General features: G+C 35.3%; 4 protein-coding genes across 4 annotated transcripts; 2 read left to right on the top strand and 2 right to left on the bottom strand.

Moving 5' to 3' along the window:
* Positions 1 to 5,735: 5,735 nt before the first annotated feature.
* On the top strand, positions 5,736 to 11,709 carry LOC113695854 (probable 1-deoxy-D-xylulose-5-phosphate synthase 2, chloroplastic). Its single transcript, XM_027215027.2, has 10 exons — positions 5,736 to 5,995; positions 6,116 to 6,295; positions 7,152 to 7,316; positions 7,456 to 7,606; positions 9,366 to 9,637; positions 9,737 to 10,010; positions 10,115 to 10,422; positions 10,507 to 10,788; positions 10,896 to 11,180; positions 11,323 to 11,709. Exons 1-10 carry the CDS (start codon positions 5,873 to 5,875, stop codon positions 11,473 to 11,475), a joined length of 2,193 nt encoding a protein of 730 aa, XP_027070828.1. The 5' UTR covers positions 5,736 to 5,872; the 3' UTR covers positions 11,476 to 11,709.
* Positions 11,710 to 20,108: 8,399 nt separating this feature from the next.
* LOC113697112 (zinc finger protein CONSTANS-LIKE 5-like) lies at positions 20,109 to 21,683 on the top strand. The gene is made up of 2 exons (XM_027216580.2): positions 20,109 to 21,083; positions 21,184 to 21,683. The coding sequence occupies exons 1-2, from the start codon at positions 20,229 to 20,231 to the stop codon at positions 21,568 to 21,570; spliced, it is 1,242 nt and encodes a 413-aa protein (XP_027072381.1). The 5' UTR covers positions 20,109 to 20,228; the 3' UTR covers positions 21,571 to 21,683.
* Positions 21,684 to 25,496: 3,813 nt separating this feature from the next.
* Positions 25,497 to 28,796, bottom strand: LOC113697111 (probable receptor-like serine/threonine-protein kinase At5g57670). The gene is made up of 10 exons (XM_027216578.2): positions 28,615 to 28,796; positions 28,262 to 28,413; positions 28,046 to 28,164; positions 27,845 to 27,966; positions 27,344 to 27,751; positions 26,880 to 27,131; positions 26,632 to 26,789; positions 26,321 to 26,536; positions 25,999 to 26,148; positions 25,497 to 25,833 (listed from the first exon to the last, which is right to left on the bottom strand). Exons 1-10 carry the CDS (start codon positions 28,742 to 28,744, stop codon positions 25,690 to 25,692), a joined length of 1,851 nt encoding a protein of 616 aa, XP_027072379.1. The 5' UTR covers positions 28,745 to 28,796; the 3' UTR covers positions 25,497 to 25,689.
* A 7,414-nt stretch (positions 28,797 to 36,210) lies between these two features.
* Positions 36,211 to 38,240, bottom strand: LOC113696349 (PTI1-like tyrosine-protein kinase At3g15890). The gene is made up of 4 exons (XM_027215774.2): positions 38,132 to 38,240; positions 37,865 to 38,015; positions 37,359 to 37,621; positions 36,211 to 37,039 (listed from the first exon to the last, which is right to left on the bottom strand). Exons 1-4 carry the CDS (start codon positions 38,182 to 38,184, stop codon positions 36,373 to 36,375), a joined length of 1,134 nt encoding a protein of 377 aa, XP_027071575.1. The 5' UTR covers positions 38,185 to 38,240; the 3' UTR covers positions 36,211 to 36,372.
* Between the last annotated feature and the right edge of the window lie 22,708 nt (positions 38,241 to 60,948).

A 60,948-nucleotide genomic window follows, 5' to 3' on the forward strand; every position in this document is an offset into this window, starting at 1 on the left:
GTCTTCCCCGTTAAGATAGGTCAATTCACGCCATTTTTATAGGCAAACTCTGTAGTTGTAAGTACTTATTATTCTTCCTTGCTCTCTTCTGTCCGTAATGTTCAGATGGCTTTTGTCTTTTGAGTTCTTCCTGTTTTTGTTTGCTAGTTCCTATGGAAGGCACGAAATGCATATTTCTTTGAAGATAAGCAGATTCCTTTGCCAGTGATTTGTGATCAAATTTCTTTCTGATTCCTAGATCAATTCACATCATTTTTATAAGCAAACTTTGCAGTTGTAAGAACTTATTATTCCCCCTTGCTCTTTTCAGTCCGTAATGTTTAGATAGCTTGTCTTTCAAGTTCTTCTTGTTTTTGTTTGTAAGTTCCTTTGGAAGGTATGAAATGCATATTTCTTTGTCGGTGATTTGTAATCAAATTCCTAGGTCAATTCACATCGTTTTTAAAGGCAAACTCTGCAGTTGTAAGAACTTATTATTAGGGATGGCAATGGGACAGTGGTTGCAGACACCAGCCCGCTCGTCCCGTGGGGGACTAATGGGGTGGGGGGGGGGAATCTTTACCCTCGTTTAGAAACGGGACAGGGGACGGGGGAGTATACCTCTGCCCCATCACCCGCTAAAAAAAAATATATGTATATAATTATATATATAATATTTAATTTAATTAGTTATAAACTCATGATAATGATATTATTAGTTATATATATTATATAATGTATATTAGTATATGTAATATAATTGATATTATCAATTATACTAATAATTATATATGTTTACTAATATAAATTATTAATTAGTTATACTAAATTTACTAATACATTTATACTAAATTCCTAATTATACTTAATACAATAGCACTTTTTTCTCAAAAAAAAAACACAAGTATAATAATGAATTAGTGATTGTATTTGTGCCAAAAGTGAAAATTTGACTACTTTAATTGTATTTATTTCATCATGTTGGATTGTATTCAAATAATTTTTGTTTAATTGTTTTGTGAGTTTCAATTGTGAAATTACAATTAATAATAACTTGGTGATGTGTTGATATTTTAATACTTGATTATTTGCTAAAATTTAACTATAATAAAATTATATAACAAATTTTTATTAACCCCGCGGACGCCCCCGCGGAGGAAGCGGGGCGGGGAAGCCGCCCCATTGCCATCCTTACTTATTATTCTCCCTCATTCTCTTCAGTCCGTAATGTTTAGACAACTTTTGTCTTTCAAGTTCTTCATATTTTTGTTTGTAAGTTCATATGGAAGGCATGAAATGCATATTTCTTTGAGGGTAAGCAGATTTCTTTGTCAGTGATTTGTAATCAGATTCCTAGGTCAAATCACATCGTTTTTATAGGCATACTCTACCGTTGTAAGAACTTATTATTCCCCTTTGATCTCTTTAGTTCGTAATTTTTAGATAGCTTTTGTCTTTCGAGTTCTTCCTGTTTTTGTTTGCTAGTTTTTATGGAAGGCATGAAATGCATATTTCTTTGAGGGTAAGTAGATTCATTAGTGGGTGATTGATTTGTGATCTGATTCCTAGGTCAAATCACATCGTTTTTATAGGCAAACTCTACCATTGTAAGAACTTATTATTCCCCCTTGCTCTCTTCAATCCGTAATGTTTAGATAGCTTTTGTCTTTTGAGTTCTTCCTGCTTTTGTTTGCTAGTTTCTATGGAAGGCACAAAATGCATATTTCTTTGAGGGTAAGCAGATTTCTTTGTTGGTGATTTGTGATAGATTTTTAGTTCAGTTTTTAATAGTTTTTCGCTTCAATTTAAGGGCTTAAGTTACAATTTCTCTTCTTGGCCTCATTTTTTTGCGAAGTATCTCTATTTTATCTGGATCTATTAAGTTATTGAATTGCTAAATACTAAATATAATACATTTGAATATATTTCATATTAAGTGATAAGTGAATAGTTCATCATTTATTTTTTAGAATAAATATTGTCTAAGAGATTCAGTGCCACTTAATTAATTCAGATGTTCGATTTTTTATTATCAAACAGTCTGAACATATTAAGATCTTAATTCATTAAATTTAAGTGTTGAATTGAATTATCAAACAACAAATCTGATTGACAATATTGAAAACTAAAGCCCTGTTTGATAACCTAATTCAGCACTTAAATTTAATGGATTCAGATCTTAATATGTTAAAACGCATTTGATAACAAAAAATTGAACATTTGAATTAATTAACTGCTACTGAATTTTTTAGACAAAACTTGATCCCAAAAAAATGTGATATACATTCAAATGTATTTGATTTAATAATTAATAATTTAATAAGTTAATGAATTCAGACTTCAAATTTTAGATTTCACATTTCAGTATTCAAATTTCAATTTTATCCGGCGCATCGTAAGTTTGATTCAGAACCTTCGTCTATCGACAAGGGATAACCATGTTTTTTTTCTTTTCTTTGTTTGTCAGTTTCCTGTTTACGGAAAAAAAGCTAACTAAAACGTATCCCAGTGGATTGGTATTCTAATTTTGATTTTTCAAAGGAGCAAACTTCAAAATTAACCACAACTCCATGGTTATAGAAATAAACTTCAAATTAAACCATAATTGCTTACTAACAAACCCTCCTTACAAAGTAATTGATATACATGACGAGACTGTATCATGATTGACATTACAGGATTGAGGCAATATCAAATCATATCACTAAGAATGGTATAGATAACGAGATTATATTATCTGCAAAGGAAGTTATTAAAAAAAATCCTCATCATGTATAACAAGGATCGATGATAAGGACAATTTGAGAGAGCGCTATAACCGTGGAAAACCTCTAGGGAGGAAAAATCTGTTCCAATTTCCAAGCTCTCTATTACACCATTCCCGTTGTAATGATCAGCATACTAGCTAAGTGATATCCACCTCTTCTTTTTCTTTTTCTTTTTGTTTTTTTCCCCTTATAACAGGTGAATAATAAATAGAAAACAGAGTAAAGAAAAGTGCCCGACATAGAATTCTCCTTCAGATTACGTTTCGTGAAATCATTTAATTTCAGTTCTGACAAACGAACGAAAGGAGGTGGAATTTCATTTTTTTATGAGGGTCGATCCCTGAGATCTGATAAAAGAAAGGTGCATTAGCCGTTAATATGTACTTACTCCTAATAAATTATTCATGAAACAAGATGCGCATTTCCCTCAAGTAATTTTTATTGTTCAAAATACACTCAAGTAAAAATGCTGTCCAGTTTGGTCAGTGCCATTCTCATTTATTGAACCCAACAAATAAAAAAAGGTATTATTCTGATGGTGGAAAGTAGTCAAGCCACATGCACCTTGATTTTGATGCTGCAATAATTGTCAACTAGAGATTTTATTTCGGAAATTCTACTATCCTTTTTGAATACTATACTCACGATTGTAATATAATAACCCTTGTCAAATTATTCAATAGTTTAAACTTTTAAAATGATTTAATAGATAATATTTCATTTTTTAACATATCCAATGATAAACTAATACTCATTAATACTACCCTTTATTTTGATACGAGTGCATTAACTACTTAATTCCTATATCTAAAAATATTCATCCCTTATTCTATAAATACTCGGAAAGAATTCAAATTTTTCATACTCTGACATCTAATTTCACCAAATAATGGGTAGCATGATAATGAGACCTCCAATCTTCTTTAACCAGTAGTTCTCGATGCATATGTATAACTCCCATTTGAATGTTATTGATATATTTTTAACGTTTATAAAAAAACTTGGAAAATCTAGAAGGAAATCCTGAATTAACAATGGTGCACTCATGTCGCGTGCGTTCGAATGATAACATGGAAGTTCTTGACGTCGATTATTTTCTGAACCTCACCACACGAAAGTTCGTCCCACCACCTAAGAAAGCAACAATTACTCCCCACTACAATTTGACGTGCTTCCCATCTTCTTGCTCTTCTAATCTAATTTTCTTGTCCACAATTAGAAAATGCACTCCTAGCAAATGAGAGAAGGAAATAAAAATAAGAAAAGAAGAAAGGAAGCAAGGCAGAGAGTATTAATCTGATGCAGGAAATACATCACTCCGGTGATGAATTTTAGAGCAAGATGATAACTGTACTGCACCAAACTCATTACCAACGATCATGTATCGAGCATTTCAGCATCAAGAAAAGGTATAGAACAAAAGAATCAGATTAAATTTAGGGTTGAAAATTTTATTAGATGTTGCTAGTAGGTAGCAGCAGTCACGAGGCCCCTCCATTTTGAAGCATATATGGGAAGACTAACATATGGGGCTGAAAATTACTTTAATTTTGGGCTGAATTTTCCATCAAATCTTGCTAATTGCTCTGTGGGTGTCAACACTGGTAGTGGAAAACGGAGCCAGAGCTTAAACTTTGGGAGGCAAGATTAATAAAGATGTGAATTTAAGAAGACACCTTTATGTATTTTAAAAACTTTAGGGGATAAACTCTAATGTTTACATCGAAAATTTTTAACGGGATGTTGAAAGATTCAAAAAAACTTTTGGGGGGAGGGGGGCAAAATATAATATCTATTAGAATATCAGTAAAATTTTTGTATTATTTTAAATGGCTGCAAAATAATTTTTGGAATCTTTGGGAGGCCCTCTCCGCCCTCCATTCGTCAATCAGGGAGCAACAGCTCAACAAAAAGGAAGAAAGCAAAAAAAAAAAAAAAAAAAGTAGCAGCACACTGCATGAATCCCGTCCCCTTTGAAATTGTTTTCAATAATTACTCAAGCGATTACTGTTTAAGATTTGAACAAATTACTACTTAAGATAACATTTGTAGCAATTTTCATGTTCGAGGTAATTACTGAGCATGCATGATTGGATCTTGAATTTCTGGGAATCATGCTATTTACCTATGTTGGACAAAGTTGGGAAGATGAACATTATGATAAGAATAAAGAGAAAAAAAAGGGGAGATAGAAAAGTGAGGTGACAGCTAAACATGTTTGGACTACATATTATTTACACACGTTAATTTACTTGTATAATCAACATATTTTTCAATTATCTTTTTATCTTATATATAATACATCAAAAAGTGACAGCTCCTTCTTCTTCCTCTCTTTTTTTTTTTTTCTATTTATTTTTGGTTTCGGGAGTTTGAGAGAAAAGATGAGCAAGGATTATGTGTACTTAAAATCTACAAGTTCACTTCCCGACTTATAAATCTTTTAAATTTTCTCTCTAAAAGAAAATCTATTATTGTTCCCAAGTAGAAAGGTGACAAGGATGGCATTTTGACTATGCTTTGTTTGGATTGCCATTGTTTTCCCAAAATTTTTATATTTTCCGTAAACTCATATTTTAATCACATTTTTATCTCATATAAATTAAATTGTTATAGTAAATTTGTTTATAAAAATCTTAGAGAATAGCAGTCAAATGGACACACAAGCAGCGATTTAATGTATCTAAGGTAAAAATATGATTAAAACAGGAAGGCGGTAGGTAGGAAATTTTCTTTTTTCTTTTTCCTTTTTCCCGTTACGTGAAAGGAGAAACTTTTACCATTTTGTTGAAAACTTTCCATTGAGGAAGATTAACGGTAGGCATTAGTCACTCTCCATGCTTGTCAAAACATAAATTAAAAAAGAAAAAGAAAGACTTTCTAAACAACTCAAATGTGGTATGGAAACAAAGAAGTTTCAACGATGCATGCACCCGACACGTTTGTATTTTGGGGCCATTTCTCCTATAAAATCCCCTTCTTCGTAATACTCAAGTAGAAGCTCAATTTTCAGCTTTCCTAGAGAACCATCGTTCGCTCTTCTCTCAAACTCCAGTTTGATCAGCAACCAACTGGTAGCCTCAGAGAGAGAGAGAGAGATTTACACACACAATACACACTGAGAAATGGCGTCATATGGTGTTCTCCCAAGGGCCAATTTCCTCCCGTTGCTCTATCCTCAAGATGGTCTTTCTTCTTCAAGCCTCTTACCTTCCACCATTCCTTGTATTCCCAGCAACAAGCGAAAGGTACCCTTCCTTCCTCCCTCCCTCGCACGCACGCGGGCGCGCACGCACAAATGTACGAGTGTTATATAGTGTACAGTGTGCTTGATAGCTTAAGTAAATCTTGGCACTTCCATTTTGCAGTTCTCTGGGGTTGTAGCTGTTCACCAGGAAAATGAAGCTAGTGATGAAAGCGATGTCCTAGTGAAGACAAGGCAGGATGGACAGCAGAAGAGAATCCTCAATTTCTCTGGGGCGAAGCCTAAGACTCCAATTCTGGATACCATTAATTACCCCGTTCACATGAAGAATCTTTCAGTTGAGGTGAGTTTGGCGATGGTTGTTAAACTTTTTTTTGCCTTTTTGGGATAAAATACACTTTAGCCCCCTATGGTTTCTTAATTTTTCACCAACCTCCCTATAGTTTCAAAAGCTATATATAACCCCCTCATAATTTGGATTAAAGTGTCAAAATGACGGAAATGATCATTTATAACGGAACCCATGAAGAAGATATCGAAATTACCCTTGTTTAAAAGTTAAAATGGCTAAAGTCACCAAAATATATAAACATAATATGTATGACACTCTAACCCCGTATAGTTTTATATTTTACTATATAACCCCTTATATTTTACCCGTATGATATTATATTTTACCATATAACCCCTTATGTATAGCTTTTGAAATTATGGGGAGTTATGTGAAAAATGCTATACCACAGGGGTGTAAATAAAGTGTATTTTACCCTTTTTTTTGTGTGTACTGTATTATATATGATGATTCGCAACTTAAGAAAAATTAAAGTACTAAATAGTAATAATATTGCTTCAGATATTATATCAACTTTCACGCTTACTACCACTTCGCCAAATTCTCAGAAAAATAATTGGTCCAGGAGAAGAGTCCAAATCATGATTTTAAGAGAAAACACAAAAGATTCCGAAAGCAAAATATGATAGTACAACACGTAAATCACGTCTTGAAGATAGCCCACAATTAATGTCTCTCTCTCTCTCTCTATTTTTTTTGGATTCGATATCACATAAATCACGTTTTTCCCTATTTTCTGATTCCACATGCCGCAGTGGAATTTTCAACTTTTAAGTACGTTAATTTTTGTTCTCTAAGAATAACCCCCGCAATTAATTTTTGTTTTTATGATTATCTATACGCGTAGGAGCTTGAAAAATTAGCTGATGAACTCCGGGAAGAGATCGTGTATACGGTGTCCAAGATTGGCGGCCATCTTAGTGCAAGCCTGGGTGTTGCAGAACTTACTGTTGCACTTCACCATGTATTCAACACTCCTGACGACAAAATCATCTGGGACGTCGGTCACCAGGTCATTATATTACATTATTCAGTATAATCAATTTTTTCTTTTAAATTTTTTACGCAAATTTTAAATATTTCATTACAGCAGATATATGATTGAAATCTGAGTGGGAAAATTTATTTTTTTTTTGGGGGTGATTTTGCAGACATACCCACACAAAATCTTGACGGGTAGGAGGTCAAGAATGCATACAATTCGACAGACCTTCGGACTTGCCGGATTTCCCAAAAGGGATGAAAGCGCGCATGATGCATTTGGGGCTGGCCATAGTTCAACAAGTATTTCAGCTGGCTTAGGTAAAACCCAAAAAAGGGGGAAAAAAAAAGGGTCCATTTTTCCTTCCGTCTTTAGTAGATACTGAACTTTTTTATCTTCCCAAGAACGTATCTAAGGAATAGACTAGACCTGTTGATAAGGAATAGACTTGTCAGTTTTGGATAGGAGATTATGTAGAAAATTTTATTTCAAATAACACGTAGATAAAAATGTGATTAAAAATTGTGTTTATAATGCAAGTTAAATAATATTTATATTTATTTATTTTTTTCAAATCATGCTAACCAAAAAGAAAACTTTCCTCAATTTTATAACAGTAAAACACCATAAAACACTTTTACATAAGCTTTAAGTAGCCGTAAAAATTATTTATCTTTGTACAATTAACGCAACGGTAAAGCTAAAGATAATAATATTGGTGACTGTGAGTGAAATGGCGGTCCACACTGATGGCCTTCGGTTTAGAGTAAAACTTGAAACTAATAATGTTAGTGAAAGAATCTCCAACATGTGGAGTTTGATCAAATGGCTCTTCCACATGGGACGGGGCCCGAGAGATGGGGCGAATTGTACGCTGCAGCCTGGTAAATGTCTGCCTCAGCGTGCTTGACATACTCTAGATCACAGGATCTATGTACAGACATAGATAGATTTTTGTGTATATAACAAACCCAAGCATTATTAAATTTAGTTGAGTTGCATACAAGGTTGGCTAAACCGGAAAAGTTTAGATACAAGCCAACGGACCATTCCACATTGGCCACCATTATAGACTTTTAAATTTTGGTGGGCGTGAGGTCAAGATTCAAATCTTGTCTTTCATTACTGTGTCACTATATGTAATTTCTCAAAATCTATACTGATGAATAATGCACCAATCTGATCCGATAATAGTTCCTCGTTGGTTCCCCAATTGATTCAGTTGAAACTCCCCTGCCCTTAGCATAGGCTAGAATAAGAGTAAGGTAGAAGCAGAATAGAATAGATGTTACCGTTTGACAAAAAAAAAAAAAGTTTGAATACAAGGATCTGTAAGAGAAATTTATACTTAGTCTATCTGTTACTTGTCTCTTGTTGATAGGTGATTAACAAATACGTGTCATTGAAGACTCGTACATAGAAGAAATGACTAGCCATTAACTTAGAAAGACTTTTTCTAGTATGTGCCTTAAAAGCACAAAGTACACCAAAAAATAAAAAAGAAAAAAAAGAGGGTATGCCCATAATAAACTCTTATTATTTCTATCTCTTAATATGCCTTTTGCATTGAAATTTTAATATTTTGGACATCTAAAGTAGCCGGTCCTACCTTTTTGTCCTGAACTTTTAGGGCGCATGATAGAAGAAATAGGAACTGTATCTATCTTTCCTAAACGCATTACTGTCATTTAATTGTCAAATATGGACCTTTCACTGTCCCATTTCGGACCTGTGACTGTGAGTCTTGTGGTCCCTCCTAACTTATCAAAACTTGGCACGGGCAAAAGTTTTGCGAAGATTTGTATATCACTAGAAACGTCCTTACAATTATTATTGCAGTGATAAAAGCGACAATGAACGCACAATTAATAAAAAGTAGGGTGCAATTAACATTCTCAAATGATCTAGACTGCTGGCCCACTTGCCAGACAATGAATGGGTCACTACACACCAAGGGGAACCTGAGCAGTTGGGCTCTGCTACTTTTAGGCCCAAGGCCAAGCTTGTCAGCGCTTTTGACTTCCGGCAAAATCGATTGATTACAAGTCTTGTCTAAAATTGCTGTTGAATTATATGCAGGAATGGCCGTTGGAAGAGATCTGGTTGGGAAGGACAATCATGTAATATCAGTGATTGGAGATGGAGCCATGACAGCAGGACAGGCATACGAAGCAATGAACAATGCAGGCTTTCTTGATTCGAATCTCATTATAATCTTGAACGACAACAAACAAGTCTCCCTCCCCACAGCCACTCTTGATGGTCCTGCCCCTCCTGTTGGAGCTTTGAGCAAGGCCTTAACAAAGCTGCAATCAAGCAGAAAATTTCGCCAACTTCGCGAAGCAGCAAAAGTAAGTAGTAATTAATCAATTTCCTCAACCTCGCTGCTCTTGAATGGCACAAAAAGAAAAAAAAAAAGAATTTATTCATTGAATTGTGATCATTTATAGGGGGTGACAAAGCAACTAGGCGGCAAAACTCATGAACTTGCAGCCAAAGTCGATAGTGCCGTTAGGGGAATGGTTAGTGGCTCAGGGGCTCCTCTATTTGAAGAATTGGGACTATATTACATTGGTCCAGTCGATGGCCACAATATGGAGGACCTTGTGCACATTTTCAAGAAGGTGAAGTCTATGCCTGCACCAGGACCGGTCCTTATTCACATCATTACAGAAAAAGGAAAAGGATACACTCCTGCAGAAGTAGCTGCAGATAAAATGCATGGTAATATGCACATTTTGTTTCATAATTTGGAAAAATTGCTTAAAAAGCATAGGGCTAATCAGTTCCTCCTTTTCTTTTCCCCCCCTTCTGTGGTTTTCCTGCAGGAGTTGTGAAATTTGATCCTCAAACTGGAAAACAATTCAAGTCAAGTTCAAAGACAAAAGCATATACTACATACTTTGCAGAGTCTCTGGTAGCAGAAGCAGAGCAAGATGAAAAGATAGTAGCTATTCATGCTGCCATGGGAGGTGGTACCGGTCTCAATATATTCCAGAAACGCTTTCCTGAACGATGTTTTGATGTTGGGATCGCAGAGCAGCATGCTGTTACTTTTGCTGCTGGTTTAGCTACAGAAGGGCTCAAGCCCTTTTGTGCTATCTACTCATCTTTCCTGCAGAGGGGTTACGATCAGGTAAAATGGCCTAACCTCATTACTAGTTGCTAAAATGGAAAATGTGCACATTCAATAGAAATTCTAATACTGGAGATTGTGCAGGTGGTTCACGATGTAGACCTTCAAAAACTTCCTGTGAGGTTTGCTATGGATAGAGCTGGACTTGTAGGCGCAGACGGTCCGACACATTGTGGGGCATTTGACACCACTTATATGGCTTGTCTGCCTAATATGGTTGTCATGGCACCAGCGGATGAGGCGGAACTAATGCACATGATTGCAACTGCTGCAGTTATTGATGACAGGCCTAGTTGCTTTAGGTACCCAAGAGGAAATGGCATTGGTGCGGTACTTCCGCCCAATAACAAAGGAACTCCACTGGAGGTAGTTTGCAATATCTGAAACTTCTGAGAACCCCTTTTTCGTTTGTCATATATATACACACATGCATTTATTTTTGAATCCAATGCTAAAACAAATTTCAAAATCAGATTGGCAAGGGAAGGATATTGAGGGAAGGAACCAGGGTAGCCATTTTGGGTTATGGAACGATGGTGCAAAACTGTTTAGCTGCTGCTCAGGTTCTTCAAGCCGTTGGAGTATCAGCCACTGTTGCTGATGCGCGATTCTGCAAGCCTCTGGATGGAAAATTGATCCGAGAACTCGTTCAGGAGCATGAAGTCCTCCTCACTGTTGAAGAAGGATCTATTGGAGGATTTGGATCTCACGTCTCACACTTTTTGGGCTTGAACGGTTTACTAGATGGAAATCTAAAGGTACTGTTTCATTACACATTACCATTCAGGCATTTACCACCAATGTTTCCTTCTCCCAATCCCAGTGCACTGATTGATTTTGATCCAATAATCCTAGTTATGATCTAAAATAGATTTCTTGACTCATTTCTTCTTATTTTAGTGGAGGGCTATGATGCTTCCTGACAGATATATCGACCACGGGGCTCCAGCTGACCAGATTGAAGAAGCCGGGCTCACCCCAAAGCACATTGCAGCCACTGTTCTATCTCTAATTGGTGAGCACAAGGAGAGTCTGCACCTCATCGACATATAATCGGATAAATGTGCGCATGACATGGCTGATTTCAGAGGAGAGGCCAAATCTGATTTACAATTTGTCGCCATTTCTTCAATTCTCGTGTGCTGTAAATAAAGAAATTGATGGGAATAGCGGATGCATGTGATGACAAGAGAGAACGATCGAACTTCTCCTGTACCTATCAAATGGATGCTGTAAAGTGCTTGCATTTCGAGAAATAATATACAGTCGAAATCAGATTGCATGAAAGTAGCATATTGTCTTCCCTCCGTGGCTTCTTTAAAGCTTGGTACATAGTTTGAATGTAGATGAAGCTTTTAGTTTCACAAGAAAGTGTAACAAAAAAAAAAAAAAATCATCATCATCATGATGCTTCAAAATGCGTCTAAATTCTGAAATCATAGTTCCCCAAGTCATGTCATTTGTAGATCACCACAGACAAAAAGCTTGTTAAGTTAATTCGATGAATAATTCCATTGTTAGACACTCAAATCCTTGCAGTCGTCACACTCCACGCTTGAACTGAACTCTGATTGGGGACAAATCAGAATTGTCTTGTGTTTTGGATGGGAACGTTGCACCTCCCGAGTACGAGGTAGCTACATCAAGTGCAACATTGTCGTCCAATTCTGAGGATATGGCGGTGAAAAAGGTGAAATTAGAACTATGACGTCCAATAGGAACACAATATTGGGGGTGCAAAGTGTCACACAAGCAATGGCTACTGCACGTTTCCATATGATAATCATTTTAGTAAAAGACCAACATTCTTTTTTAACTTTGTTTTTCCAAATTAGATAGGGTGCATTAGTGCATTGCAGACTGTAAAGCTCCCAAATTTTCCATGCCGAGTTGAAAAACCTGCTTCGCTTGAGAATCCAACACACCAACACAATGAGTGCGTTTGGATAGAATTATTTGTTAAAAAATTATTTATTTACGTCATAAAACACATCTTTCAATATATCTTTTTTATTTTTTTTAATTTTTTTTTATATCACATATATCATATCTTTTTTTTTTTTAAAAAAAAAATACTGCCCCAAATAATCTTCTGTTCAAAAACACCCAATTATTGGAGATCCCACAAAAGCAAGATGTGGAAATGTAGCGGTAGGCCACTATTGAGGCCCAAGGATACCATGCTTTTCTTGGACTATCACTCCGTGTCTTGTTCCCTTGGTGTTTAAGTTTTCTAAGGCCAGGCCTAATAGGCTGATCATCCTCCCATGAAAGCCTAGAGCCTAGTTCCATAGACTGATTTTATGACCGAGTGTAAAGTTGTAGCTTGTGGCAACGGGCAACGGGTCTTGACGAATTGAACAAAAGAATGCCACCACAAATCCACTTGGGTACAACACTTCAAATTTCTTCCTACCGAGTCCTAGTGGCACTAAGGATTGGGGCGCAACGGATCTTCTGTCCCACAACCTGTGCCACTCTCTGTCCCACTTTTTATTATATTGCTATTTCTCCTACATAAATATCATGTTTTAGTTCTTTTTTGTTTCCTTAAGATCCAATAACTATTAATTGAGTAAAAAATAAATACAGCAGTTTCAAAAAAGTAATATATAATAGAAAATTAAAAAATACAGCAGAAAATTCATAAAAAATCTCATTTTTTATGCATTTTGATTTTTTGAGTATGTTAAATTTTGTGTATAACTCAATTAATAGTTATTGGATCTTAAGAAAACAAAAAAGAACTAAAACATGATATTTATGTAGGAGAAATAGTAATATAATAAAAAGTGGGACAGAGAGTGGCACAGGGTGTGGGACAGAAGATCCGTTGCGGGATTGGGGTCTCCTCTCCCGGGTCGCAGGGGATTAGTCGGGCCCCGTAAGGATTGATCCGGACACCCCTGTGTCGACAAAAAAAAAAAAAAAAAAGAGTCCTAGTGGCACTAAAAACATATCAGTATGGTTTTTATACATATCAGTGTAAAAATTTTTTTTAACACTAGTAGGCAAATTTAGATCATGCCACGTAAAATGAATTCAAATTTAAAATTCAAGTTATGCAATGTGTCATGCATTCATAACTGCTAGCATAAAAAAAAAACTACATTATCAGTGCATAAAAAGTTAATTCAAAACATTTATTAGAACTGAAGTAGTGAACTAGTACAGGGGTTTAGTTGGAAATGTGGATATGATATTCATTTTTCGCAATTAAAATGGTGAAGTCTAAGAAGGAGGAGGCCCGAGAGTGTATTATTGAGTCTCATTTTTCAAACCCACCAGGAGTGATCCATTTTATCCAAGAGGTAGACAAGACACGGCTTTGCCTTTATGAACTCTCTTCATGTCTTGGGTTCGTGAGACATATACAGCATGGCAGGTTATCGAATGGCAGGACATTAAGAGGTTTTGATGAAAATACATGGAGTAGTTTACAATTCCCCGACTCTCTTAATATCCAAAGAAGGACAAAAAATAATAATAAGTGCTTCCCAGTAGACACTTAGCTGTACAGAGCTTCGGCCTCCACTAGGCACAGATGTATGCATCAAAAATTCATTTCGATAAGTAGATGTTTAAATATTGTATTTTTAAAAGATTGAAAATTATTAGGAAATATTCCACTGCCTTGCCTTTTGTTATATTAGGTTTGTAAGAGTAAAATGGAGCTGAAAAATGTAAAAGATGTATCAGGAGAATTTGGAGAAATTTACCATGAAACGAAAACGAAAAATTACCCACTGGACTACCAAGCCCAACATAGAAGTGAAATCTTGATTGTAGTTCAATCCAATAGCATAATTCATTTAGTTGTTCATATTGATTGTGCACTTTTGCTATCATGATTTTTTTGATAAATTAGTAATTTCCTCGTTACCCCTACTCCTGTACTAACATATTTAAGGGAGGGCCGAATTGAACTTGTAGAAACTAGAGCAATGTTTTGATTGAAAGACTTATTTCTTTGCACATTCTGAATTCAAGACTCGAATTCTAGATTCTCTCAATCTCTAATTATTAGACATAAGATTCGAATTCTAAATCTGATCGCCACCAGAGTGAACCCCAATCCCAACGATTAACTCTGACATCTACTTAGTCTTTATTTACCAAAAAAAAAAAAAAAAAAACCAATACGAAAAATCTCGAAGCAATTTCCATACAAAAAATCTGGTGCAGGCACATGGCATCCTACCACACATGTTGTGTACAGCATCACGATAACATGTATAGTGAGAGTCCCCCAGGTCAGGTGAAATTCCAAGCCTGCCCATCCTCTTCCACAACCAAACAAACGAATCCATTTCCTAGTCCAAAAAACAACCACCACAACAGCATCAGATTGCATATAAGCATTTAGTGCATTGCAGTACATCGTCGACTCCAACTCCCTGTTTTTCCTTTTCCTCTGCTTAACAGTTTCCACTGGCCAATGAATACTCACAGATTTACGTGACCCGTGTTTTCGCTTTTTCGGAGCAAAAGCCAAAAATCCACATTGAAGTCTGGTCCTGAGGGTACAATTGTCCTTTCAAAACCCCCGTCAGCCCCACGCACCGAGTGACGTATATCAAATATCAACCAAGAGGTGCATCGCATCATCAATTTTTTTTGCAAAAATTTAGCTCACCTAATTTAGCAATGCTCTCGTCATTTTCAAGCAGTTATGATTCTCATGAGCTGTCTTGGCTTCTCCATTTAGTTCATCGGCCTCTTCTAAAAAGTCTCATATTACTGCGTCCCAGAATGATGGTGGCCTCCTCTTGCATGAGATGGTCAGAGACGTATTAATCGGAATTATTGGATGGTCGGTCTTGTTTTGCATATTCAAGGACTTGCCAACAGAAAAGGTAAAGGAATTTGAAACTTCTAGACTTTGAAGAACAGATGATGATAATGGCCAATTCACCCTGCCAACTGGACCACTCCAACTCGCAAGATTGGCTGGAGTTAGGCATGGCCACGGTTCCAGAACCGGCGGTTCTGGTTCTTCAAAGAGGTAGAACCAGAACCGCACCATATAAGATGGTTCTGGTTCTGGTTCCAGAACCGGCGGTTCTGGTTCTTCAAAGAGGTAGAACCAGAACCGCATAGTTCTGATTTCGATTCCTTATGGTTCCGGTTCCGGTTCCGGTTCTGTATGGTTGTTTCTTTCTTCCGTTGAGAGCCCCCGAGAGCAAAAATTGAAGAAGCTCCCTTTTTTTCTTCGAATACAAGCTTTTTCTTTGGAGCCCTTCTTTGCAATTTTTTCCTCTTGGATCCGTTGAGAGCTTGGTCAAAAGGTTGTGGTGGATCATGATGATCATCATGATGTCTCTACTTTTATTATTTTTTATATTAATTATTTTTAATTTTTTTAACGGTTCTGGAACCGGCGGTTCTGGTTCTGGTTCTATTTTTTAGAGAACCAGAACCGGAACCTTTATCCAAGGTTCTACTACGGTTCTGGTTCCACGGTTCTGGTTCCGGTTCTGGTCCGGTTCCAAACGGTCCGGTTCCGGTCCGGTTCCCGGTTCCAAATGGAACCATGGCCATGCCTAGCTGGAGTACTATATATATATGTTGCTTCCTATTTGACCATGAGAATTAAGAATAATATCGTTGCAGTTGAATTTAATTGAACCCACATTTCCATGTTGGGTTTTTGAAGCGAAATTGCTGTTATCATACATCCTATGAGAATAGCTAGTCTTTTTCATGCAATTGAATAATTGAAATACTCCACTACTATTGATTTTGATTGGAATCTTGTCTTGCAAATTGAAATCAATGATGGAAATGAACGGGGAAAGAGGGAGGTAGTATCTAGAATGAGCTTAATGTGAAATCCATGCACCCCAAAGGTGGCGCTGTCAAGCTAGTTGCTATCGTGCTTCAATTCTCTGTTGCTCTAAAGAAAATGATGCTAAATGACGATTGGGAAGAGCACTTACGTGCAGCTTAATTCTTAATTAACAACTGAGCTCTCAACATTACAAGGTCCCCACCAATCAATCAAGTCTACAGTGAAGTCTCACATTACTTTTTTTTTTTTGTCAATCCAAAGAGTATCCCAGTTTGGCCAGACTAATCTCCCTGGACCTGGAGTACCCTGCCTCCCAAGAGCATCCAGGCGACAGGAGAGGCCAGACTCGAACCTGCGTCGCATGACCCAGAGGGCCACTTGACAACCGGCTGAGCTGATCCCGAGGGGCTATGAAGTCTCGCATTACTTAGAAATGGTTTTAGCATGGAATCTTTTGCTTGCTAAGACCTCGTGTTGAAAGATTTTGCTCAAGAAACAAGCAAGCCCTCTAAGCCAAAGGCAAAGTATAATCTTAATGCAACTGCCCTAAAGGATTACTAGTATGTTTCATTTGAATGAAAATTGCTGAGTCTTATGACAATATTGAATCAGTTAGAATCCACATTTGAAGGTGAAGAAGGGTCAGAGCTGAGAAATTCGCCTGGCATGACTGCCCAAGTTTAATTAGTTCCATTTTCTAATCCCCCAAGCAGTAGTCAGAAGTCAGAACATGATGTCCTTGAATAAAAAATGATACTATCAAAAGTAAGTTTGAATATAAAACAATACACTTGCCGTCCATGCCAGGAAATCTTGTTTCTAAATGCAAACAAATATTGCATAAAACAGGAAACATGGTGGGCTGATAGCTTGGTGGAAAACCATATGTGTATTATACGATGGTATGTCCACTTAAACCATAAATTATGTCTTTCTGTCAACAGTCGTATGAGTTTAGAGAGATTTATTTTGTTTGAAGCAGATATTACAGAATTTTACTTCCTAACTTTTCACGTATTTGATGGATATATGATAGAATATTTCATCAACTGCATGTTCCTCGATAATTCTTTCACTTCTTTAAAGCAAGCACGTAATGGAGACAGAGAGCGAGAGGGCTCATGGCTGGGATTCTGGACTTGTGGTCTGTGCCTTCAGTTTATTATTAGTTGAGGAATACAACAGTTATCTTTCTAACGAGGCAGCAAATCTCAAATTATACTAAACTGGCAAGCCTCAACTTAAAACCGACTGATATTGATATGTCAAAATGGTACTAGAAACAGGCATGACACGAAATAAATGCAACAACTGCGACACATCATGTGGGTTGGTATATTAGTAGCTGTTATCGGTAGTATCTTCACCATTTTTTCTTTATTTCTTCCGGCATCTCATGGCCTCAAATTATTTGAACTAACTCATTTTGCACCCCTGAACTTATATGATCACTTATTCACTTTGCAATCTAAACTTTAATTTTAAATATTTTGCACCCTAAACTTTCGAATTTTGAATATTCGGTATTCTAAACTCTCAAATTTGACCCATTTAAATCTAATCAATGACAACTTTAACAAAATTAATGGCATAGAGAACTCAATAAATTAATGATAACATGTCGAAAGTGGTCAAAAGGTGCCACAACATCATCAAAAAATAAAATAATACATTGTCAGTAATTTGCACAATCTTTTATCTCGTTAATTTTACTAATAATGATTGAAGCCATATAAATCAATAATGATGCGCTAAAGGTGATAAAAAAAAAGTTGAGGGATCACAGTTCATATAAAACGGTATATTATCATTAATTTTTATCATCCTTTGTCTCGTTAATTTTACGAACATAATTATTAATTTGTTTTAAATAAGACAAACTTGAGATTTTTTGGTGCAACGTAACCAAACGTAAGAGTTTAGAATGCAAAATATCCAAAATAAAAATTTATGGTGTAAAGTGAGAAGTGGTGTGAGTTTAGGAATGCGAAGTGGAATTAGTCTTTAATTGAAATGACTTTTCTTACGATTAGGAAATGCAGCGAACCGGTGCAGCATAGTCAAGGCTCTGTTGTTGTACATGAGACTAATAAAACTTATCTATGTGCATATTGATCTGTTATTATATACATAAATTCAATACTGAATACTTACACCAATTAACTATTCTCTCTCTCTCTCTCTATACATACATACATACACATATATATATATATATATATATATATATATATAGGGTTGGTAGCCAATTTCTCGTGTAAAGTGTCCAAACCTGGCCAAATTGAATGGTAAAATCTAGGGTATGTCGTAGAATACTAAGTGGCAACAAGTGATGCTATATTCGTCACAGCGTTTAAAGCAAATACACGAGTGAATAATAAAAATAAATTAAAAAAAGAATTTCAAAGTAATAAAAGAAGAAGGTGTTAGAGGCCTCCTGACTTAGAAATACTCGTGAGTTTTAACCCCCTTTCTCTCCCTCCGCTTCTTAAATTTTGTTTCTCAACTCTTTAACAAAAAAAATAAAAGGTGTTGATTTCTGTTTTTAGGTCACCAAAACATTTATTTATTGGCTTTTTGCAATCATGACATTTATGGTCTGATACATTTTTCACAAGCTCTTTGGATAAAGTCGTGTGAGTGTATTGAGGCATCAACCAATAACAATCGTCCACTAGGATGCAAAATGTCTTGCATTTACTATTTAGAGCATTAATTTTAATCCTACAGCAACCAAGTGCTACACACAGTGCTATACGTCCTTGCCCAATCCGGGCCGTCCGTATAATTGCTGCCCTGCAGCTCTCCATCAATGTTTGATAAGGACTTGGTCAAATTCACTGAAAACTTTCATGCCACTTCTCTGCTTTTTCTGGCTTCAACTAAACTCCAGGAGCCAACTTTGTTAAATTTTTAGGTGCCAAAAAAGACTAAAGTGAACAAACAGGTCTCCCTTCTCGTGATCTCGCTTAGGTATTCAGTTACTTTTGCAGCTTCATCCTGTTGCCCCGTCGCATTCTGCTTCCCTGCAGCTTCATCGCAACAGCCTGTCAAACTGTTTGCAGCCCAGAAATTAAAGACAGGTATGTGTCCAAGTCTATAAGATTTGAGGCCTTATGTCAAAATTTTTTTTTTAAAGAATCTCTTGAAATGCCTAACTTACTATTATTGTTCTTTTTACTGTAGGTGGGAAATCTTGAATTTGGAATTTCTTACTTATATTTCTCCCCTCTATACCACCTAACTCATCCCTCCTCCGACTATCGAATTTATTCAACATTAATAGAGCGTTCGAACTAGTAATTACTAAGTTCATAATTGAGACAAAGCTTAATATATTTGACATTCATGGTTGAAGAACATATTTCAAAGACAGTCGCACGAATAATATGCTAAAAAAAAAAAATTTGTTGCGTGATCAACAGACTTTTAATAACATTATAATATTGTTAATTAATTTTTTATCCTACGTATGTCATATCACAAATAGAGTTAAAATATTATGCTAAAAAGTATTTCTAAATAATCCTCTGTCCAAACGCTTGAATTGTGCTTTAGGACAGTCGCAAATAGTTGTGCTGTTTGTACTCGTAAAACCGAGAACAAGGGCACCCTCAATTATGTAACGAGGGAAATTCGTCCAAACAACCCCTTCGAATCGATCTCTCCCTCCCATGTCTTGCGCTTGCCCTCCTTTCTCTCCAGTCTCCCCTGCCCCTCGTTTGGGCCCTACGTCGGCACAGACAAATTGACAACTACTTAACATAAAATATCACTTCCATGTCATGAAATCTTTTTTGTGGCCAAAATCATCTCCACGTGTCAATTGGGGTCTACCCAACAACAACTAGATTTCCTTGCCTTCTGCCTATAGATTCAGATAGATAGAGATGCCAAATGTGTTATTTCAACACACACCACTAACACCCGCCCAGTCATCATTATTGGAGACACTCCCAGCAAAATTCCATTGGCCTTTCAGACAATAAAAATTAAGCAACCAGCCCAGACCCAGATGGGGAGAGTAGCAGAAGACGGTGGTGGCACTGGTGTCGTAGCCAATAACAGGGGCGTCCCGGCTGCTTGGGGATTGGTGGCTAAGCCTTGTGACTGTTGCAGTTCCGCCGCGGCTTTGCTCTTCTGCCGGACGGATTCACTTTTTATGTGCATGACTTGTGACTCTAAGATGCATGCCACCAACAAAATTGGGTCGAGGCACGAGCGGGTGTGGATGTGTGAGGTGTGTGAGCAAGCGCCCGCCAGCGTCACTTGCAAGGCAGACGCGGCCGCGCTGTGCGTCACTTGTGACCATGATATTCACTCCGCCAACCCTTTAGCCCGCCGCCACGAGCGGTCCCCGGTGGTCCCTTTTTATGACACCGCCGAGTCCGTGGTGAAGTCCACGGCCGCTACTTTATTGGTTCCGCTCCCACCACCAGCCGTTAACAATTCCTCCAACACCGGCGCCAATAACATGGTCAACGATACATGTCACGGCCACGATGCGAAAATGACCACGTGCTTTGCACATGAAAGTTATATGTCTGATCCGTGGATTTCATCAAATCCAATGAATTCCAAACTTCCAACTGATGCTCCGGAAATCAAATCAGTGGAGTTTCTTTTCTCTGACTCGGATAACTATCTGGATTTTGATTACCGAATTTCATCGGGAGCTCGAATTCAACAGCATTATACTAGTTCCGGAACTGATGGGGTTGTCCCAGTCCAGACAACCAAACCTCCATTTCTCCCTGCTCAACTGCCGGGCCATCATCAGCCGTCCGAAAAACACTTCGAAATTGACTTCACTAAATCGCACATCAGTTCATATACTCCCAGCTACACTTCCCACTCTTTGAGCCAGAGTGTGAGTTCGGCCTGAACCTCTACCAGTTTATATTGGATCAAAGTACTGATTTGTTTTGTTTCACTTGGCACTGAATAATCTTGAATTTGTTTTTATTCAGGTTTCATCCTCGTCTTTGGATGTCGGAGTGGTGCCGGACGGAAGTTCTGTGTCCGAAATCTCGTACCCATTTGGGCGAAATTTGAGCGGCAGTACTGCTGATTTGAGTGGTTCATCATCCGGGGGAAATAATCAAGGATCCCAGTTGCCCGGAATGGACAGAGAAGCAAGAGTTTTGAGGTACAGGGAGAAGAGGAAGAACAGGAAATTTGAGAAGACCATACGTTACGCTTCGAGAAAGGCCTATGCTGAGACGAGGCCAAGGATTAAAGGGCGGTTTGCAAAGAGGGCTGAAGCAATCGAGTCTGAGATTGATCAGATGTTTACTTGTCCTGGCTCTGCTGCCTTCTTTCCTGAGTCAAGATACGGTGTCGTGCCATCCTTCTGATGGAAGAGATTGAATGTGTTGTAAAAATGTATTAGTATTTGGCAAGGAATGTTAATGATCAAAGTTTCTTTTCCTGTCAATAATTGATCATCACTAGTAATTTCTCTGTTTCACTGACCTGTGATTTTCAACAAAACAGTAGCCTTTTTTTTTTTTTTTTACTTTTCTTTTGTAAATTGATTTCCAATTTTGGAAGACTAACAAGATTCTAAAACTCAGGGACTTTAGGCCTTATGGTTTATTTAGCTCCTTAAACATCTAGCATTTGTTTCGGGCATCGCAAATTTGTTTCTATTAATGTCTTAGGCAACATAAAACCTCCAACATAGGGAAATTGAGTATGAATTCCGTCTACCCCACTTTTGCAATTTTATTAAAGGGGGCCTGTCACGAGTGCCCAACAGAGTTTCAATGTTATGTAATATTTTAAAAAAAATAAAGTTAAATAGATAAAATATATAAATGTACGGACGGTAGAATAATAGTAATAGTTTGGGTGTTATATATAAGTGTACTAATGAATGCTCAACTCGAGATTTGAAATCCGAATCAACCTCGGATTTTTGTATTTCCTTGCTTTAATCCCTTCTTCTTTTAATAAGAAATTCTCAAGTTTCAGACGTAACATTATTGCAAATTTTTCTTTATAAGATTACAAGGTACCTATAAACGCGCAAGTATATATATATATATTTTTTGGCGACCGAGTCAAGTACTATAAAAAGTTTAAATTCTAATTTCAAAGAAGTAAGCGCAATCTGGAGCCAGAGATTTCTATTTTCCAGTGAAGTCTCTTGGCAACTCATCCACTCGGCAGGCGGGCAGTTAATTTGAGATTTTGAACGGGCCAACCACTCTTGGTCAATTGGGTAGATGGTGTATCAAAGGAAAAGGTTTTAAGGCCGGTTTTGATTTTCTAGTCAAATTTTAGCATTTTCTCTGTTCTTGGTTTCCATTTTCTCCAAGAGAAGAAGCGTTATAGTATCTAGACTTTACCATGATTGGAGGGAATCATATGCTATAATTATCCATGGACTTTGTTTCGACTGCGTCTGCGTTGCTGCACTTGGTTAAACGAGGAAATACTACTTCGATTTATTTATTGTTTGGATTGTTAGTTTTTGCAAAAAATTTTTAACATTTTTCGTGAATATATTTTTCAATTATTTTTTTTATTTCACATGTAACAAATTGTTACACTATATTTTTTTTTATAAAAACTCCTAAAAACTGGAATCCAACCAACGTAATACAGATGCTTCTGACAAGAAATATGCACACGGATGGGCTATGTTTACCTCAACGTAAAGTGGTATCTATATCTGAGCGTTGATTGGTTGAAAGCCACGTCATTCCCCTTCTGTAGAAAAGTCAACACGGCTGATATAAATAATTTCTCTACTTGACCTCAAAAAATGTTTATTACTGAAAGTTGACTCGTTTCTTGATTTTTATTTTTTATTGATAGAATATCAAAAAGATCGATAAAAACCTTTATGATGACAACCCCAAACAGACAATTGGTTAGGTTTTATTCAAATTGTGGGGACTTTGAAAATTGACTTGAATAAGATACAAATTAAGACATAATCTATTTGTGATGGTTCCTCTATTATTATTAACAAAAAAAAAAAAAGAGTATGTAATTAGGTACGATAACACTTCCAGAACTTTGCAGCTGTATGTGATTTGGTGTCCGAAGATGAGGATAAAACTATTCAACAATTTGTCATTAATGGATGGTTCGATATTCCCTTTCCTTATTAAAAGCTGTAGAAGCCTGAACTCCTCCTCAATGCTAAGTGAGAGCTGGCGCCTCAAATCAACAAAACATTTTGTTGGCGTTTAATTTGTCAGAGTTTTCCTCTATACGTAAAGAAACAAAAGGATGATCAAATCCAGTTCTCCCCGTGGGTGTACATTTTTGTATGCAGTGATTGCCCAATTTTCCTTCCTTGCCAAACGCAGGTGCTGAGGTGTCAAATGGCCTATGATGTCCGAAATCAAAATCTCAAAATTCTTTTCAAACCACAAGTAATTAGACTTTGATTTAAGAAAAATTCATTACGTGTCATTCTACTATCATTTAAGCGGCTCAGATAGGAAGCCTGCATCATCAAATCTAGTTTTTGGATATCTATTAATTGTTGTTGGGCTCTTTTGGCACTATATAAAAGGTCAGCTGGATATTACTATTATAGTCTAAGTGTCTTTTTACACGATTGATTGGTGAGCAATAATAACTTATTAGGCATCGCCCAAAAAGAAAAGAATAGAAAAGAAAAAAACTTATTAGGCACCTGCTAGTATATTGAAAAACTTTTCATACTCAACTTCTACCGTTTCCGAAAAAAAAAGAAAGAAAGAAATCATACTCAACTTATCATGCAAACATACACACTTACAAACTATTATCCTTCTTTTCATTTATACGTTTTATTCATTTAACATTGGTTCCTTAATAAAAATTAATACTTGAACTCTATCTTTACTGAATGTCCACTCATTAGTGATTAGGCAGGCATTAATGGATTATCAGCGAAAATTTATTTGCTTGTGTCATCGACACATTTTTCACTCATCTTTTTTTTTTATTTCACATACATCATATCAAAAAAGTTTTACAGTATTTTTTATAAAAATTATTCCAAATAAACTACTAGTATTATCCAAACACACTCAATAATTAATGAGTAAGCGAGAGCGTTAGAGTTTCATGGTGGGTAAGTCATCCCTCCTTGACGCGTTCCTTTGCCATAAGGGCAAGAGTGGAGAAGAATTAAGTTCGTTAGTTGCTTGCTTGAATCAAACACTAAAAATTAGTTGCTTTCTCATATATCAAATAGTATCAAAATGGGCCAATGGATAAGCAAAGGTCTCAAGAATCATGTCGGGGGCTCCACTTTTGAAGATCAACCAGGTCCCGCAGCGCATGAACTTCACGTGTACCTCTGGACCTTGCCCCTTCTCTTCCACCCCTACCAACCAATCGGGGTCCCCCGTCCCATTGTCCACCACCGGTGGCGGTGTCCCCTGTCCCTACCCAGCCTCAGTCCTGTCCACTCGCTAAGTTTTACAGTCTTCATTATTATTGTCTTCTTGCCTTCTTTACATTTTTCGTTTTGAGACCTTTGATCTTTGAAGACGTTGACGAAAATCCACTTTAACATATCTAAATGTCAAGTAATTCCACCATGCTCAACTATCACGTCAACTTTGATGTGTTTGTTCTTTTCTATTTTTCCCTTCTTTTGGTGCAATAGATAGATAGCGAAATAGATTTTTTGAACCCTCAACTAATTGTTTTGCACCTACTACAAAACAATGCAGATTTCAAATCCACCATAACTCTCTAGAGAGTCTATGAAAGCATAGCTCATTCTTGTTTTTTTTTTTTTGGCAAAAAGCTTAAATAAACGTGGGGATTGTCAATAGTATTTGATAAGTCTCTTCACAAGATGAGAATGTTAAGTTTATCGTTTGAGAGGTGAAGTTCTTGTTAGGCATTGTGAAAGAAGGTAATCCTCCTTCCCTTCTTCTAGCAACGTCCTTGAATTCTTTTTCCTTTCCCCCCGGAAATGTTCTGAAATGATCTTCAACTTATTATTGTGATCCTATTTGATTTCCGAGGAAAATAAATACATAAAAAGATCTTTTGGTTATCTTAAATGTTAACAACATATTAATTACTATAAAAGTTTCATATATACATTAGAAAATTATTGAATATGTTATTTCCTGATACCATTGTTTCTTTTACCAAATTTGGGATCCAAACATGGTCTTAGGGGAGTCCTTGAATATTTGATCAAGTGCATTAGCCTTCTACCTCAAGTCATGAGCGAATAAGGCACTAAAAAAGGAATAAGAGTGGAATATAATAGTAGTAAATTTATATTGAACGCATAATTGCATATTTGCTCGTTATTACGCTTATTCTTTGTGGGTCAAACTCATCACAAGATACCATATTCGTCAATACTCCAAGTTCTATTTAAACCCTGAAACTACATAGGTTTGGCCCAAAAACCATGTATATATAAGAGGAGAAATCAGGAACAGAAAAGTGAAATAAGAACTGGCAAAGGAGCAGGGTCCTATCTACTCCTGGACTGCATATTAAAAGTCTTCCAAAGATATATCTGATGGAAGTTGATATCCAAAAACCATAGAGTAATCATCCATTTCATCACTTGTAAATTTTGGTATTCTCCAACTTCTTGCTTCTTCAGAGTCATTTCCAAATGTTAACAACTCCAAAACCTACATCATAACACCAAAATGGAAGGAAATTAAGATAATAACGCAGAAGGGCTAGATGTCAAAAAAAAAAAAAAAAGAAGGAAAATGAATGTGTTATGTGTATAAGAACATCTCTATTTGGAATCAAATAGTTAAATTGGAACATTAATTCTGAGTTTTACATACTTCAGTCATCGAGGGTCGCCAGATTGAGGTTTGCCTGACGCAATATGAAGCAGTGAGCACCAGCCTATGCAATTGTACCATATCATATTTGTCTTCTAATCTGGGATCAGCAAGTTCACTTAATTTTCCAGATTCCATTAAGGGCTTCGCCTGTTTCACATAAAAATTTTGACATTTGTTAGTTTACATATGTATTCTGGCACTATTCATAAAGATCCAATAAATTTTGGCATAATAAACTTAGATAATATTCCTGCGTTGGAATCGCTCTGCTCTATGTTACAAACCCTGTAACATAATCTACTGATGAGAAAATCCTCACCCATAGAAGCAGGTTTTGTTGTGATGAGTCCACTGGTCTCCTCCCAGTTATGATCTCTAAAAGAAGAATCCCAAATGCAAAAACATCTGTTTTCTCATCCACAATTCCATGCATGAAATACTCTGGTGCTAAGTACCCGAATGTACCCTCAATTGGAATCACAGCATGGTGCGTCCATTTGTTAGGTAACCATTTTGCAAGCCCAAAATCTGAAATCTAACAACAATAGCATCGAAAATAAATTCAATTCAATTTTTGTTAAGAACTCTGTTTTGCAGATGTAAACGCGAAAAATTACTCAATTGCCAAACCTGTGGTTCATAATCTGGTCCTAGAAGAACATTAGAGGCTTTAATATCGCGATGTATTATTCGATGTTTGCAACATTTGTGTAAATAGTGTAAACCTCTTGCAACTCCAAGGGCAATTCTATACCTAACTGGCCAGTCTAGAGATTGGCACGGTTTGCCTGACCAGAAAAAGAAAAAGAAAAAACACAATCAACTATCGTTTAAAATGGTCCAACTTGATTAATTCTGAATTCTGATTGATTTATTACCATGTAAAGCAGAAGACAGTGTTCCGTTTGGATAGAACTTGAAGATCAAATAAAGGCCCTTTTCCACGCAGCAGCCAACTAAGCTCGCAGTGTTAGGGTGGTTAACATGTCCTATAATGCCTAACTCCATGAGAAACTCCTTTTCCTTGTCTGCATTTGTGTCATTTGCTAGCCGCTTTACTGCAATGGTGCGTCCATCGCTAAGGACACCCCTATACACCTCCGAGAACCCTCCTTGTCCTACCATATTCTCTGCGCAAAAACAAAATCTTAGCTATTCAAATTCAATAACAATCCTCAAGTGAGTTTGACAATTCATATTTCCAGCAAAAAGTGTGGACATTATTATATTGGAGATGGAAATCATTACTTAGTAGGGACGAAAAGAAAGAACATGATAAAATTTAGAAAAATGTTTGTTAACAGCAATAATACTATTAGAAATTAGACATCAAGAAGTCTACCTGGATGGAAATTGTTGGTGGCATTTGCAATTTCTTCATAGGGAAAACACTTAAACGTAGGTTGCTGCTTATTTTTGTTGAAGAGAGTATCATTTCTTTTTCTTGCACTTGAATCAAATGGTGAACGAAAGAAGGATGATATTATCTTCAATGGAGACATAGGCCTTTTGGTTTCTGATTGCCTTTTAGACTCACTAGCAACATATGGAGACTTTCTAATGCTTGATTCGTCAATGCTAGAACCATCCTCCATCGTGCCCTGTGATTCACGTTCACAGGCATCCAGCACAGTCCTAGGTGAACGTTTTTCTGTCTTTGCTTTTGAGCCAGTGCGCTCTTCATCTGATGAAACTGATTTGCTTGTTTGACTATCTTTTTCTGACCACCTTGCGCTGGATTGATGAACATCTGCTATTACTTGAGAATTAGAAAATGTTCAATGAAAGAGAGAAGGGAGGGGCGGGGGACCAGAATTTTTTGAATTTTCAAGAAAAACTGCACCTCCAACTTGTATAGAGTTTGAATGAAAATTTGGTGGTAGGCATCTGTATTTCCCAACCAGTACTAATGAACAGCCTTCAGGGACATGGTCGCAACAATACTTTCTAATTCTGCGTGATGGTCTGATTGCAGAAGGAAAATTTTATGTTAATTTGCGTCAATGTCGTTGAAAATGTCATAGATAACAAGGAGGTTTCTTACTTGTTTGACTGGTTGATTTTGCCACCAATGAGAAGAAAGTCTGCAGATATGCTTTTCGCTTCCTTGGCAAGTCCTCTTCCAACTTTCGAGCTAAAACCAACTCTAGCCTCCAAATCCACCTTCAATTAAAAAATATAGAAGCCATTTTGTTTTAATTGCAAAAGCATCAGGAGACACAATTTGGGCATGTATGCATTCTAATCGAAGCTGTGGTACCTGTTTTGATTGGCAGGCCTTTGCAAACTCACCCATTACAGATATAACAAAATTTTTTGTATGACGAATTTTCTTCTGATATTTGGTAATTGATTGCCACTTCTTGTTATCTTGTTTCTTTTGGTCGAATGGTTTCTTGTTCTCTTCTGCCACTGTTTTATGGAACAGAAATGTGAGCGATAAATGTACATATCCTATAAAAACTTACATTAGATATGACACTAAGTTGCACCGATGGTATGAAGCTAAAATTGCTTAGTGCACATTTTACACTACAAAAGCTTGAATTGGACTGACGCACATTTGAGCCACTATAGAATTTCTGGAAACAGTTGAACAAGCAGTGTACTAACCAAGAACATGCAAAGCAACGACGGTGTCATTCGGCTGAGCCAAAAATGTGATTGCCCAGTAGAGCAATTCTCTGCTTTCTTGAGCATCCAGTGATATTCCAACAAGGATTTTGCGACTTGAAGGAATCATTTCAATTTATGAGTTGAATGAAGAACTGGGATTTTTGTCTACTGTCCGTTTTGCCTTGTATAACGGGTGTCTTGTCACAATGAAATATCACATGCATGGAATTTATATATATATATATGTATTGGACATAAGCTATGATCGTGCTATTGGTTAAGTGAGACCACCTTAGCCATCAAAAGATTCTTGGTTAAGAAGCATAATGTGGCTTTAATCTACTATGCGAAGTTAAGATTGAAGAAGTGGTCACATATTATTGTTTCTCTCTCGTCCCCCAAAAAGTAAAGTAGTGCACTTTTTGAACGATGACAATTAGTGTCTCTGGTTGGGTGCTTTGGGGGATAAGCAAAGGTGGTGACATCTATGTAATTTGCCTTGTTACAAAAGCCAAGAGAAGCCTCCCTTCTCATTTTGCTACCACTATTTTTCTGCTGAGTTTGGTACCTGGGGTTGTATGCCAAGCAAAGAGAGTTCCCTTTTCATCATGACAACAAATAAGAGATTTTTTTTTTTTGGGAGTACATAGTGCCAAGAGAGGCAAAGTACTACGCAAATTTGCGAGGACCCTTAAGACTTCTCATGTGTGTCTGTTAAAGAGTTATAATTTCTTGACCACTTCGCCAAATGACAATACTCAAGTTTTAAGCATAATCCGCACTGGAGGCTAAATAATTAATCAGATTGGATAACATGAAATTAGTTCCAAATCCAAATATAATATCATAATACCATAAGAGTGAAAGGAAAAATGGCAAAGATTGAGACAGGAATTGTTTACTTTTGGAAATCTATACCGAATACCATTCAGCTAATCTAAGGCAGCTCAAAATTGGCAGCAATGAACTGAAACATGCAACTATTGCAGCAATCGTTTTACTTCAAATTATTAGCTTTTAATAAGTGGGAACCTTTACTGGACTTCAAAATCATATTAAAAACAACCGGGATATCATTCTTATCAACAAACTTACATTGCGGATTACCGCTTTTTTTTGGTAGATCAATCATCAATGACGCCATTTCCAATGTACCCAACTTCGTTTTTGCGATGATGGATCTGTACTTTGTGATTTTTATTACTAAGTGAGACTTATTGGTAGTCTGAATTTAATTTGTAAACTAAAGTTGACAATAAAATGTTGCAAGAGAAACTGAATAATGGGCGACAGACAAAATCATATTGTTTCTAGTCTCGGATATTTTTTGTATCACACATGAATAGGAAATTGAATTCATCATGTACCATTTTTTTTTTTTGAGGCTCGTTTCAGTGATTAATCAAACTCTTAAGCATAAATCTTAGAAAGGCGGTTTATAACTGTTACCAGTTAGTGAGATGGATTGGTTTCTGATGGGCGCTACTTGGCTCGAAATAGCAATTGGCTAGCAGCCGATTCCTTGATTATACTGCTTAGTGGGAAAATCACTCATTCTGAGTGTACAGATTAAGAAAAAATTAAGTTATTCAATGGAAGTTATTAGATTTTTTTTGTCCAAAAAAAAAAAGAAATCGTGATTTTTTTCTTTTTTAGCAAACAAACAAAAAAACGTTATCGGAAGTGAAAGTTATTAGAAGTTGCTAGACTTAAATAGTGTAATTTTTAGTAATTCTTTGCTTTTAAGAGAGTAAAATTGAAAAAATAAAAGACGACATAAAATTTTAACATCAAGTCCTTTCTCATGCTTCATATATAGAAAAATTTCCCGCTTATTACTTTGAATTAGGGGTGAGCAAATTCGATACATACCGAATTTATAACCGAATTCAAATTCAATTTGATAATTTAAAATCGGGTATTTGGTAATTTGGTACAAATTCGGTACGTACCGAATTCACCGAATTCTAATATGGTATGAAATAGGTAATGAGATTATAAATTTGGTAATAACCGATTTCGCATTCAAATTTGGTAAAATGAAATAGGGTACCACATTACCGCATTCGAATACAAAATTAGTCTATAAAATTATATAATATATAGATAAATGCTATTTAGTATTAGTATATTCTACTAATATATTATTATATTATATATATAAATGCTATCAATAATTGTTAGTATATGGTATTATCACGTACTTATAATAATAATAATATATAATAATGTACAATATATTATTTTAGTATTTGTTAATTGTTATATGACTATAATAATACAAATATATAGTAATACATAACAATATAACATAACTATAATACTTATTATTTTATACATGAGTAACATGACTAGAATTAGATAATAATTAATACATATCTGTACAATACTAAATATTAAACAATAAACATAATTAGTAATTAGAATTTAGATATTGGTAATTTGATACATCATTCATGTTTGAATTATTGAATATTTGAATGTGTAACCTGTAACTTGCAAGTATTAGTATGCTCTAAATTTACATTACATATTTAACATAAAAATTCATATTTTCTATTCACTAATCTTAAGGTTTTAAGTATAGACAAGACAACTAAGCAGTTTAAGTGAATGCATATAAGTTGCAAATTAATGTATTAGTGTGTTGACTTTCATAATAACATATGTAAGTGACGGGTATTTTACATACATGCAAGCTAAAAAATACCGAATTACACCCGTTCACTGCAAGTATACAGATCAACTAGTAGTTTAGGGTATATATCGGGTCGATCCCACAAGAAAGAGTGAACAATTACCGGTATTACTAAAGCTTCTCTATTATTTAGACTATCAATGAATGATAAGAAATTTAACCTACTGCACTTATACAAGAAATTAACAAATAAAAGCTCCTTAGGTTGTGGTATCCCTAACTACTCATGCAAGTGTTATATTTGGATCATTGAATACTACATCTAGGCTAATTATGGTGTAATTTCCTTATGCATTTGAATCCTACTTTCGTAGTGAATCAATTATACTTATAACTAATCCATACCTATTCTCATGGTTATGAAATTAGCTACAAGTTTATTTCTTCAGTGAAATTACATGAAATGAATCACTAAAAACCACATAGGTGCACCTCTACTTTCGTGAGTGTACTCCCTATGTTTAGCACTTCTTGAACTAATGTTAAATCTCAATTTTCATTGCAGAAATAACACCTTAGATAATCAGAATTAATGGTACCAGATTAATCATGATTTAAAGAGTTAAAGTGCTAAATAACTTGCTCAAATCATAGCAGTTAAATAGCCAAATGATAAACACTAACAATCATAGAAAGTTCAACCAAACCCAAGGCATAAACTTTAGAAACACATAAATAACATAAATTCCAGAACTTGTATATTAACTAAACTTGGAATCAAATACAAAAGATAAAGAGTTTGGAAGGAATACAACCCTTGTCACATGAGCTTTCTTCCTTGCCTTCTTCATCCTCCATTTTCATCCTAATCTAGATAGTATACAAGAGTGGATGAACTAACTAGCTAAACTATACTACACTAATCTAATACTAAGAGAATGGAAAAACTACATTTCTGCACTTCCAAGCTTCTCCCGTATCTTCTGCATGTCCTGGTTGCTCCCTATATAAACTGCTCCAAAAGCTCCTTTTCCATTGGTCCAAACTTGCTGCATTTGATTTCCAAATCTGAAATTGTTAAGATAGTCAATAGCCATTGTTTTTGACTTGAAAATATGCCAACTTTCTTGCCCTTTTGTCTTCTAAAGCATGTGCACCGAATTCTCTTGCAGATTGTAGCTGGAAAGTAGTCAGAACACAAGAGAATTGACTGAGCAAAATTGCAGAATTGCGGCCGGAAAACGCGCCTACACAAAACGCGGTTACAAGTCACGTTTTGTGTACTCGCGTATTCACTTTGTCCTTACTTCAGCTGCGATTTTCTCTATCATAAAGGCTGAACTGGATTTTTTGTAAAACACCAAAGTTGTAGCCCTTTGAGTTAGCTTTCCAATGCTTCAAGAATCATCCAAATCTGAGCTTTGTAGCCTGAGATATGATCGAAATACTAAACACTGGTCAGAGCTCTGTTTTCCACTTTGGACAGCTGAGTTGAATTTCGGTATTTCAACTTTTGGACTATGAAAACGGCTGAACTGGACTTTGATGTCTTCATACCAAATGTAGATATATCTCTTAGCTTCAAAATGGTACCAAGATCACCTTGATCCGATCTGTGTAGCTCCAGATATAGTCAAAATACCAAAACGTGTCAGAGTTGTCAAAACCTGACTTTTCTTGATTCAAATTGCATTTTTCCTTTTTACACTTCATATTTTATTTTCACCACTTTAATCCATCTTCAATCATCCAAATATCTTCTCAATGCACTTCATTTGATGATTGAATCATTAAACCTACAAAATATGAAGTTTTTACCATAAAAATCCATAAAATGCAATGTTTAGCCATTTTAACATAAAATGTAGTTTTTTTACCAAAACCTTAGTTATTTTAGTTATTAAACTAAATAATCAAACCAAAATTAACTAATAAAACACACAAAAAATACGTAAAATAAACTCTTATCAGTAAGTAAATAAGTTTTATTTTGATTTGAAATAAATTATAAGTTGTAACTAATATAACTTATCACTAATCATTGTAATTTGTAAGTTTGTAACTAATATTACTTATTATTAATCATTGTAAATTATAAATTCATAAATTATCACTAATCATTGTACAGTATAAGGTTTATTCTAGTTTAAATTAATCACTTTTTATGTGTTCCTTAAATCATAGACTAAGGATTCTAAGTGTAAGTGATCAAATAAATGCCAATTAAATTAAACCACAAAATGATTAGAACATAAGTAATGTGTTAAATTATGAATAAATTTGGGGATCAAATCAGTAATAATTTTTAAAAAATCAGTTTTTTTTTTATAAATGAATTCGGTTAACCAAATTCATTACCATTTCCGAATTCGAAATCGGTTGCGAAATGAATTCAGTTATAACCAATTCGAAATTGAAAGCGGTTTAGATTTCTATAAGTCAAATAACCGAATTTGTACCGTTTGCTCACTCCTACTCTGAATTGGCATAAAACATAACTTGATGTAGTCGAAGTCGTACGACTAATTACTTAGAATATGGTCCAGAAAAAAAAAATTCGGACATCTACCACCCTGATAATGGTCTGTTGCAAATCTATGGGTACCGGGCTGTGTCAGCCCGGCACCCAAAAGTTAGTCAAAAATTTTTTTTTGACCTCTGACATCGGCCCGGTAGCGGGAAAATTTTTTTAAAAAAAAAAGTGCAAAAAAGCTGGCTGCCGGGCTAGTGGAAAGTTCACTTTTCTGCGCATAAGAAGCAGAAGCAATGCAAGGAGGCCAACTCAACTTTGTGGAGACGCACGAAGAAGTATATTCAGGCACCGGAGAAAGCGAATTATGCATGGATAAAAAATGTTATATATTTTAAAATTATAATAAAAGTCCTCTTAAAAATTTATTCATCATCTAATGTCCAATACTTATATTTGATAAATTAAAATAGTTAATTAAATATTCTATTATAATATAAGTAACTATATGTCATTGAGTCGAATGAATAATATTTTCTTTTTTCTTTTTTTGGCATTTCAACTAGTTGTCTATTAAGTTTCAATTGAAATAAAGATTTTATAATTATTTAAATTGTTCAATAAAATTATCAATTTAAGATGAACATAAATATAAATACATTAAATTGTATTATTGAAATATTTAATTTAATATGAAGGAAAGACAAGAAGAAATGGCAAGAAATTTTTTAAAAATTCATGTGAGTTCTTTATATTGGTAATCACCTTTATTTGTTATTATAATCATAATACCTGATCATAACCGATTGAAACTCATATCCTAATACTATTTACAACTAAAGTTACTATATACTCAAATTAAAATTTTCTTTTTTTCACTAAATTTTCTTTTATATATGATGTATGTGTTATCATTTGTTGATAATTAATATAACGAAAAGATGCTCTTTAGGCTAATATGTCTTGACAACGTGGATTACTTTTAAGGATTTGAATGAGAACTAGACCACATTTTTTATGTATTCAATCTAATTCACAGTATATTTCATTTGAAATATAATTATTTAAAACATAAGAGACCAAAAAATATGAAGTCAAACTTTTGACTAATTCTAACTTGATTTGACCGTTATATATTATAGTTTTGTATTAGTTGTCCTAAATTTGGCTAAAATAAAAAATTTGCAAGGAGATAATTATTTTGGTCAAAATATTACGGATTAGTTTAACTCATAGACCAAACGTTGGGGGGACCAAAATTGCACATGTTCCTTTATTTTAATTATATTTGATATGCTAACCCTTTCTTTTATATTTACGCCTCAATTATTTCAAATATGAAACTGAATTAAAAAAATAAAATCTACCACAATATTTGTTTTGACATGTACAAAATTCACTAAATAATGTTGAAAATTTTACCCATTTTCCAATACAACAATTTCGTTCTTATCTTTATTAAAAATTTATGCCGCTTGACGTACGAAATCCGACTGTTTTTGGAGTTAATTAAATTACGTTTCCAAATTCGAACAATAGAACTAGATGAAAACAGATTTGTTAAATCAATAATTACTTCTATAAGATGTTAAACTAAACAAAGGCCGTTTTAAACAAAAAATCTCATTCATTTTACAATAAGATGCAGTTCTCAAATTGTTGAAAAATTATTTGTTAAAATTGTTATGTAATTTTTAATGATTTTCCCACCAGCTTTATTTTGTCCATTTCTCTGCTACGCACCTGAAACGCAAATTAGTCACGGGTTGCTCAACATCTACCTGCCAGCCTTTTTTTTCATCCATAAGCCCCGATTCAATGTTTGCAAAATTTTTTTTAAAAAAATTAGACTGGCTGCTGGGCTCAGCTTTTTTGCAGAAGTTGTCGGCTACCGGGCCTTGTCAGCCCGGCAGCCGACAACTTTTAAAAAAAAAAAAAATTCCCGCCGCCGGGCTGTGTCAGCGATGTCAGAGGTCAAACAAAAATTTTGACTGATTTTTGGGTGTCGGGCTGACACGGCTTGGTACCCATAAATTTGCAACAGACCATTGTCAGGGCGGTAGATGTCCGAATATTTTTTTTTCTTGACCATATTCTGAGTAATTAGCCAAGTCGTACATGCGCTAGGTATGTGCTCTAATATTTTGATGCAACCATAATTTTAGTATGGGTAATGATAAGCAGACAATGTTTCCACTTTTATTCTTTGATTTTATACCATACATGCTTGTTATTTGGTCTGAAAAAACATTCGAACCATGGTCTAATACATCCCTTTAAATCAATCAAAGATTCTAAACTGATTACAATACTTGAATCTCCCATTCTTAGCCCCTCTCCCCCCCCCCCCCCCCCTCTCAAAAAACGAAAAAAAGAAAAAAGAAAATTGACATGGCAATACGTTTGCACTAGAATTATTATTATTATTAATTATTAAGAGTACGTATTATATGACCAAAGAGGATCACAAACTACATTATCATACACTAGAAAATAAAAGATTATTGCAAATTTTATGTAACAAACACATGTGTAACTCACGAAATAAAAAGAAAATCAAACAAACAATTTTCCCAGTATCCCTGATTAAGCACGTAATTTAAACAATTACGTAGAAAAAATTGTGCCATGTTTGTCCATCTTTTGATTACCTTCGCCTATAGGGATCCCGCATCTTCTGCATGCTCAGGGCATCAAAGACACCATAGGCACTACTTTCATCGACAGTTTTATCCTTCTCATCATCAGTGTTTTGATCAACATCCAACAAATCATCCCCATACTTGACACTTTTGAGCCTCATTTGCTTCATTGAAGCCTTGGGGTCAGTTCCTCTTAGCAAATTCACCACTTCCTTCATAGTAGGCCTCTTGTCAGCCTCCCCTTGAACACACAATGCAGCAACATTAATAGCTTGTTTTAGCTGATTTTCATCGAAACTTTCTCGGAGTTTTGGATCCACAAGATCCTTGAACTTGCTTTTGGCAATTAAGGGCTCAGCCCATTCTGTTATGGTTCTTTTAATTCCACCAGGCAGCTTCTCAATTGGTTTCCTTCCTGTGATAAGCTCCAGTAGAAGAATTCCAAAACTGTACACATCACAGCTTTCTGACACCTTCCCCCACATAGCGTATTCTGGTGCTAAGTATCCCAAGGTGCCCTTAACGCGGGTTGTCATGTGGCTAACTCCTTCTGGGATTAGCTTGGCGAAGCCAAAGTCGGCCACCAGGGGCTCAAAGTTTGAGTCTAGTAGCACATTGCTGGCCTTTATGTCTCGGTGAATTATGTGTGGAGTCACCTCATGATGCAAGTACCTATTGAAAAATTATGAATAGAAGTGTTGGGTAAATGGATTAGAACAATTCGAAAAATGAAGAACCTATATCGGATTAATCGAGGAGAAGGTGTTAATTGCCTTAAAAAAATAGCAAACACAAGAGGACTAACTCAACACCAGACCATAAATTAATGTAACACCTCGAATAACTTCTGAATGTAAACAACGGCTCAAAATAGTTTTTATTAGATAAGTTATTATTAGCTCTTCACCCAATATATCACCTATAAATCAATACTTGTTCACTTTTTCGCTTCGTAGGGTTTTTGAACAGGAATGTAGATTTTGGAACTTACAGCAATCCTTCAGCAGAGCCAAGTGCAATTCTCATCCTCCTTTTCCAATCAAGTTGAACTTCAGCAGCAAATTGGCCATGGAGATGAGACAGCAAACTCAGATTTGGCATGTAATCATAGACAATAAGCCTTTGTTCACTCCCGGCACAATAACCTCTAAGTCCCAACAGATTCTTGTGTCGTACCCTTCCAAGGACTTCAACTTCGACCGCGAACTCCATCTCGGCCTTTGAATTCATGGATTTCAATTTCTTTACCGCTATCTGCATTTATGACCCAAAAGAGTAATGTTTATACTTCAATTAGAATTCTGGACAAATATTAATCATCGTTGTAAACTGATCTGAAAAGTAACAAATATAAATATCTTAGAAAAAGAAAATGTGTAAGGAGAAGTCTACTCTTAGTTTGTTTTTCTAATCAAATTGTGACTTGCCTAAATAAAACAGATCAAGATTTTGAGAATATGTAAAAGGTAGTAATAGCGATTAATATGATTGATTTACCTGAAGGCCATCAGAGGTTTTACCCCAGTAGACACTGCCGAATCCACCTTCTCCAAGTTTGTTGTCTTCACTGAAGCCATGGGTTGCTGCATGCAATTCTTTGTACGTAAATATTCTCCATGAAGTACTGCTGCCTCCATTGAATGACAACCTACAATGTGTTCCGATTCCAATCAGTCTTCAAGAATTACATGGATTCATTTTGCAAAAAGCAACAAATTACAGGAGAAGAAAACTAATTTCCTTCCTAGTATATCTTGCACCTACCCATCAACTTGTTCAACTTTTTCTGAGCCACAGCAACTGAGGGATGAACCCATAGTTTCTCACTATGGGACCTCAAATCTCAAGCCAGGACGGACTAAGTTAAATTAAGTTTGTGGAAAGACGTCCGGCTTTTATGCCTAACAACTGTCAACTTAGTAATTCATGCAAGACACTGCCGTCCTTTGCCGGCTCCATCCAAACTAAGGTCGATGGATACAACTTGGGCTTGACACCCCCCCCCCCTCTCCCAAAAACACCCCCAAAAAAAAAAAAAAAAAATTGTGTGTGACATAGCTTCAAGTGAAAGTGAGATTGAATTTTTTCTTTCTAAGATACACTATAGCTAACAGTTCAAACGAAACTGGATACAACTTGGGCTTGACGTGATTAGATTGATTATTCAGTTAATGATTAATTAGACACTTCAAATCAAAGTGTGAAAGCAAGCTTAGCCACCACAGGTTGATGTCATGACAGGCCTCAACATAATTTAAGAATGCTGAATTCTAATTTACAGGAAAGGAGCGATTTAGTCTTTCCAATTTTTTTCATTTCTTAGTCTTTCTTTTGTTCTGCCTCACAAATTTTTTTTTTTTAAATTTTTTAGAGTTAACCGCACTTTGCCTACCTGAACATATACCCCAACTGCAATTCGTCGCCTGAATCTAGAGAAAATATAAATCGAAGATGTGAATATAAAAGATTCCCTCACCATAATAAAATATAAATCGATGATGTGAATTTTTTTTTACACAAAAATGCACTTTAGATGATTTCGGCAAAATTACTATTATCTTATTTATATGTAATAGTTTACATATTCTTTAATATTATCATGACATGACCGTTATCCGAAATATGTTAATACAAGAAGACGGGCAGAAAATACATTGACAAAGTAAATCGTGTCCTTTTTTTTTTCTTTAAGTTAGTATTTTGATAAATTAAACAAATATTAGATAATTTTATTGATACCGTGTTGTTCTTGATTAAAACATTTTCCTCTTTGGCTTTTAGTTAAACGGATTGAAAAACGATCACGTGTCAGAAAAAATGAGAGCAGGACGGATCAACATAGAAAAAAGTCAATATTGAAGAACATGAGAGCAGGACGGATCAACATAGAAAAAGTCAATATTGAAGAACAACAGCTACTAGATTTAAGCTCCAGATAATCAAAGTGGTTGCCATATGTCTGTTCTTTAGGTCTTGAATATTGATCGAGCTTCTTATATGAGTTCGATTCTAGTTTGGTCCAAGACTGTGATCTAAAATTTCTGAACGGTGCATATGCTTGATTCTGAAATAGATTAAAAGGTGCCAAAATTGCATTCGACTTGTCGATTTTTGACCTATGCTCATTTCACAATTCAGAAAAAACGGGAAAAAAATTCAATTTGTTACCATATAATTGAAAAGGAGAGCAAAACAACATGAACTTATTGGCGGACAGTGGCAAAGAGTGAGGTTTAGTGCTAGCCCTCTAAATTCTATGTGATTTACAATGTTCAAGAAAATTCTTTGTTTAATTAGAAATCTTAGCTTTCATCAACTCAATTAGCTAATCACTTTCTTACCTGTTACATTAAAATTGATCTAGTCATAGAGAATAACACCAATATATTTGTTCCCCAAACTTCGTCTTAATTCCTAGTACAATTTAGTTAGAGCTAGCTCCTCTAACTTGAAAACAAGTAGTCGAAGCATAAGCATTAAGCATCGTATTAATTAGTAACTTTGAGGTTTTAGAGCTCAAAAGTGAATTTATTTTTATAAACTTTATTTAAGCATAAGTCCCATAATATATAGAACTTGTCCATCCACAATAAGAATGTAATTTGTAAAATGAGATTCTAAAAAGTATCATAATCTAATTGGTTTTAGAACACGTATAGCTATATATACATTGAATTCTTCCATTTTTATAAACGCATCTAATTATGCTGTGATAAATATAAACCTTCGAGATAGAAAACGCAGAGAACAAAAGTCATGGGAATCGTTATTTATTTGCATTCAAGTCTTGGCCTACATGTGGTTCTAAAACCTCAGGGCTGTCATTTTTTAGTTTTCAAATCATGCTGCTATGACTTGGCAATTGTTTGAGTTTATTAGATGTAAAAGGACATCAATAATCTACATTTGTCTAGTAAATCGTCATCATTAATAACTTGTGCTTCTTTAACCAAGACAAATCACAAATTAATGATGGAAAGGGGCGTAAGCATATTTCCACAGTTGCCCTTAAAGGAAGTAAATGTTGGCTTATCACTATTTGAGGATGTCTACAGGAATTAATACAAAATATACGATCTGACGGATGAATATTTCATAGTTAATAAAACATAGGATGAGTATATACGAGATATGATATGTACATATATTATACAAAATTTTTTGAAAAAGTATGATTACAAGTTTGGTTCAAAAATATATATTAGATAAAATTACACACATGTACTCGTACATGAATACATTTGAAAGTTAAGAAATTGAATTGTGGTAATATTTACTATAATTTTCAAACATTATACTATATTGATACCAATTTTAACTCTTAATATATGTACGAGACGTTAAATTTATTAAAGTTTTATCATCATATTGCATTTATATGTATAAATCTATAGAATTCTGTTGTATGCCATAGTTATTTTACATAAAACTAGGAACACAAGTCATTGTCCTTACTTTAATTTTAATTTTTTTTTCAAAATTGAAATATAATTTGTGAAGCATAATATAACAAAAGTTTATTAGATGTTTTATATGATTACTTGAAAAGTAAAAATATTTTATAGAGTATTTTTGAAATGCACGAAATATGAATATTTTTTAAAATTATATGTAAAAAATGTATTATACGAATATAATTCGAATATTTACTAACTATAGGGAATACTTTACTTTTTTTTTTTTAGTTTTTTCAACAAGAGAAGTATGGAATTTAAGAAATGGGGATGGGGTAGGGGGATTAAAGGGAATATTTCACTGCGATTGGGGACATCATAGAAAGAACAAATTTTCAAGAAACGTGTATCTAAGTTGGAGTTAAGGGGAATCTGAGCTCAAATAATATACCCAAAATACACTTTAAAAAAGGAAAAGATCTTAAAAGCCTCTAACACTCCATGCTCCCTTTAAAAGTAAAAAGAGATGATGGATTTAAAGAAAGAACTGAGTGCTAGTGGCTTTTTAAGAAACATCTTTCTTAAAGAAATGTACCTAAAATGCCGTCTCTAATTTGGACTCAGAACTTGAACCTCACGACTTTCACCTAGATTTTACATCGGCCTCAGAGGTTTGTCCAGTTTGAAATGTCTCTTGGACTTTCTTGAGCCCATTAAGTAACACAGAAACATGAACTGCAACCTTAAGGCCCTGTCTTATTGGGCTCGACGATATAGAAAAAGATTAAAAAATGTTGTCTCCCACGAAAAAATAAATCCATAATTTTGGTTCTCAAAGATAGAAGTCAAATGGTAGAGACATCTAGGTAATCATGATCCCATGAAATCTCTAGTTTAACTCTCAATTAAAAAATCAATAATTCTAATTATCTAAAATTTTTAATTTCAGAGGATGGGTAGAATTTAAGTAGCATGAAAGGGTCAGGGGAAATTGAACTAGAACCTCTAGATTCTGGAATTTTAATCTCAGGCACTAGATCTAAAAATATTTTAGGTCGTAAATAGTCTTTAAAAATATCCATATCAAACTAACATCTATCTCTTTTCCCTTCCTCTTGTTATTATTATTATTATTTTTTTTTTGGAGGGGAAAGAAGAAGTGTCATGGGGAACTGAGATCTTAATCATCAATCTCGTTTTAAGATGGAAAACAAATAATTGAATAGTAATTGGTTTATATCAGCATTTCTTTGGTTAAAATTGATACTGAATTTTTTCCTCAAGAATCTCATTTAATGAACGCTCAAACCAGCGCTAGCAGTGTCTTGAGTCCAACTTCATGCAAATGCATTTTGTATGTCCTGGGATGTACTTATATCCAAAAAGTTTTTCATCAGAAAAAGGAAAATTTACATCCAATAATTGACCAAAAGAATATCGCCCGCTGGAAATTGCGTGATGCACCTCAATCAAGAAACTCAAGTCCCATAAACTTACACGCGTTCAATACTAGGCCATTGCCATCCAGCAGTGACGGAGCCAGGATTTTTTTTTTGGGGGGGCCAAAATTGAAATTCCATTCAAAGATGACTAATTCATATATATATATATATATATATATATATATATATCAACTCTCATAATATAAACTAAAATTGAAAAAATTTAGGGGGGGCCAATTTTATTTTACACACATATTTACATATTATGAATTAAAATTCTCAAAACTTAGGGGGGGCCATGGCCCCCCTCTGCCCCCCTTGGCTCCGTCATTGCCATCCAGGGCTTAGGGTTCCCTAATGATGATGCTTTTTTGGACCATAAAATCATTTAATTTGTCTCCCAAAAAATCCAAGAATTATTGCCACGATCTGTTTCAAGTTTAATTCGTCAAGAAATTATACATTGCTAACCATATGTATGAAGTTTGATGGTTGCGACTTGTTGCTTTCAAACATTTATGGAAAATTAAATTCCAACACTGATCACCAATATACATTTACACACTGCAATATGATTGGGTTGCAATGATTTCTTGACGTCAAAGCAAATAATGCCAGTCACTTTCAATTTGCACCTCATCTTCATCATGCAGTTCTGAACAATTCCACAAGAAACTGGATGTGGGATTTCGCTGGAGAGCTGTTTAAACTCGTAGAGCCAAGTTTTGAACATAGCTGAGCAGGTCAAGCAACATTCTTGGAGATCAATTATTCTTATTTTCCAAGTGTAGGGACTGAGGAAGCACAATTTCAAGTGTTGTATCTCTCAGGTATGAATTATTGAAGGGAATGTTTGATCATGACCATTAATGGAAGTTGCTGTAACTTAGCACTTCTATTCCTTGTCATGCTTTTCGAGCTTATTCAATTCTTGGAAGATTTTTCCAGGGAAAGTAATGATGACGTACGACCTCTCTTTGAAAAAATATATATTTATATATATGTGTGTGTGTGAGTCTGTGAGACCACATATTTCACAAGCAAACTGTTGATGGCAGATTGGCAGCATTGAAAATATAAAGCGTTACAACTGTTGGAATTTCAGCCTTTGTCTGCCAATTTCATTTGGTAATGAATTTGGGTGAAGTTATGGAAAATGTAAAGTGTTACAACTGTTGATTACCAAAATTCTTAATTATTTATGAAGACTAAAAGGGAGAAGAACTTGTCACACAACAATTTAACACATTGTCTTATTGTTCGTAAAATTGTGTTTGGTTCGGCACCAGGAAGTATTGAGGCAGCAAATTTCCCTGATGGAGATCCAAAAAATGGTGGTAATGGAATTAAATTGTGGATCTTTGATTACTAAATAGTATCAAGAAAAAAAAAAGCGAGGTCATGTTTTTTCATTAAACAAAGAGAAATCCTAAAAATTTCGTATTCTGTTTTCTAATAATCAAGGGGCTACAATTAAGAGAGGGATCAAGACATTCCCCGTTTTCCAAAAAGCATTGCCATATAGTATTGCGACAGATTGATGTTGTTAAAATGTCACTTCAAATCCTAAGCTAAACCATTCCCATGCTGATAACTAGCTTACTTTGTTTGTAGTAAAAAGAAAAGCTATGTTGTAGAAAACAGAAGCAAAATTTTTAGGAGTTTTTATAGAAAAATGTATTGTAGCGATTTGATATATGTGAGGTAAAAAGGTGATTGAAAAATATGTTTACACGTAATTTTTTTTTTTTTTTTGGTGCAAAAGATCACAATCCAAACAATTTCTGAGGACGTGGAACTGTGATAGTTCTAGTTTTAATCTTAAGTGAAAGTGAATTGATTAGATTTGGTTCATTTTATCTCTTGATCTACAGAAGTTCTATGCGTATGAAGTCTAAGAGGAACACATTACGTCATAAAAATCTTTTACACCAACTGTATCGGCTTAGATTGCTAATGTCCTTAAGCCCAATTTCCATAAATTGGAAAAAGAGTTGGTGAAATTGCCTGCTCCAAGATGTCTGACTTTCCCAAAGCCTCCGGCAGACCCAATATAATCTCTGTTCTAGCTCTACCAGAAATTATAAACCAGTATCGTTTCATCCAATTAACGTTGTAAATCAATCAAAATTTGTACCCGTTCAAGCCGATATATAAAAGATACTGCTTGGAGAATCCTAACGAGGATTTTAGTCCCTTCCAACTACCAGAAGTTAAAGAACGTTCACCAATAATAATAATACTAAATAAATAAATAAAAATCTAAAGAACTGGAGGCTGGAGCATATATTTAGGGATAATTTCAGAAACCTCCCATGAAATTCTTGACAATTGCAACCACCCACTGAGGTTTGAAAAATTATGAAAACCTCCCCTAAAAAGTATGTCTGGTAAAAATTGAGGATATAAGAAAAAAAATCCAATGAATATCCAATATTATCCCTCTCTGATATATAAAACAAATTAAATGCTACAAAGTCAACTATCACCATTATTCGTTACGTGAAAATTTTAAGTAATATTTTGTAGGAAAATTTAAGCTATGTTTTGAAAGCATTCTTTTTTGGTACTTTGGGCATTTTTTTGTTAAAGTAATTTTATTTTTTAAAACGTTTACTTTAACAAATGCCTCCCTAATTAAAACGCTTATTTTCACTTAAATTTTATAAAGTTTGTGAAAGTTATCATAGTCTTTTCATAGTTTTAACTTTTAAGGGAGGTAAGTGTAATTTTTCAAACATTAGTAGAGGTGGTTGCAATTGTAAAAAATCTCAGGGAGGTTTTTGAAATTATCCCTAGCTTTTAAACATAATAAAAAGAGGGGTTAATCACATTTTATCCCCTTAAAGAATACCCCATTTCTCAATTTACCCCCTAACCTTTAATTTTGCTCACTTAACCCCCTTTAGGACTAAATTGTCCTTGCATTATTTTGACTTTTCATTTACCTTGTTTTCCTTTCTTTTATTTCTTTTTCTCTTTCTTTTTTATTTAATTCTTCCTCTTTCCCACAAAAATTTTCACCTCAATGATTGAAATTAAAAGAGAGGAATTGCAGAGATCTATCTTCTCCTTAAATGATTAAAAAAATATTTAAATCACTTTCCTAAAATACAATTTTGTTAGCCTTTCAATTCTTTTAATTTTGGATTTTCCTCTTTCCTTTCTAGTTTCTCATTTTATTCCCAAGAAAATATTTTAAGATGAAATTGTGACCTGATTAATAATCATCAATTGAAAATTGTGACACGTGGCATTATACAAAAAATCAAAATTAGTTTTTGATGTCTTTTAAACCTTCATCCAGAAATATGCAATTACAAACTCAAAACAAAAATTTTCGTTGAAATGGAATTTCTATTAGGAAGGATGAAAGAGAGAAGAAAAAGAAAAAGAAATAAAAGAAAGGAAAACAATTTTATCTTATGATATTTTTTTGAGAATAAAATGAGAAACTAGAAAGGAAAGAGGAAAACCCAAAATTAAAAGAATTGCAAGGCTAAAAAAATTGTATTTTAGGAAAGTGATTTGAATATTTTTTTAATCATTTAAGGAGAAGATAGATCTCTGCAATTCCTCTTTTTTAATTTCAATCATTAAGGTGAAGATTTTTGTGGAAAAGAGAAAGAATTAAATAAAAAAGAAAGAGAAAAAGAAATAAAAGAAAAGAAAACAAGGTAAATGAAAAGTCAAAATAATGCAAGGGCAATTTTGTCCTAAAGGGGGTTAAGTGAGCAAAATTAAAGGTTAGGGGATAAACTGAAAAATGAGGTATTGTTTAAGGGGATAAAATGTGATTAACCCTAAAAAGAGAGGCTACGAAGCATGTGTGAAAAGCAAGAGGCGAATATCTCAACTCCCATACACTTGTCCTACGTTAGTTTGTCCTCAAAGTAAACGAACTTGAATAGTAGACATGCCGTAGTACTAGGTTCAATATTCTTGCACGATTAATTGATAAATGTAAGACTTTTTACTCCACATTGTAGATAGAGAGAGCAGCTTCCCGTTGCCGCATCTCTCTTTCGCTCTCTCGCATGATTGGAATTCTACAGCCCTCATAATCATTTTTGGCTATCAGCAGTTTATGCAATTTAAGTAGCTAGTAACGTACCGTACAAGTTAATTTGTGGCTGTCCAAATTAATCATGCTCAGTGATATGGAACAAATTTCAGCAGAAGAACATCAGTAATTGTAGCTGCTTAATTAACGTAACAGACATGGATGATGAAAATATGCTATGTAGCTAGGCTTAGGCATAAATGGAAAAACTTCTATGATATCAGCCAAACTATTTTTGAAATGAAAAAGTGGTTGATCGATCGTGTATGAGAAGCATCATAAACCCCTTTTCACAATGATTGTACACTAGGGAACTTGGTGTTTTAAGACCCCGTAACTTTATCAATCACTTCTAATTAATACAAATCTATGGTCACAGATTAATAATATAGACTAGTGGTATTACGTCCCACTGGTATTACACAATGATGCAATGTGCCCACTCAGTATGACAATGCGTGCTGTTGTGTACCACTCTAAAAAGGTATGATTTTATCCTTAACAGTGTTCCAGACTATATCTACCACTCAGTATGATTTTATCTCCTAATTTGGAGTTTCTATTTGGTCAGAAGCGCTAGAGTTATACGTCCAATAGTAGTAGCTTTAGTGCTAATTCTAATGTAGATAGGTGCCTCCTTTAATATATGCATGCATATTTGAACTTCATTCTTCACTACTTAGCAAATGTTTTGAGATATATATATATATATATATTCGTGCAACGTTTTTGTGCAAAATAGATGTTATTGAAAATAATTTGTCATGATAGGAATATTGCTAGGACCCGTTGGAGGATGCAAGGAGACACCTCCAAAGATTTTAAGAATTCTTAAATATTTTTTTAAAGTTTTCGTTTTCATCCTTCTGTATCCCTTTGACACGTTTAAATTTTTTACTTATAGCCTTAAAACTATTAAACTTTGCCCATGGAACTTTCATAACAATGTAAGAATGTTCCCCTCCCCCCCCCCACTCCAAAAAAAAAAAAAAGGGAAAGTAAAAAATAAGAACCTTTAATCGTACGAGTTATTATGTTGACGCCCCAACAACAGCGTTAGACCCAAGACAACATCATTTTTTTTTTTTCTGACGGAATGGGTGTCCGGATCAATTCTTACGAGACCCGACTAATCCCACTCCGATCCGGGAGGAGAGGCCCCATCCTCCCGAACACGATAACCACGGGACTCGGACCCTTGCGGGCACTGGACACCAGCTCCTAAGGAGGCTTGCTGAGACCAACCGAACTGCTCATGAGGAGCAGGCAATTTGGTGCGAGGCAAGGGTTGAACCCCTGATCTCCTACCCCACCAAGAGAGGTGGTGGCCACTGAACAAGAGCTCTGTGGTTCCCAAGACAACATCATATGGGAGTGATGTTCCTATTCTAACAACAGTGATGTATCTTCAATCAATTTATGTACTGTGGACAACGCACTCAAATCACGTCCAAGTGCATCATTAGTAGCTAGAAATACTAGTACTGTAACCCATGGCTAACGTGTATAATGCATTATTTCTCCATGAACCTTGACCAAGCAAATCCAGTTATTTTAATGCCTAAGTGGGATTGGACTGTCCAGTGAGAATTACTACTAATGACGAGGGGTAAAAAGATTACTTTCAAGGGTATTTTTTGGGTCCATCTTTCCGGGATTTGGTTTTCCTCTTGCATTTGTGCCTTCGTCAACATAAGAAGTTAAAAGAATACTAATAATGTAGCCTATCGACTTCAATTAGAGGCATGGTACGACCAACACTCGCCGAATCAGGGCACTACACGTGTTATATTACGTTTCTTGGATTGAATGCTAATGGTTCTGCAGGTTTCACCTGTAATACTTGACATTAGAGTAGTACTTACTCTGATTCGGTGAAGTTAATTATGTTACATCTTTCTGAATTTCATTCTATTCCAGTTTCTCTCAGAAAATGATTCGAGAGTGTTGAGGACAATTATTCATGAAGCTATTACGTTATCTCTCTATTCAAGAATATAACCAACTTAGTCACTAGTCAGGTTTGTGCAGAATATAGCAAAAGCAATTTGTTTCAAAACTAATGCAACAAAAGATAACCGACAGAAATTTAAGAAACGCCATCAGTATGTATGGAAAATGGAAGTTCTATATTGCCATTCATCTCAAGAAATATATACATTTCCGGGAATCTTTAACAAAATGGAAACCTTATCAACTACTACTAGAAAATAATAACCACACCCCACAAAAAGGGTTCAATCCAAACAGAACCGATACCAATTCTAGGAGTCCAAACCTTAGAAAATCAGTTCTCAACTGAAAACTTTTCTTTTCTTCTTACTTTCAAGATTCTTTGAGTGATATTTGGCATTTTCCAGAACTCTTCAGCAACCCGAACTACTCATTTGTGTCATTTCTTGAAAAGCCTTCGCATCAGCAGCTCTCAAAGTGATGGTGTAAGAAAGATTAATCTAGTCCAAAATACCAAAATCCAGAAGAATTCATATGGACTTTTTTTTTTTTTTTTTGGTGAAAAGAAAGTAGACTACTAGACCTGATGGTCCTGATTTGTAGTCTCAGCATGATGATCAGCATCCATGTTGGTCAATTCCACCTGGCTGAGCCCAATTTCTTGCTTCTTTTCCTCACTTTCTCGTCCTGATTTTTCACTGCTTTCACTGCTACAGGAGCTATTACTAGTAGTACCAAAAGATGATGCTCTACTAGACATTGGTGTAGCCAACCAAGTAGGCTTCTCTTGGCCAGGCATGATCACAAGAAACTTCTCTTCAAAAACTCGTACACCTGGTTTTTTCAAATCACCATCGGAACCATCTTCATTGGACTCACCAGCCTCAAGGTCTCTTTCATTGTTTGCACCGCCTTCGAGATATCCCGAGAGTCTCCAGTATGAGCAAGCCAGAATTAAAAGAGCAAAAGCTATGAGTCCCAACATGGCTGCTAGTCCTCCAAAGAGGTATGGCACCGGCGAGTGCCATGGTGACCGCGTCGCCGGGGTCGATGCCACTGATGGGCTTTGTGCAATTGTCATTGTTTTCTCAGCTGAAGTATGAATTCTGAAATTTACATTCATTTTTCAAGAATTAAAAAAAAATGTGTTTTTTATGGTATATTTTGTCACTAAAGATGAAGGGGAAGCCTAGAAATTGGTGGTGGTGATAGGAGGAGGAAGGAGGAGGAGGTGAAAAGGGTGAACTGAGGAGGCAAATGTGGATGGAGGTGGTGATTTATAGGGGAGAAGAGGAGGTAGTTTTGGGTATTGGGGTAAGTGACTTGATAGAGTAAGAGAGAGATGGAGTGCGAAGCAGAGGTGGGAGTTTTGTAATTTTGGTGAACTATGTCGTCATCTGCATGAGAAATGGGGTCTACAATGTTTATGCTTTTTTGCATCTAAACAATGTAGAGTGGGATTGGAATGCACTTGAAAGCAAAAAGGTGTAACTGGTTTTGGTGATGATATCTTGAAAAGAATCACATCAAATTGTGGGTCGGGTGCAAATATGCGAATTTAATCGAGTTTGATTTGATGTTGTTAGTGTTTTTGTAAGGGGGAATCGAATATTAATGTAGTTTGGCATGTGTAGAATCCAATGACTTTTTTTTTCTTGTATTTCTGAAAATTAAAGGTGTTTCACAACCAAAAGGGAATTAGCCTAGATTAATAAACGTGGCTACGATTATGATTCTCATGTTGCCAATGGGGTTTATCTAGACTGGTTATTTGTGGGAATTAACAGTGCTTAGTATTCGTCATCAGTAACTAAGATAAATTTGTTAATGGTTTCATTTCTAATTTTTGATGCATGAAACTCAGAACATTGAAATAATTTCGATCATCATACGCACAATACACCAATACCTTTTTGGAATATAAAATATATGATGTTTACAGAAAAGATGTGGTATCAGAAATCCTCCCACTGTAACAAAAATTGTGGAGGTTTCTGTTCTAATATGATGAGATCAGAGATCAGTCAGTACTAAATTCTAAGAAGTTTCTGTTGCTCAATCAATTGCTTTGCGGTGTTATAAAGAGATAAGGCAAGAAATGTGGATGATTAGATTCTGTCACAAGCAAATGTTTCCCTATTGAGCTTACAGCTTCTACCACTGTTGAAGACTTCTTCCATCTCTTCTTTATTAAGGAGGCATATTCTATTGGCTTTCAAGTTTCATCGAAGTTAGACAATTTGGCAGTAAGTTTATTTCTACATGAAACTACTCCAATAGCTGCACGCATCTTCCTTTCTAAGATGCTTTAATTGCTGTAAAGAACAACTCAGGATAATCAAAAGCTGGAGGAGCCAAAAAGGGGGCCAGCAGCTGCACATTTCGTTTCTCAATTAGTGCGATTCATATCCTTACATAGGAACTTAACTAACTTCCTCCATAAGGGAGGCATCCATAGAACGCATAGAAGCCAACCTTACAAGAAATGAATAATCTGCGAGCAATGTATGCAAATTCCATAAACGTTTGGTATATCACCTCAACAATTTTTACCTAAATGAGACGGTTTCCATAGAATTTTGGCTACCTAATAGGATTGGTACATTTTTTGTACAAAATCTTGATCCCTAAATTAGATATGATTTTGATGCAATTTTGTTTTCTTACACATCAACCCCATGTGGAGGGAGTGTACCATTATTATAATTATTACGAAAACTATTTTCTTTGCGTGAAAAACTTCTGCCATTAGATAATTATGTTCTTGGAGCTTCTAAGATTTTGCCCTGAAAGCAACATAACTCGGCCTGATTGTATTCCTAAATCTTTCTTATCATAATTTTTTGACAGAAGAAACCAAGTGAATTAGAGCCCCACAAGTCCTTGGTACTTCCCGAAATTGGATCAATAATCATGGAATGGACTTTCCTCAGTGCTACTGAGCACTAGTTGTACAGTATTCTCGAGCCTTTGCTCGCTCTTGTAATTTTCTTGTTATATTGAATGAAATGATCCTACCGTTTCGATAAAAAAAAAAAAAAAAAAAATCATGGAGCAACAACAAAATGGCCCCAATTTGACATCACCCCATCTCCAAGTGCATTAATTCGTTTCATGTCCTGTTGTTCTCAACTCTCGTGTCTCAGCATCCTAGTCATCCACTCACCATTAATTAACTACAACTAAATTCTTAGTCATCTGCATACAGCTTTTGGTTCTGTTCTGTATAGCCCCTCAACAAACATCCCGCAGATGTAAAAGGGCCAATTTTCTTCTGATGAAATTTTCATCTGCAAACTGTAAAGCTAGGAACGGTTTCCAAAGGCCATTCGACGGTTACTTGTCACAAAAGAGAGCTTAATAATTGGAGATTGTGGCGGGATGGGTGAGGGCTAAGAAGCTTTTATGGCGGGCTGTTTTGCTTCACGACATAACGCATATAACACCGTCTGTAAAGACATCAAGCGGTTACCAAGATTTGATGTCATCTTGCTATTTTCTAGTAGTATTTTAAAACTCTCCATCACGCTGTACTGATTTCACTTTAATTTCCATTATTTTTTGCATGGCTGCTTAGGCTCCGCAAATTTTTGTCCTGATTCCCTTGTTGCATGGCTACATTTCCGATAATTGCAAACTGCTCTCCGTCTTTTATTTTGGACGTATCCATGCACGGATTTGAAAGAGGATCCAGAACAAATACTGAAATGAAAAAAAATGAAATTTTCTGGCTTGAATTTGTAATGATTGAGATCAATTGTGGCATAAAATGGTTTAGACGCACCCCAGATTCCAATTTTCCATTCACGTCATGCATTTTTACCTTAACCGTCAATTCTTTCATCTCTGAAATTGTATGAATCATGCACGTAGATGTTAGGAAAATTAACTAAGTGATGTCAAAGAAGGCTGCAATATACGGCAATTATGAAAATGGAAGTCGTTGTTGTGATTCTAAAAGTTACAGACCGCTCTCCACTACTATTTTTTTTTTAATATTATCATTTTCCTATCTAGCTCCACTGCTGATTTGTAAATACTAGTGCAAATTTTTTTTTTTAAAAAAATTTTAATCGATGTTACTAACGTTGGAGGAAGTGTTATATACATTATCTAGCTACAATATGAATCTGATATGACTTGAGCGCATAATTTTTTTTTTCTCTCTCAAAAACTCTGATTCCAATGTCTTTTCTAGTTGCGCATCTATTTTTAGATTATGAAAAATAACATGCATCTCATTTTTAATATTCCCATGTCTATCCCATTATCCCACATATATCCCCCGAAAGAACAGATACTCAAGGAGTATCTTCACATGAAAGTTACAGGAAATCTAATCCAAGGCTCCGAGCTTATATTCTAAAACTAAAAGAAGAAACAGATGAGCCACCTTTCCCACATTATAGCATTTACAAATGAAATTTCATGATAAAGTTTGATCACGTATGATGATCATCTCGAGGTGGTCTGGATTATTACACAACTTGAGAGAATGGAAAATGGGACCCCTGAAAAACTATGGGATTCTTTCAATGTCCCCTCCACTATAACCATTGCATTTTACTACTACAAAAATAACAAAACAGTAGTACGAAGCAGCTAGCTTGTGTTGTTTACAAAATCAACAAAAACCCTATCCCTGTGAACAAATTTGTGATCATTTCAACGGTGCGGGCCCTTGAGGTTTGAACTAGTACTCAAAGCAAATTGACCCCACATCCATTTCAGCTCAGGGGATCCCCACATCACATCGTCAATTCGTCACCCTCCACCATTTCGCACTTCCACCACCCTACGTACACGCCAAGGACAATTGGATATTCTTTTGGCTACGAAAGGTTATCCAAGCCCTGGTTAGTTGGTTGGATTCTTGGAGCTTAAACCTTACTACTTTCTATCCAATTTATAATTTCTATAAGAATGAAATAAAATTCGGATACCTGGATCATATGAAACCTCAAATGCAGAAAATGAATAAGTTGTTACTTTTTAGCTACCAGAAATTGGCTTTTTGGATCACTTATGATATATACCTCAAACTATGGCTGCATTTGTTGTTTTTACATTAATTTCTGGCAAAGTGATTTTCTTAAAAAATACTACTCATAATTTGAATTCTTCTTAAACATTAACATAACTCCCATAACTTGATTTCTCAAGTATATGTGCATAACAACGTTGAACCAAATCGACTCGTATTCGATTAAGGTTTTCGCTACTATCAGATTCAAGTTCCAATTTTGTGTCTAACAATTAGGAATTGGAACGGCGGCGCGGGGAGAGGTGGGAAGTGTAAAGCGAATGACAAAGGTACCTTACGATGCAGCATATAGCAATTTCGTTTGCGTGTACTAAAATTCAAATCTGTCCCTTTGCATTAATATCTCGTACTATAAGATTACATGGTACAATCAATTGAAAGAAAAAAAAATTTTAGCGACACGTGGAAGCTGAGAGTGTGACTACGCAACACCACAAGCCATTTGTATATATTTTTCATCAGTTCATACTGAATCCCACTCATTTGTATATTTAAAGCTTTAAACGAAATTGAATGAGACTAATTTCGAGTTAAATATAGCCTAGCCTAGGGCTTACTTTTCCTTTTTCTGCCTTATCGTTTTGTCCTAGTTAAAGTGGCCTAGGCTTGCAAATTATTGCTTTGTCCGAGTTAATACTACGAATGTGTACCATGTAATAAGAATCCAAGAATAGTGTGAAAAGAGAGATAAGACTTTAATTGTGGATAATTACGTAGATAATCAATTTACACCAACTGGATTTTTTTTCTTCTTTTTGGGAAGCTAAATAGTACCTACTAATAATGAAGTGGGGTACCGCCAATTTGTTATTATTTTGGCTGCTGTCTTTTCTTAAGTAGCTTTTAGTCAGAATAATTAAGGCTAAATAATAGCAAATGAAAAGTTTGTTAAAGCTCAAAGTAAAATAATAGGATCGTGAACTTTGTAATGAACAAACAATTCCTGTGCTGAAGATACTGTGGGCAGAGCACCAATTGTTTGAGTGGCTTTCAGGTGGTAGTGATTGGAATGGCTTGTTTCTTGATCTTTTACATATAATGGCCTGGGCATAGTGAAGCACCTAGTATGAGTGTACAAAGGATAGGAAAATGTTGGAATCTACAGAAAATGCTAAAGAAAGAAAAAGAGAAGAAGACTGGGAAAGAATAGTCTGATCGTCAAATGTTCCCTACTTTGGTGGATGTATTGCTTGTTGCTTCTCATTATTGTGTGCATATTAAGCCATAATTAATTGAGTCGTCTCTTATCTCAATCCTTTCCTTAGTGCTTTAATAAAGGATTGAAATAAGGTCTAAGTGAAAAGAGCAGGATACTGTTGAGTATTGTAGTATGAGGAATCCCATATTCAACATTTGTTAGAGGTTGATCATTGAAGGATGTTGCCAAATAAAGGATTGAAACAAGATGTCACTATCTTACACATCACATAAGTACATTTGATAGAGCCACTACATAGAATCATCTCTTTCTTGAGGTTTTCTGTAAGTATGAAATTTTTACTAATTTAGTTATATATAGATATATAGTAGAGTTTATTACCTTTTCGAAATCTCATAGTAATTTACGTAAGCAATTTCTATGTGCTGATGACGACCTAAAATGCATCTCTAGTTCTTAATTAAATAACAGCGGTAGAAACTATAGCAGTAAAAACCAAAAAAAAAAAAAAATGAAACAAGAAAAAGAACTATATAATCCATATAATGGTAAAACTGAAGATAAAAATTCCCACTATTGAAATTTAAAAAAAGGGGAAAATTGAGGGAAGTTGTTCTATTTTTACGGTCACTGCACTTTATCGCAGATAAAAATGAAAAAGGGAGAAAAGCTAGTCTACACTATACAGAGAGGTGGGTGTTTAAGCTATTTGGGTGTACTTACTGATGATGATATTGATTTCTTTTTTTTGTTGGTAAGCGGGAGATCTTAAAATCAAGATTTCTTACTTACAATTTCTCTTACTTTACCATGGAACCCAACTCTCTCCCAATATTGATTTCTGTTATGCATTAATTAACAAAAAAATTAGACGTCCACGCATGATCAATACTAAATTTGGCACATATACTTTCCGCACAGCCTAATAACTAATCACTAAATTGACTCTTTAAAGTAATTTTTTAATGGTAAATTACGGAACTATTGCCTCTAGTCAATCTCCATTAGCATCGGAAATGCTTACTCAACCTCCATTAACAACAGTAACACAACTAGGAAATTTCATGCACGCAAGCATTTTTGATTGAGCTGTTAATAAAGTTGGTACTAACTCGTTCACGTTTCAACTTTCGGTTTGGGCCATTTGGCACTTTGAGATTTAGAGTCTGGAAATGACAAATGATCGATCACGCTTTACAGGGAAATGGGCAGGGACGGTCAGCAGTATGACCATCCCTGAACGGTTAATGGCCACGATCTGGCCTCAAAAATTTGTGCGACTGAGATTACAAGTTGTAACTCGATTTCCACGCCATGTATGGTCCCACAAAAATTTACTCTAAAGTTACGCGATGTGCAATAAAAGTTACACGATGTACAAAGAAAGTTACGCGCAGTTGAAAATGGCTGCAACCGTCCGTGCCCTGAGTCCCGCTTTACAGATATTGTAGAATAATTGAGTTTTTATTAAAGATGAATCTGACCGTTCAAGATCCGTCTAGTTTTGTGATTAATTGATGTTTAATTTTGATATGACTTGTCTAGGTGTGACGTACGTAGCAGTTACTAGGTTTGTTGGATGGATTTGTCAATTATCATTGCTTGACTAGGTAGCCAGATGCATGGGTAATGCAAAAACAAGTTTTTTTTTTTTTTTTTCCTTATCAAATCGTTCTATCAAATGATTTCCAACTTCTCTACGAGAAAAAGGAAAAGAACCACAAAAAAAGGGGGATTTACTGACTAATTAATACGGCAATTTCATAGATTGAATCCTATTTCTAGTAACAAAAGTTTATGAACTTAGAAATGGATTCCTAACTCATTTATGATGTCAATCTTTCAATAAACCAAGTCCATACTCACTCGTTGCTGAGAACGCATGATTTCGAGTCAACTGATTCTCTAACGAGCATAGATAATTAATTTTGAAAAGACATGTAAAACATTTTTCTATAACTTTCACAGGTAAAATCCATTGCGGAAAGACTGCCTATAAACCATACAGATTGCTATGGCCATCGCGAAACAGAAGAAAACATAAAACCATAACGTGTTGTTTGTCCAGTAATGGTGACAAACACAGAGCATTTTTTCTCAAAGACTGAAACCATTAACAAATGAACTGGAAGAGTCACGTATATAGTACAGTGGCCTTGGGGCCGACGAGGAACAGCATATGTCCAAATTATCCTTAGCCAATTTATGTCTGGCACTTATGTGAACAGCATGATATATTCTTGATGTTGGTCCAAGGCCCCCGCAAAATTCGTCCCGTGATCTAAGACCACCACATTCTTATCGGTTATCACTCAATATCAGTCCCAAACCCGGGTGACCATGTTGAAAATTTAAAATCCAGAGGTTATTTATATATATTTCCAATCGAGAAAATAATTTAAATTCGAAATATATTTCCAATCGTTTCCTGGTACTTGATTTCAGTCAACAAAGAGAAAAAAAAAATAGAATCATAAGGCTGCCAACCAGATGAATAAATTGATTCAACGCAAGGTTGACTGTGGCATTATACGTAACATGGGTTCATCTCAGACGGTACTGAATATATGGTGGGCGCATCGCGCATAAGAGATATTTTCTTGGTCTCCCATTTGTTAGATTCTTGACTTGAAAGAGACAACCGTCCTCAGGTTGTCAACTATTGTTTGAACGATTTGGTTGTCTGATAATTGGATAATGGATTAAACTAGCCTTTGGTCCTCACTCGAAACAGGACAGAACTGCAGATACTAAAAGGAAGAAGAAGAAGAAACATTTGTATGTGAATGTGACTTTGGATAAACATTTGTTGACTTTGAGGCGTTTGAGAACTTATGCATTAGTATATGAATTTACTTTTCTTTTTTTAGTAGGATGGAATTTGAGAAGCTAACTGAGAGAGGGGATCAGAAATTCGAATCCAATACCTCTTATTTTTAGAGTTTTGACTTTAGCTGCTAAATCAAAACTTTCTCTGCCTTATATCTGTGCTTTTGTTCATCATCACTCTTCTTCAATGCATAACACAAGAAGCAGGCTTGAAATATGCAGTTTCTTTTAGGCAAACTGCAGGCAACTTCAATTCATGATTAGGCGTAGAATCAATTTACGCTTCGCAGGGGAACATCCCACGGTCATATATAACTGAAGTTACCATGGGATCATTTATTACGTTGTATAGAATATATTTGATAAAGAACATTCAATATTAGAGTGGCGGATCTATTATTTTCTTATTAGTAATATTCTAAAACGCAGGAGGGGAAAAGGCATTTAAATAAGAACTATTGATGATAAAGATTCTCAAAGTTTGCTTAAGAACCACGACCGCACGGGCCACCAGCTCCAACAGCACACGTGCGTATAACACACCTAATTCAAATTATTAATGACATCTTTGTATGTTTCTGTCTTGGCCTGATGCTCAAATACCTTATATTCGATTTCTAGCACCTGCGTCTTTTTCCTTTTTCTTCTATGAATATGGACGTATCATCATCATCACCAGGGGCGGAGCCAAAAAAAAATCTTAGTGGGGGCAAAAATAACACTAAAATTTTTTATCTACTCTTTTTCTAATTTTTTAAGCAAAAAAAAAAAGTCTCATGGATAAAATCACCATTTCACAAGTTAAAATATTTATCAAATAACCCATTTATTAGTTATTACATTAACTAATCAATTTTCAAATTTCTTTAAAACAGTAATAGTCTCATGCTCTAGAAATATATTTGCAAACAAATTTAAAATAATAATAATAAGAAGTAATTGTTTAGAACCTGATTTTGATGGTCTCCTAAAGTTGGTGAAAAGAGCTGCAAAATGTGGCAGATCCAGGTTCTAGAAGATCAATTGATTCTGGTGCAATCTCTAAATCGGATGAAGTAATCAATAGAAAGAGTAACAAGCTTTGGTTGTGGAAGAAAAAATGGCTCTTGTATGTATGTTGGGGAGTGGGGACAACCGAGAGCCAGAGGAGGAAAGGGAAATTGGGGAGTGGGGACAAAGAAAGTAAATGATAATTGGATAAAGTGATAAAAAGAAAGAGTAGTTGGCTTGGGTGTGGAAGAAAAGGAGCCGGTTGTGAAGGGAAATGGGGGACCACAGGAGTAAAGGGAACTTGGGGAGTGGGGACCAGAAGGAATGACTGATATAATTGGTACTTGGCCCTGTTGGAGGGAAAATGAGGACTAGAGGAGGAAAGTGAATGATATAAATTTTGTGACACATTCTTTCACATTTTTTCTAAAAAACATTTTGGGGGCACATCTAAAATTATGTCAAAATTGTAAGTGTATTATAGAAATTTAAGGGGGGCAGTGGGGGCCGTGCCCCCAGTGCCCCCCTTTAAATCCGCCCCTGATCATCACCACCATCGCTCATTTTTTAAGATACTCTGAAAAATCTTCTTAAATTTGAAAGTTTCAAGAAGAAAATATTCTCTATGTATCAGATTGTAGCTAAGAAAAGGATAGAAATAGTTGGGCCCTTACCATTTAAGTTATAGCCGAATCTCAAATTAATCTCTCATCCGTATGTTTCAACTTCTTGACATATCTTTTCCATTATACTTTTCAACTAAGACAAATTTAACACATCAAAATGGCAATATTATACTTAATACTTCATGGACACAATAATTCAAGCGTATTATGATGAAAACAAATTGTGATTGTTTGCCAAAAACTAGAGGCTTAATGTGTTCAACTAAAACACGAAAGATAAACTAAAACCAGTCCATCATACTTCCAAGGGATAATGAATTCTCCGTGTCTAGATCGGTCTGGTTGATGTGACTTTTATAATTTTTGGTATAATCTCGTATAATTTTGATATAATTGTACTTTATATATGAGTTGATAAATTCATATATATATATATATATAGACAGACACACACACTAAAATTATATTAATCTGTGATAAATATTCTAATAATTATATAATTTAATAGAATTGGACAAAAGTTGGATCGAAGATTAAGTCTCAATGATGAATGATATTGCTTCCCATAGGTTAAAAACAGGACCTACAACTTGCTACCTAACCATATAGGAACTGAACCCCACAATGTATACAGTCCGCCGCACCCTGGGTCCTATATTTCCCCTCCAATGTCACTTTCTTCATGCACCCTCAGGGGCTGCCCTCCTTTATCAGTCATGCCAAAGCTTTTTCAGTCCACTTTTACTAGTGGATAAACTCTCTCTACATCACCTAGTTGAAATTACCAATTTCAATCATTTTGTACCCAAGAATAGAAATACAACTTGTATTTCATTTGTTTTGGACTTGTTTACGCCAAAGCTGAATACAAACTTACGCTTCCCACAGCTGATTGTTAAGTGCTGGCAACATCTTCTTCCCGGATACGTGAATATGCAGAAGCTAGCTGATTGTTAAGTCCAAGTGGACCATTTAGTTTGTTGATTAATGAGTTGAAAAACGTCAACTGAAGATCAGAATCATCATCATCAACTTGGAGCACTCATAGATATATTGAGTTTGTTTGGATAGAGAGTATTTGGTTTGCAAAATTTATTCTCACAAATCCCAATCACCTTTTTATCTTCCCAATCACCTTTTTATCTCACATACATCACATCATAAAAAGTGCTACAGTAACTGGATCAAATAAATCATCCAAATAAATTCTTATCCAAACAAACTCATTGTTTTCGCAAATCTGGCATCAATATCCATGACGGCTGATGCTAAGCAATATTCCAGCACCAACCTCTGTTGTGACATGTATTTGACAGAACGTCCCAATATTCCATACAAAGAATCTGATGCAAATATAGAGCCAATTCACATTTAACTTGACAAAAATTTCATCAACTATCCCCTTATCAAGATAGATATAGGCTATGAGTGATGTATTAACTTCGTCCTTACTGTGATGAGTAACAGGCGGCCTAGCTCATTGTTGCATGCCAAGCTGTATATCTGCAACCCCAAAGTTGTATATCTACAACCCCAAAGTCTTACACACCCCCCCCCCCCCCCCCCCCCAAAACAACACAAAAAAAAACCCTAAGTCAAGAGTCAATGATATGGCCTAGGAAGCAGAATTTGGTATCGGGGAGAACTGCTGAGGACAAAAGTTGTCACCCCGTGTGTACCCCTTTATCCAACAAGACCAGGGAAAATAATGTCTACAAAAAAAAAAGGTTGGTCAATTTTCAACAAAATAATAATCAAAATAACATTAATAATAAGGAGGGAGTGGAGAGGATTGGGTTGGGTGGTGGAGGGAGGGATTGCAAGTAAAATATCTAGGATTTAAGGCATCTCACTTATTAAAAAAAAAAATTTAATGATAATGATTATAGTTCCTACATCTTGGGGTTGTTTTGTAATATTGTAAATTTTGCAAAAGGCTGAATACTTGAAATTACAAAAAGCTACTTTTTGAAAAATTCTTGATTTTAACCTTTTTGCCTACTGAAAATTTTAAATTAGTATTTTTTTTGTGAAATCATAATCTAAGGTCATATGAGATAATCAAATGAGAGGGCCCCTTG

This window comes from Coffea arabica, chromosome 6e (genome assembly GCF_036785885.1).
Source record: "Coffea arabica cultivar ET-39 chromosome 6e, Coffea Arabica ET-39 HiFi, whole genome shotgun sequence".
NCBI classification, from domain to species: Eukaryota; Viridiplantae; Streptophyta; class Magnoliopsida; order Gentianales; family Rubiaceae; genus Coffea; species Coffea arabica.

What these genes read in the sequence shown, in the direction of transcription:
- LOC113696349 (XM_027215774.2), bottom strand. Translation starts at nt 38,184, where the DNA reads ATGGGTTCATCCCTCAGTTGCTGTGGCTCAGAAAAAGTTGAACAAGTT. An exon ending in AAACCTCTGATGGCCTTCAG is followed by an intron (nt 37,622 to 37,864) that starts GTAAATCAATCA and finishes TCATAAATGCAG; the next exon opens with ATAGCGGTAAAGAAATTGAA. An exon ending in GGCTCTGCTGAAGGATTGCT is followed by an intron (nt 37,040 to 37,358) that starts GTAAGTTCCAAA and finishes ATTTTTCAATAG; the next exon opens with GTACTTGCATCATGAGGTGA.
- LOC113697111 (XM_027216578.2), bottom strand. Translation starts at nt 28,744, where the DNA reads ATGATTCCTTCAAGTCGCAAAATCCTTGTTGGAATATCACTGGATGCT. An exon ending in AGGCCTGCCAATCAAAACAG is followed by an intron (nt 28,165 to 28,261) that starts GTACCACAGCTT and finishes TTTTAATTGAAG; the next exon opens with GTGGATTTGGAGGCTAGAGT. An exon ending in GACCAGATTATGAACCACAG is followed by an intron (nt 26,537 to 26,631) that starts GTTTGGCAATTG and finishes TATTGTTGTTAG; the next exon opens with ATTTCAGATTTTGGGCTTGC.
- LOC113695854 (XM_027215027.2), top strand. Translation starts at nt 5,873, where the DNA reads ATGGCGTCATATGGTGTTCTCCCAAGGGCCAATTTCCTCCCGTTGCTC. An exon ending in TTCCCAGCAACAAGCGAAAG is followed by an intron (nt 5,996 to 6,115) that starts GTACCCTTCCTT and finishes TCCATTTTGCAG; the next exon opens with TTCTCTGGGGTTGTAGCTGT. An exon ending in TCTGGGACGTCGGTCACCAG is followed by an intron (nt 7,317 to 7,455) that starts GTCATTATATTA and finishes GTGATTTTGCAG; the next exon opens with ACATACCCACACAAAATCTT.
- LOC113697112 (XM_027216580.2), top strand. Translation starts at nt 20,229, where the DNA reads ATGGGGAGAGTAGCAGAAGACGGTGGTGGCACTGGTGTCGTAGCCAAT. An exon ending in CCCACTCTTTGAGCCAGAGT is followed by an intron (nt 21,084 to 21,183) that starts GTGAGTTCGGCC and finishes GTTTTTATTCAG; the next exon opens with GTTTCATCCTCGTCTTTGGA.